Raw genomic sequence first — 72,089 nt, 5'->3', positions numbered from 1 at the left:
AAAATTGATATATCCTTTATCATAGAACAAGTTATTATGCCATTTGTATACTAGCTTAAATATAATAAATTTATCATTGTTCATTTTAATAGTTTTATTTTTAAGGCTTGTTTTGAAATCTCATGAAGTATTGTCCTTATTTAAATAGTTGGGTAAAAAATGCATGTTCTTTTAAATGAGTTGCTGCCCTTTGTTGAGAATAAATTAAAGGATATTTTCTAGACTATATATTTATGTGGAAATTAAGGGGTGTCATCAAAGAAAAGAAAAAAAGAAAAAAAAAAGAAATAAATGCACTCCTATGACCCACTCCTCTAGTTACTTGATCAATTGATTACCAACCCGATAGTCTAAGTAGTGCGGTACTTGGTGTCCCCTTAAGGTGATTCCGTATGGAGAAATCGGTGTTTGGAAGAGTATCACCCCTTTTTGGGCCGTTTAAAAAAATTGCTCATACCTTTTTATTGGGTAATTATGAGTGGAGCTAGTAGCTACCTAAGCTGTATAACCTGGGGCAAGTGGCTCAATAACCATTTGTTTCACGTTCACTTTATCTGTTTCAGGCAAGATATAGTAGGAAGTGTAAATAATAAATGATAAACCCCCCAAATCTTTAAATTTTATTGGTCTAGTCAAGAGTTTTAAGATTCTATTCTTTCAAAAGGGCAGTTTAATATTATATGACATTCTAATATTTTATTTGCTTGAAATTGAATTGAGGACCAACTTTATGACTTGAGAAACATGTTTTAAATATGAAACTTGTTGAAGTGAACTTTTGTGAAATTAAGTTATTTCTGCTATCATCCTATTGCATGACAATTTGGTTCTTTGTTTTGGATAAATTAAATTTCAGATTGGTTGAGTACAGAGCTGTATTTCATTTTTTCATTTCAATTTTTGTGCTTGAGGACAAGCAAAGGTGCAAGTTTGGGGGAATCTGATGAGTTGCAAAACTCACAATTTTTTCCTCATTTAATTCCTTAATTTTACTGTAATTTTGATATAAATATTTAATTTTAATTTGAATTTAATTTTGTACAGATTTGTGAGCAGAAGTTGAGAAAAGAAAGAAAAAAAGGCTGAATTAAAGGATTTTTTATACCGAAAGGCTACAACCTTAACCAAACCTGTAACCTGAGGCGATGGGGAGATAAGATAGATTTTGCCACCTAAGCAAGGATAAAATCAGCTTCAAGTGGAGTCAAATTGAATCAAACTCAATCAGATAAGGATAAAGATCATATGAGGATAGAGATAAGATTAGGATATAGATAAGATAGGGATAATAGATTTTATTTTAAATTTTATCTTTTTATGCCTATATAAAGGCTCCTAGTATTTAACCTGGAGAATCATATTCTACCTCTCTCTCTCATTTCCTCTCTTGCTATCCTCCACCTTCCTCTCCATCTTCTTTTCTTTTTCTTCTTCTTTTACTTAATTATTATAATTTTATTATGGCCATGAGTGGCTAAACAATTATTTTTCAATTGAAGGTTAATTTAATTTGAGGTTTGTTCAAATTGTGAGGTTATGCACTTTAATTCTCTTCATCTTATTTTCTATTTTCTATTAATTTCTGAATTCGAGGAACACCACCTCCATTGTTGTTTTCTTGAGAATTCAAGGGGTCCATTGAATCTCTTGGGAAGACAACATATTGCTAATTAATCTAATTAAATCCGTAATTGTTTAATTGGGTTAATAACAAGTGGCAATTAATATATTAGTTTATATTAAGAAATTAGTGGATTTGATTTAAATAAAACGCATGTTTTTATTGATCAAGTTTGGGTTCTTCTCTCTTAATGCAGTTGGCTAATTAAATCTACACGCGTGTTGGGATTGTTAGTTAACTAGGAATTAATTTAAGCGCGAAGCGGATTAATTTATTCATAAGGAAGAATTGGTGGGATTCGCGTGTTTGACCACTATAACCAAACAATAGATAATAATATGAAATATTTTGTTTTTAACCAATGATCAATTGCAAAATACTTCAATTTGATCACCTTCAGCTGAAAGTTTTAATTAATTATTTGTTTCTCAAATTTCAATTACATTATTTATTTTTTTATTTTAAGTTTATTTTTATTGGCTTGCGCAAAACCCCTCTCATAAAAAAAAATTCTCTTCTTCTCACTTTTTGAATTAAACTATTCTTCTATTTCAAATTGGTCATCTAAATTAAACAAGATTAGGATCTCTGTGTGATCGATACTCACTTAGGTCTATAAGTTCTTGTCAATTGAGAAAAGGAAAGTAAATTTTAAATTGACGGATTCGACACCCGTCAATTATATCAAACTAAACCATACTAATTTGATTCTAAATGAAAATAGAATGAAGAAATCATATAGAATCAAACGTTGTTATGTTATTTTTATAGATTTTTAATTTTTAATTATATATTTATATGCTGTAATTTTTTTTATTTATTTCATAAAAATAAATTTATGGTTAATATTATATAAATTAAAAATGGGTAATTTCAAAATTAAGTTAAAATAATAATATTTATATTTTTTTAATAAGATGGCTTGTAATTATAAACTAGAAGATAACTCATGTGATGCAAGGGGACTAAAAAAAGTTTGATCAATATGAGATACTACTTGTCTCCCAAAATTCAGAGTTTAATTAAATATTAAATGCTAATTATCTTTTTTTTTATGAACTTCCTGCATAAAGAATTACAGAAAAAAGATTAGAACAATAAATCGATAATGTATATTTATATATAAAATAATATGTAAATAAACTCATTCTAATTGTGCCTTTTTTATTGCTGACTCCATCTCACGTAAGGTTAAGTTGTCAGCTAATTTAGGCTCAGACTTGATATTGAAATGAAAGGATAACTCTCTTCAGCATCTGATAAATTAAGCATTTTTCGGATGTTTTCTTTCACTTTCTTTGAAAGGGGGTTTGTACAAAGACTAGGTTTTGGGATGGAGACGATGTAAGTGACAAATGAGATTCCAAACATGCATGCTCATCTTTAAAAATTTGAGTGACTTTAAATGAAATATTTGATGCATGTTTTATTCTTGAACTTAAAACCACTTGAAAAATTCTTTCACTGTTATATATCATTGTTGGCACCGATGGAATTAAATTCTTATCTCTTAAGCCATGAACCAAAGTAGATGCAATAAGGCCTATCAAATCTACAGCTAATCGGCCAAAAAAACAAATGTAGTCATATCTACCCAATTTTCAATAACGATATTCGATTTGTACCTACAAATAATTAGAAAATTAAAAAAGAATTATGCAATAAGCAAATAAAAAATATACACGATGTACCAAGACACTGGAGGTTCTTTTAATATGTCACATTTGTTATTACACCAAAAATTATCATTATGGCTTTGTGTGCTGCTTTTACAATTTGAACAAGCTTTATACCACCAACCAGATGATTCATTAATATGCTTAATCATGGCTTTGCATGTAAATTTAATGTCCTAATAAAAGATATACTTGCATATATGTACATAAAAAAAAGCTAAAAGAATAGATGAAAAATATAAATTTTAAAAACATATACCTCAGTGTGAATGTATACTGAAAGTAACTTACTAATTTTTTCCCTGTTGGTGGACCTTTCCATTTAAAGATCTATGAGTGATTCATCATTCGGTTCAGATTTCTCAATTTTTTTAATTGATTCTGGAAGGCTGGTGTTTAATTGTGTAAGTAAAATATTTCAAAATATATATAATAAACAAAATATTGTTAAGAATTACAAAACTTGTGAGGAAAGTAATGATTTCTAGAATATGTGAATTTATATGCATTTTTGTAGCTAATGTACTATTAACATTAACCCATCTAGACAAATAAAAGATAAAAATAAAAAAATAAAATAAAAAATGTAAAAAAATATAATTTTATTAATTATAGCTTTTAAAAGGAAATAACACTTTGCACCTCGGTCCATTGGTTTCTTTTTCAAAAACTTTATAAAACGGAAATTCAATCCCAATTTTCTCCCACAATGTGATGCTTAGCTCTTCTTGCCTATAATAAAAAATAGCAATTGGTGTGCAAATAATTTAATTAATAAAAGCAATTCATAACATCTATAATATTCATCAGTATAAAATAAAAAATAACTTTTCATTTTGAATTTTAATATCTCTTTATTTGCCAATCCTAGTATCCATTCGAACAGTCTGAATATGACTAATAAATATAAGTTGGCCAAGAATATCTGTACAAAAATAAACAAAATATTTTAATTTAATTGTGTAAAAAGTAATATAAAAAGTAATAAATTATTTATCAAACATAAATGTGTTATTGCCAATTAATGTGTTGATCTCATGGAATTCCAAAAAAAAAAAGCGATCGAATGGAATAACGACATCAATAGAATTTGCTTTCTTGATAAATGGATTTCTCATCAACTTGATTCGATAAGAATGGTGACTCAATTTGTAATTTTTTTGAGCCGACAAACCATATATATAATATATTTCTCATTCCAATATTAATGATAAAGAACTGATTATACTCCGTATTTTAACCAATATCGTTTGGCTAAGATGATATAAGAGAAAATGATAGGCTAAAAGCCGAAAAGTCTTATTGAAATTCTTCAAAGATTGAAAAGTGAGTTTCAAACAGTCAAGGAAGACTATTTATAATAGAAAAAAAATCTTAATATACAAAATTATAAAAATATCCAAAAAAAATAATTAAAATGCAAAATTGATCCCCTAAATTGTGAAATTTTCGCATCGAACTTTGTTACAAACCTACAGCCCTCGTCACACTTTTGAAATTCATGCATCTCAAAATTTCCTTTTCGAAAAGCTATCGTGAGTCTCTATCAGATGTCGGCGGCAAAAGTTAGGCCCGGTCCACGTCTGCTGTAAAATCTAAGGCTAATTGCTCCGTGTCAATTAATGGTCGTAAACCATCCACATCTTACTTTTTTACAAATCCTTGAATTGTATAACCCTATACAATATATATGTTAGTGTATTTGCCCTAGGTCATTATCTTGGACCTTTTTTAGTTATTAATAAAAGAGGTTTTATTATCATTATTATTTGTTTGCATGTTACATAATAATGATTAACATCCATGGTTACTTATTATTATGTTGATAATAATAAAATATAACTAATATGATTATTGATTGATAATCATGAGATGATTATGTATATGTTGATATAATTCAATAATCATAGGTACTTGTTAGATAACAAAGTATTGGATGGACCTGCATTGAGATCACTACATAGATTATTGTCATAAGTGAATCTCAAAGTAGTTATGTATTAATCCTTTGACTTAAAGATTGTCATAGTTTCCAACATAAGGACTGTTATGTTTTGACATAACAAAACATTATTTTTAATCGGACAATCATAAAGGTTATGGTTGAGCATAACAGAAATTATGTAGAGAATATTGAATAATCAAGATAGAATTTGTCCATCTCTATGAGAAAGATATCTTCTGAACAATTGATAGTGTGATCAATATCATTTGATTTTATCAGTCTACTTAGAGATCGAGAAATCATAAGTTTGACATTGACCATGACTTATGTTCAAACTAGATATCGTGAGACAAATGGATTAATACATGTTCTATTTATTAGGCTTTATCGGACTATCAATCCTCATATTAGTTGGGTAGTCATAATATCTTGCTAGATGCTGCTTATGATTTATGGGCCTTGTGGGACTGAGCCTATTGCCAATTAATATGAGCCTATTAGGTTATACACAAAAGAACGTTATTGATGTGCTATATCATATTAATAGGCTAAAAGTCTATTAGTATAATTAATAATAATAAAGATGTTATTATTATTAATATTAATTATTTATTATTATAAGATAATAATATTTAAAAGGATCTGCAGTCTATCTGTAACTATTACAGATAAAGGACTCTATCACATAAGATATTTGAGTAGCTGCGAGATTGTGATAGTTGGTTATGAACACAACTGTATCACATAAGATACTTGAGTATCTGCGAGATTATGATAGTGGGTGATAAACACAACTCTTTTACGAAAAGAATTGTGGGAAAACAAAAAGACTTAAAATATATAAAACTCCTGCTGTGAATGTGGGGGTTAACGTTTTTGGAAAAATCGTTTTGAACTGCATATTGGAAAAGCACATAGCTTATCCATCTTTGAGAGAGCTAGCACTCTAGAAGGATAAAAGACGTTCATGTGGATACCATTGAGGGTGTTCGTTGAAAAAATAGCACCTTGAGTCCAGAATTGCATCTTCTTGTCGAGTCTAACAGGTTAGTCTCGTATCCTTTTTTTCGAAATAAATGAAGCACTTGGATCTTGGTAGGAAAACAGAGAATTTTTTTTATTTTCCGCTGTGTATTTTAGGTTGCAGTAATCTCTTGGTTTCCTATATATATATATATATATATATATATATATATAATATTTTATATAAAACAATTTGTAGTTAATTTTGATTGATTTTAATATTTTTTCATCTATAAGCAAGAAATCAAAGTTGAATAGCTCATTAGAATTCTATGGACTATAGAAGTCCTATATGTCCGTGCAATTCTGGCTCTTATCCTAATAGTTTTGCTATTCTAATTGATTTCAAAAGGGAGTTTATATAACATATTTAAAATATATGCTTCTCATAAAGTCAAAGACCGACTTTCTCATTAAAATCACATAAGAGAAAAATAACAGTAAAAGGGATGGACAGACCCTATAAAGAGGACAAACCTGAAGCAAATGAAACAAAGGTAATATGCAAAAAAGGGAACAGAAAAGAGTGAGCATGCTAATATTTAAGAAATGCATTAATGAAGAAGATAAAAGAAGCTTTAGTAGCAATCAATGGCAGCTGGAAAATATTTAAGAAGGTGGTAAATAAGGTAAGAAGAAGAGGTATATGGACAGTAGGAAGAAAAAGGCTATCATTTAAAAAGATACCATAAAAGGACATAAAGAAAATAGCAAAGTTAAAAAAAGAAAAGGGGAAAGAACAAAAGGAATAAAAAGAAGAAACTGACCTTAAATAGGATGTTGTAAATCCAGGTGCATTAAAGATAAAAAGTCTACTTATAAAAAGATGAAGAGAAGAAGTCGAAAAAGCAAAGAAGAGGAAAATTGTAAATTCAGACATGACATGACAAAATTACAGCTGCCATAATTGAAATATTGGGAACCAAAATTGTGAAGTCCACTATGGAGCCCCAAAAGTTTTGTGATTGTTTTTTGTTTGTTGGTTTTATATATATATATATATATATATATATATATATATATATATATTCCATGTAAACAATACAAGAGAAAGCTAAACTATGAAAGGGTATATAACACAAAGAAGCACGCACGGTAGTGTATACATACACACACATATATATAGGGCTAAACTATGAAATGGTATATAACATAAAGAAGCACGCACGGTAGTGTATACATACACACACATATAGGGCTATGATTGCTGGCATACTGTGAACAGTAGCTATAAATCTTAAGACCTATACCTATAAAATAACTCCAAAAGACACTGAGGCTTGTAATGATACACGCTTCCTCTCTATAAGTTAGCATACACCTATTTACAATTTTCCATTCTCATTTCCCTCCACTTAAATTTCATGTCAGGTGACAAAAAAAAAAGAGAGAGGAAAGCCCCATATGAGTAAAAACACCTTATACAAATCATAGTTGTTGTAAGTTGCACCTATTTGTATAGGCAATAAAGTGTAGCCCACAAAAAATTTTATCTCTTTCATTATTGATGCCTCAAAGAAGAACACAGTGGAGCCCATCAACAATTATCAGAATAAAAGGAAAAAAAGTTCCCTTAGTGCTTCTTCCTCCACACCATTTTTGAACTTTTTTTGCTTCACTTCACAACCGAGTTACTATTATCAAAATTAATAAAACGCTTCCACGATACTGGTTCCTCTATACAAAATGAATGTATTAAGGATAATGCTATTAGATCAAGAGAATTATTTTTTTTTTCTTTATCATTCAGGAAAGATAAGGAAATCTATGGACTTCTTTACTTCACTTCATAAATAGGTTTAAAAAAATTTAAAAATATATATATAAATTAATTCAAATTAACTTATTAGATACTCTTTTTTTTGCAATTTTCTTCTTTTCGTCTCAATAGATTAAATTTGTTTGGCCATTATAAGATGAGCTTATTTATTTTTATATTGAAGTGTATATAGGAACTCCTTGTTGTAAAATTAGTTTAGATTTCAAAAAGATTTTATGGTCATTAAAGATTTTATGGTCGTTGGAGATTTCATGATAATTAGAGATTTTATCGTCGTTGAATATTTTATGGTAATTAAAGATTTTATAGTCATTAAATATTTTATTTATGAGATTTAAATATAATATTAAATATGACCGTTATGATTTTATTTCAAGATTCTTATAACCATATATAGCGGTCAAGTTTTTCACAATAAATAGCTTTCGTCTCTACAAAGATATGAACTCCCCATTTTTCTACTTTATTATTTCTTTTCTCTGTGTTATCTGCTGGGTTATAAATCAGAGATAAATTCTTGTTGTCCTGATCTTGGAAATTAAATCCCAGAAGAACCTGTTTAATCCTGGGGGATCACAAAATAAATCCTTAAGGACAGTGTTCAACACGACTCAGGTTTCATTGTTTTACCCAATATTTCCAACAATCTTAAGGATTTATCAGTACACAAATGAAACCAAATGTTGTCACTATCTCTACTTCTGCACTGCCTGCTGCTTCATACGCCAAATCTTTTCCGGACACCTCAAAGATTGAGAATCAAGACCTGTACCTGCTGTTGATCCAAAGTTGCATGAAATCTGGGTCTATTCTAATAAAGTATATAGGCATACAATTATCAGTACTCTTTTTAACAATTTCTTTGATAACTACTGTTCCTACAAGGAAGCCAAGGAAATATGAGATTCAATGAAATATGGGATTCAATGAACCTGAAATATACTGCTGAGGATGTTGGCCACAAGAGCAAATCTTGTACAAAAAAAAGTGCATAAATCAAATAACAGGTATGAAAATAAGAAATCTGATTACAAACTCAAATTTAATAATCCCACCTTTAAAAGAAAGGACATTGTTTTGTATGTGGTAAGCCGGGTCATGATGCACCCCAGTATAGGAAAAGAGTGATAAATGACAATCCTCCTAAGCCAAAAGTGAATTTAGTTGAAGGAGATGACATTATTGCTGCAGTTATTTCTCAAACTTTTCTTGTAGCTAATGTGCTAGAATGGGTAGTAGATTTTGGTGCTACTAGGCATATTTGTACAAACAGAAATGCGTTTACCTCCTACTTTACAGTGGCGGAAGGAGAAGAACATGTGTATTTGGGTGAGTCAAGGATTGCAAGTGTCCTTAGTAAAGGGAAAGTTTTTCTCAAACTTACATTTGGCAAGACCTTGGCACTTAATGAGGTACTTCATGTACCTAATATGAGAGCTAATTTAAATTTTGTAGCTCTATTGAGAAATGATGGGATTAAGGAGTCCTTTGGGTCAGACAAAATTATACTGACTAAAAATGATATTTTTATTGGAAAAGGTTATTGTAATAAGAGACTCTTTATTCTCAATATTTTTGTAATAACAAATGGAAATACATTATCTTGTGATTTCTTGCTTGATTCTTTTTATTTATGGCATGCTAGATTAGGACATGTTAGTGCTTCTTATATTAAAAAAAAATGCAATATATTATTATAATATCTAGCACTGATAATACATGTTTAAATAAATGTGAGATTTGTGTAGAATCTAAGTCAACCAAAAAATCATGTTCAACTACACATAGAGAATCTCAATTGCTTAGTTTAATACACACAGACTTAGAAGATTTAAAACAAACAATTACTAGAGGTGGTAAAAAATATTATATAACTTTTATTGATGACTATTCTAGATATACTAAAGTATATTTGCTTAGAAACAAAGATGAAGCATTTGATATATTTCATTGTATAAAGCTGGAGTGGAAAATCAATTAAAAAAAAAGATCAGATAGAAGTGGAGAATATATTTCTTAATGACTTTTGTGAAAAAAGAAGGAATAATTCATGAATTTACTTTACCCTATTCACTTGAATCCAATGAAGTAGTGGAAAGAAAAATTAGAATATTAAAAGAAATGATGAATGCGTTATTAATAAGTTATTTCTCATCTAATAACCTTTGGGTGAAGCTTTATTATCTGCTTGTTATCTACAAAATATGATACCCTATAAGACAACCAATAAAATACCCTGTGAACTTTAGAAAAGTTATACACCTAACTTAAAATATTTAAAAGTGTGGGGGTGTCTTGCTAAAGCAATACTTTTTGATCCTAAGAAATGAAAAATAGGTTCAAAAACTTTTGATTACATGTTTATAAGTTATGATGAAACCTATAAACTCAAGTTCATAAGTTTGCTTTAGCTTCTATACATAAACTTGTTTTAGCTTCCTGAGACAGAATTTCTTCTATTAAAGTATTAATTGCTTTAGGTTTTATGCATAAACTTGTTACTCATCAAATGGATGTTAAAATAGTTTTAAATGGAGACTTGGAAGAAGAAATTTATATGGTTCAACCTAATGATTGTATTGTTTCTGGTCAAGAAAATAAAGTCTGCAAACTTCTTAGATCATTATATGGTTTAAAACAAGCTCCCAAACAGTGGCATGAGAAATTTGATCAAGTTTTGTTGAATGATTGTTTTATCTCTGTTGAAGTTGATAAGTGTATATATACCAAATGTATAAATGATTGATAAGTGTGTATATACAAAATGTATAAATAATGAATCTGTGATTATTTGTTTATATGTGGATGATATGATTACTTTTGGTACAAGTTACGATATAATCAAAAACCTTCATTGCCTCCAAATTTGATATGAAAGATGTGGGAGAGGCTAACGTGATTTTGGGAGTTAGAATCATAAGGAAGAATAATAGTTCAATGCTATCACAAGAGCATTATGTTGAGAAGCTTCTAAGGAAGTTTGGACATTTCAATGTCAAACCAGTAAGTACCCCTTATAATCCTAACTGTCAATTAAAGAAAATTAGAGTCTGAATATGCATAGATCATTGGGAGTCTGTTGCATTTAGTGAATTTTTTATCAACACCATCTATATCAATGCGTTGTGATTTCCAAGTGGCAATAGCCATTGCAAAGAATAAAACCTTCAATAGTAAGAATAGACATATTCGTCTGAGACATAATGTTGTTAAGCAGCTGCTGAAAGATGGAACTATTTCCATTGATTATGTGAAGTCAAAAGTGAATTTGGCCAATTCTCTGACTAAATCTTTAGAGAGAAAACTAATAGATGAAACATCGAGAGGAATGGGACTTAAGCCAGTTTGAAATTAACAGTGATGGTAACCCAACCTTTGTGATTGGAGATCCCATGAAAAAGGTTCATATGGGTAATAACAAGTCACCTGTTAGTTTTGATAGCATTATTTATTATTGTCCCTTTCCATGGTGTGAGAAGTGCTAGACTGCATTAATGAGAGGATGAGATGAAAACTCTTAATGATATTCATATCCCTTATGGGTGGTGTATAAATTACAGTATACACTTGATGATATCACCTATATAAGTGTGGAGTGGGGCCGCTTCTATGAGATTGTGGCATAATCTCTAGAGCACTTATGAACTAACAGGCGTGCGCATGGCCTATTAACACAAAACGGCGTTGACAACAAGATCTATGAAGTGTTATGAGATTGATGAGAAATTAACATACAAAAAAGAGTTTTGGTTCATAGAAACAAAAGTTTCATCAATTACTCTGTATGTTAAGTCTTATTAATCTGGGTCTGGTTCATAGTCTAAAAGACACCAGATTCGCAACATACATTCTAAATTTCTAAATCCAGCAATAAAAATCTTTTAAAATTTGTGGGGGATTGTTGTAAAATTAGTTTAGATTTCAGAAAGATTTTATAGTCATTAAAGATTTTATGGTCGTTGGAGATTTTATGGTCGTTGGAGATTTCATAGTCGTTGAATATTTTATGGTAATTAAATATTTTATTTATGAGATTTAAATATAATATTAAATATGACCGTTATGATTTTATTTCAAGATTCTTATAATCATATATAGCTGTCAAGTTTTCCACAATAAATAGCCTTCGTCTCTACAAAGATATGAACTCCCCATTTTTCTACTTTATTGTTTCTTTTCTCTGTGTTATCTGCTGGGTTATAAATCAGAGATAAATTCTTGTTGTCCTGATCCTGGGAATTAAATCCCAGAAGAACCTGTTTAATCCTGGAGGATCACAAAATAAATCCTTAAGGACAGTGTTCAACACGACTCAGGTTTCATTGTTTTACCCAATATTTCCAACACTCCTCACATTATCGATGGACAAAAGATGTCTTATAGGAAATGAATTAACTCTATATAAATCAACAAATATTTTCTTCATCCATCTTAACTTGGCACGGGTGTATCAATTTATCAATTTGTGATTTCATGTATAATCAGCCACTCTCTGTAGGTAAGGGGTGACAATATCATAGTTCATAGCATGAAAATCCTCCATAAAAGTCCAAAAATCTAATTTCTAATATATGTCAACCTTGATTTATTGCAAGAATTAGCCCAAGAAGCAAATGTTTTCCAGTAATTTTTCTAAACACCATCTTTTCTCAAGGCACTATTTTGCAGTTTACATAACAAAAGAAGTTCAATAAAAAACACTTCCATCATTCCTGTAAAAGGCAACAAATATCAAAATAGATCAATTGGAATCAAGTCTACCAGAAATAGGTATGACCTCTCTACAAATTTAAAAGACTTTCTAATATATTTTTTCTTCTCATAGTACACTATTCCTTAGCAGAAGAAGAATGGTGATAAAGAAAGAGAGATTTCTCAGCAAAAGAACAACAGTGATAAAAAAAGAGAGAAAGAAAAAGCAACCAATGACATTTTTGTAGAATATACAAAGATTCTTCATACAATAAAAAAAAAAAAGAAAAGAAAAGGAGAAGACTCCAAAGAAGAAGAGAGGGAAGAAGAAGTAAGCAATTAGCTCATTAAGAATTGAGTGTTTTATAAGTATAAAGGAAGATGAGAAGATCGAAGGAGGCAAAGAAAGTGGACAGAAAAGAAGAAGGCAATGACGCTATTTTGGCAAAGGGAGAAGGGTAAGAAAGAAATTTTTATATTCAATGCAAAAAGACCAAATGCGCTACAAATGGAGATGAGGTGCAGGGCAAATTTATAATTCAACATCCCAAATCAATTGAAATTGATTTGAAATTCAACAGTGCACAGTTATCCGCACTTTGTAGTATAGATAAGTAATTAATAAATGTATTAAAATTATTTGTAATTTAAAATGAATAAAAATTAAAAAACTAAATAAATATTACTCTTAATTTGAAATAAAAATCTAATAACGAGGCCCCTAATGGTGATTATTGGCATTTTTCACCAATTGGTGTTCACTTCTCCTCGTCGATTCGAGTCTAGGAAGTATGTTTGTTGATAAATGAAAGGGTAAATATCATTCCAAAACCAAATTCATTGAATGCCTTAATAAGAGGTCTTGATGCACGGCTACGGTTGTAATCAATGATGGATTCGGTTTTACTTCTTAGAGTTTTGATGAAATCCTACGGGAATTTTACAAGATTGGTGAAGTGGTAACTTCTTGAAAAAGTGAGAATTAAGCGGTTGTTTGAGGCAAGATGTGCAGAAATTCAAAGCGCGCACCAAACGTGGGAGTGTGTGTTGTAAATTTTTGGCATAGAGATTTCCGGTAGAAGGCTAAAATCCACAGCTTATGTGTGTTGATGGAGTCGATGGTTCCTAGAAACCACGATGGTGGATAGGTTGAGGATGGCGGAGCGTGATAGATACACTTCGATGACAGTGAGGGCAATGTTAGAATCGGACAAGTGGTTGGTGTTCTAGAGCCGATCAAGGAGCTATTTCTTCATTGCGAGCTAGAATGGGATTTCCTAGATTGAATGTGCTCTTGTGAGTTTCCTCCTCAAATCTTTAATTTATTTCTTCCTCAAATCCCTAATTTTATATTTACTATTTTTGTTATATTTGTGTGACTATATTTGTTGTGATTATATTTGTTGAGTCTCCAGATGATTATGAATATCATTTTGCTTCACCAAATTTACTTATTTTCAATTACTTATTATCTAAGTATCATCTTCTTATTTTCCTTTTTTTTTCGTGTATTCTCATTGCGACATCCAGTAAGTAAATATGTAAGTTTCATATTAAGATTTTAAAATTAATAAATTTATTATTCTTAAATCAAAGAGCAGTAGCATTTACTTTTCAGTGGAATTATGAAAGACAAGGAAATTACTTGGCCGCATGGCATTGAGATAGTGAATTATGTGGATTGCTTCACTTTCACCGCAAGTGAACTTTACCTCCATTTCGCTGTCTCTATAGTTCAATATGAATGATACCAATATCCATCTGCGGAAAATAACAATATTGGTCCGGGGTATCTATGAAGCACGCCAATGCCACTGCTTAGATACTTTAACTCTTCATTTTACTATGTTATACTTATGTCAACCCGACACTGCATAAAATACAACATGGAATATGTGTCCAACACATAATCATAGAGTCGGATACTCGAGTTATAAAGATCTTTAAGATGAATATCATAATTAATAGGGTACTCTTATAAAGATTTCTAAAATGAGTATTATAATTAATAGGGCACTCTTTTTTTTTCAAGATGGAGAGTATGGATGTCAAAATTTTTTTTTTCTTTAGAAAATAATTATTTAGTTGTATTTTAGATAATGTATTTGATTATATTTAATAATCTTTTTAGGCTATACTTATTATCACATGATTTTATATTTTTTATTCTATTTTATTTTGTATAACATAATATATTCAAATACCAGTATCTAAATTTAGATTCATATTCCTATATTTTCTATTTAAAAAATTGAAAAGTCATATACATATTTCTGACACTCTACCTGAGTCTGATTAACATACTATTTATGTTTATATAAAATTAATATTACAAATTGATGAACCTATTCGTAAATATACCTATATTTATATTCATGTAAAAGGTAATATTTATAAAATTGATGAGTTTATTTATAAATATGCCTATATATTTCAATATTTACTTATTCTGTTTCAATATTTTTTAAATTTGTTTCCTTTCTCTATTCTCACATGTCAATGGTTTAATTTTTGAGCAACATATGCATGAAATTGATCCAATTTTATTCCATGTTCAACATTCATATCTTTGATAATAATGTTAATTGTATGGGTTAATGATTACTTTTGCCTTCTTCACCTTGATTGACTTTTTTTTTTTTTTTTATCTTTTGATGGCTTTCTTTCTTTTTTAAATGAGAAGTGAACGAAAACTGAAAATACTTATTTATCAAAGCAAATAAAGAGACGAATGTAAGAACTCCATGGGCACAAAAAAACATTCCAATTATACACATCTCATACAAATAACCATAAAAAATAAAGTCATAACTATTATGACTTCAATTTGAACATTTCCCATTGGAGATTTGCAATTCAATTTAGAACCTACCCTAAGAATTTAGGGTTACTCTTAAAGTGTAGAAAGTAGAAAACCTTTTTTCTCCTTTTCCCTGAGTTAGGCCTCCAAATTTTCACCCTTTAAAATTTCACACAAATCTCTGCATCCAAGGCATCAGTTGGTTTGGCTTTCTTCATTCTTGTGCTCCCTTAACTTTGCCCACTACAAGTTGCACATATCTTGAAGTTTATGCACTCAAGAAAGGATTAGGTAATGGGTTTGGAGAAACAACTGTCCAAACATTTATTTAAGCTCAAGGGTGATAACTTATAATATCTCTTAAGCTTTACAAACAAAGAAGAAAGGTAGAAGAAGAAGAAAGAAACAATAATCTCTCTTTTCAGCATCTAATGCAAGGAAGCCATAGAATAACACTTCTTTTGCTTAAGCAAGAATGTGGAAAACCAATTCTCTTCTCTAAGTGGAAAGTGTTGTATTCTTCCACTAAGAATTGGCATTTTCCACAAGTAAGAGATGAGGAAGACTACACTTGTCTTCAATATTTGGAGACAAGTACATGGCTTAATGCAAGCCATTTAAGCCGTGTAACTTACATGGCTTCATTGGGCCATGTTAACCAAGTGACTTTCTTGGCTTTGGAATGGGCTGAACCCATTAAGCTGAAGTCCAAGGTTACAAGATCCTGTAGGCCTAATTTGGTTTATTTCAAAGCCAATGGGCATGGATCCAATGCCTTGCCCATTTCTTCTTCAAATCCATTTAGCTTCATAAGCCCATGGAGACTTCCTTTTGGACCGAACCCCCTGCCCAATTTTTTTTCTTCCACATCCAAGATACCAAGCCAATCTTATTAGGCCCAATATCTTTTCCAAGTTCAAAGACAAATTACTCTTTAGTCCTTGAAGGCCAATGGACTTAGCTTCCAAGCCCAAATCCAACTCCAAATTAGACTAGGTCCATCTAGCACTTTATTCCATGTAAATTAAGTATTCCATGGGGCGTAGCATCCGATAACTACCTAATTAGTACTGAAAAAAATATGCACCCGTTCTTTAGAATCCAGTCCTAATTATCTTGCACTAAGATCTATTCGTTACAAAGTCTCATTAGGGTTATGGTAAATACCAAATTTTCTTTAGATGATGTGACCTAATCTTATTTCTAATTTTTTTAATAAAGACTTACTATCAAAAATCCTTTTTTGATTAAGTCTATATGTTTTGACCAAAGATTTTCTTTATCCAGAATAATCAAGATAACACCAGACTTTGTTCCTATTTACTCGTCATCCTATTTTAAATGAACACCTATTTATCTGTATAACTAATTTTAGCTGATACTCATTGGTATACTTATACATTATATGAGTATATATGTGGTATAAAATTCAAATCATCTATACATGTGATAATCAAGTTATATTAGACTAGAGAATTATATGCACAGTTATATATGATCTAGATAATTTCATATTGACAAGAGAACGCTTCATCTGTGAATCATCTAGGTGCTGTATATATGAACAATTTTATGCCATTTGCAGTGAATAGTTCTGTCATTCATATTCCTAACTTCTTGAGAATGAAACTTCTACTAATCACCAAAGAACTATTTCTTCTAATCTAAGCCTATTAAATTAAAAACAGTCGTGGTGCAGTTGAGTACAATTTGTTGGTTGGGCCACTGGACAAACAAGCTACAGAAAAGGAAGTTGTCTATCTCATGCATGATGAAATAAAAATTGGTTGCAGTGTATTAGAGTTGAGAAATTAGGAGAAGGCAGAGAAAGACTTGTTGCTTTGGATATTGCCCTCATTTGGTCATTACCTTGCTGCAGCTGTTTATATGTCGACTCCCCAAGTTGCTGCAATCAAGGTTGATTCAGATTTGATTGTTCTATCTGCTGGTGATGCACATCGACTTATTCCACAAATTCTTTTGTTTGGCATTTTTCTTGGATCTTGATATCCAATTCCGAGTTCCTTTTGCTGATGGTTGTTCCTTTATTCATTCTTGAGGATAAGAATGATTGATAGGAGCGGAGAATGTTATGACTAAGGGATAGATGCATTAGTGAGTATAATTGACTAGCATAACTGGAGGTTCTGACATCTCTTTGTGCTTCTTAAGTACAAGAGCATACCAACTTTGAAGGTAATGGTAGCTTTTAGCTGACAAATTATGAGCGTCTTTCCTCTAGTACGATGTGGAGGTAAATGACTAACCAATTCTATTTTATTTAACATTTCTATTTTGCCATGAATGCTTTATATTTCAACTTTTCATTTCCAGATTCATGCTTCAAACTTCTATGGTGCTGTTTTGGATTATGTTGCTGTCGAATTGCAAGGATCGAATGGCTTCTCGGAATTTATATGCTGCCATTGTAATACTCGTCGGTATTAGCTTTTATTGCAATCTTCTCGTAATGCAAATGCGAAGTTTTAGAAGTTCGTTCAGTTATAAAATGCTTATAATCAATATGATTGCTGTTCCTTTTTGATATTTACATATATTCAAATATTTTTTAATAATAATAATAAACAAAAAAAGAATATAACAGTTCCTTGATTGCATTGAAGCCCAATATTTGGATCTATTAGAAAGGGTTAGTGAACGTGTCTTATATCATTAATAGCCGATGGCCCATTTTAGTTTGTTCGGAATTTTCTATAAAACAAGCTGGGTTTTGAAAGCCCTAAACCCTCTGGAGCTCGTTCTAGGTGGGTCCAAAAGTAATTGATTTGGACTTCCAAATGGCGTTGGGGTCCAAGAGTCCCTATGATTCAGATTAATTTAAGCAGACGAAAGAAATGGATATACTGTAGACCCAATTTTCTGATTCTGGGACCAACAAACCAGAGGTTCCCAAATACTTCGGGAATGGCCCATATGCCACTATGATTCTTCTTTGGGCCTCAGACGCCAACACTGAGTGGGTTATTGGGCCCAAAGTTCTTAAAATTAGGCAGTAAAAGGCCCAAAATGATTCCTCGTCGGGCCTCTGAGGGCCAAAATTATTGTCATGGCCTGCTCAAATGGTTTCTCAATGGGCCCAAGGTAGGCCCAAAATTATTCTGATCGGACTACAGGCCCAAACACCAAATTATTCTCATTGGGCTCTAGAGGCTCAAAATAATTTTTTATTGGGCCGTTGAGGCCCAAAATGGACGCAAATTTATTGTCATTCGCTCTTGAGGCCCAAAGAATTTCTCATTGGGCCGTTGAGGCCAAACATAGGCCCAGAATTGTTCTCATTGGGTTCTCGAGGCCTAAAACAATTTGTCAATGGGCCGTTGAGGCCCAAAATTATTCTCATTGCGTTCTCGAGGACCAAAACTATTCTCATAGGGCTCTTGAGGCCCTAAGTGATTCTTTATTGGGCCTATAAGGCCAACCTCGACTCTATTGGGCCTTGAGGACTACTAATCGACCCAAACGAGTCAGGAGACCCTAAAATTTTTAGCGGGCCACAGAAGCCCAAAGCGGTTTTCCCTCGTCGAGGCCCCACATGAGGCACAAACGCTTTTCTATTGGGCCTCCAAGGCCTAAGACGCTTTATTGACGCTCTCAGGCCCAAATCAGGGATTTCCGTTGCCTTTTCAGTTTGGGAAAAGAGAATTCAAGTAAAACCCAACGGCCATTAAGAAAGGTATGCAGGAGGGAGGCTGCTCGTGGAATATGAAAGATATTTTCGTATCTATGGCTTCTTAGAAAATGGTCCTCAGTGTTTTACAATGCGCAACCAACTTGCCATTAACCTGCTAGTAACTCGCACATCATGCTCCCCTACAAACCTATAAAGCATCTTCAAGTAGAAAAGTTAAAAGAGTTGAGAAATCAGGAACTAAAGAATCATCAATAGCCATGGAGTAAGTCAATATTTGAACCTATTAACAAAACAGACAATATTGCACTTCTATGAATAGAAGATATGGCATTCATAGAATTCAAATGCATGAAGTCTAAGGTGGAGAATATCCCAAAAATTGAAAATTATTAACCACAAAACAATAGACTGAAAACAATGAGGGAGGGAAGTCAGATGATAGAACCCCAGCAGAGAGATGGGTAACATTTACAATGTAGCAAAAAATACTATAGACAGAAAACAATGAAAATAGCAGCCAGCGATTCTACAATAATATCAACATCTTGAATGTAGCAATAAGAACTAAAAGAAGCTACAGAGAGAAAATAGCAGCCAGTGAATTCCACAGCACCTAATAACGGAAAGTGAGTACATCTGTTCCAAAAGGTAATATTTTATGAACTCGTCCAATGTAGTTGAAAATTAAATGACAAAAAGCAGGAGTGACACATGGTTTTTATTATTATCCTTATATCTTGTTTATAATGGAATGCTTTACACCAACTAGAAAGGAATTCACAGGACCATGATACATCCCAGCTACATCATCTCCCAAGATTGAAGCCATCTGAATGAATGGAGGTTACTGAAGATAGCCTATGCATATCCTATGTTGTGATATGAGAAGGTAGCAAGCAACAGAATAGTTTGTTGTGAGGTTCTATTTGTTAGTTGTAACAAAATCTTGTTCTCTAAGAATATTTGTAATTGGGACATCAACCAAATAATACAAGCATCACTTCTACACAAGGCAAAACTCTTGTACATAATGTTACCATGCTGGTTGCTGACCTAAAATGTCAATTCTCTTCATTAGCATATCCTACACCAGTTTACAATCCACCTCAACAATGAGATTCAATAGACCTTGTCAAGACCTACTCCAACTTATATAGCAAAGTAACTGATGTCCTTTGCATAATCTGGCACTTGTTTGCAAATGGATGTCGATGTACCTTCAGTCCTTTACCATTTAAGGTGTTGTTTTATGTTTTCACTTTTCCCAGATGAATCTTCTCTTCTAAGTGTAATTTATGTCACCAGATATTAGCTCCAAACCAAAATAAAAATCCATAACTTACTCTTTACAGAATGCAGTAAAGACTATAATCCACTAACTATGAAACCAATACCAAATTTATGAAAATCGTAGTGCCTGACACTTTGACTAGAACAAAAACGATCATTTCAAAAGTAATATGCAATATGACAAATACCAGATAAAAGGCCTTTGGTATATCAGGACGCATAAGAACCTAGAGCACAGCAAACCAGCAGTGGTGTGCATGGGACCCAAATTCAGTATTACACAATTTGCCTCCACCTCTCCTCTACTTTCCTACTACCGGAAGCCACCCCTCTTGCTGATACTGTACATCTGAAACATCATATAAGAAACATAAATCGTACAATAATGAAAGATCTCATGTCATAAAAAAAGGAATGGCGAGATAGGGTTAATGCACAGAGAATAATTAAATTACAATAGATCAAATTTTGTTGACAAAGGAGGGACCAGAGACACGTCCATTGGAAATAATGTTGTCAAGGAGGGAATTAAGAAGACTCCATTCTTGCAAAAAGCACTTCTGTAAAATCCTCTAGTGAGAAACGTGCTTATAGCCATCTTCTTCCACTGCCATTTCCTCCTCCAGTGTCTGCGGCCAACATTCTGCTTTGATATTTGCGTACACATAGACAGAAATGCTGGTTATAGTTCCGCTGGAGTTTCAAGACCTATATCCGCGTTCCGTGCGTGTTTTTGCTACCATTGTTTCAACCCAGTTTCTGAAATGATGAATTTGGAAGATTTTATATACACCTTTGTTTATATTCTCCATAATTCTTAAAAATTAAGAATATATAAAGCATTATTTTCAGTATGCTGACTGTATATTATTATTTACCTTTGTTTTCAATTAGAACTTTTAATTTATTTTTAATAAACAAAATTTTTACTGAGAATAAAGTAACAGTCAGAATTTAAAACTGTACTAAATTATCTAATTTTAAATAAAAACTTAACCATGTGGGTCCAAGTGCACACTAATATTGATAATAAAATCATTATTCTTTTTTCAAAGAGAACTCAAAAGAAAATTTTAGAAGTCATAAATACAATACTAAAATTACATGCTTAGATGAGAAAACCTGGATATTACCAGGATCATATGATTCATATTATATTGAAACTTGGAACTTCTTCGTATTTATTATCAGTAAACAGTTTGTTAATAAAATAAGATATACTATTATCCAATATCCCTTGTCCAGACAAACTCTAGACTCTAGCTAAGGTCCACATAACTGATGTACTGTGCATAAAGCTGCCAAGCCAAGCTATTATCCATTAGCCACTAGCAAGTAGAAATAAGCCACCTCCAGAAGCTCATCCAGCACTTGTTTGGAAATACAATCGTAGTCTAACTAGGAAAAAAAAAAATCATTTCAAAAGTAATATGAGCGATGATAAGTACCAGATAAGAAGGCCTTCGGTATCAGGACGCATAAGAACCCTAGAGAGCAGCAAACCAGCCTAATGCGCAAGGTAGGCAAATTCAGTATCACACATTTTGCCTCCATCTCAGATACGAAGAGTAGTATTTAAATAAAATGGTGTGGATTAGCCTTGAGTGATACGGTGCATAGCAACTTCTCAAGCTTCTGGAAACAGCCCTCAATTTCAGCTCATTATTATTCTGAAAATTGAGGGCTGTTTCGAGAAGCTTGAGAAGTTGCTAGGCAACCTATTACTGGATATTCTCGCACTTCTCCAAGGGAAAGACTCCTAAATCCAAATCGGAATCTTGAGGTGAAAATTACTTGATAACCTCCTTTTACCCACAGTAGCTAACAATGCAATATATAATGCTGCATACGAGTTTAATCACTTGAAGAATCTTATCAGAGCAAACCTTAATTCAATTGCTTTAGTACAGACAACGGACATTGAAGGAGAAACAACGCTTTCCAAGTAAGGCTGTAATGCCCTTCTTGCTGATACTGTACATCTGAAACATCACATAAGAATCAATCAATCCTACAATAATGATTGATCGCATGTCATAAAAAAGCAATCGCGAAATAGATAATGTACAGAGGAGAATTGAATTACAATAGATCGAATTCTGTTGACAGAGGAGGGATCGGAAACACATCCATTGGAAATAATGTCGTCGAGGCGGGAGTCAACAAGACTCCGTTCTTTCAATAAGTACTTACTGCGAAACCCTCTTCTTAGACCGTACTCATCGCCGTCTTCTTCCACTGCCATTTCCTGCTCTGTTGTCTCCTCTTCTACGGCCCCCATTCTGCTTTGTAATTTGTGTGCATAGAGAGAAAGCCGGTTATAATTCCGTCGAAGTTTCACGACCCAAATCTGAAATCCGCTGTTTCCGCCGCGTGTAACTATAAATTTTGGGACTCAGCCAAATCTATCGTGAGCACGCTTATGTGGAGTCATAAGAAAACTTAACAAGTCAGTTTCTGTATTTTTAGAAATTTATTAAAATATCTTTATTTTTTCTCTCCATCAACAAAATAGTTTCATATATTTTTGCTGTTAGAAATATAGTAAAAGATTAAATTACCCCCATTATTTTCCACCTCCTCCTCTTTCATTTTAAAGATAGGGACTATTTCGTTAATAAAGAGAAACGATAAGAATATTTTAATAGATGTGAGAAAATATAGAGACTATTTTGTTGACAAAAAGAAATGATGAGAATGTTTTAATAGATTTCTTAAAATATAGGAGGGACGATTTCGTTGACGAAAAGAAACGATGAGAAAAAACTATTTCGTTGACGGAAAGAAATGATAAAAATATTTTAATAGATATGAGAAAAGATAGAGACTATTTTATTGACGGAAAGAAACGATAAGAACGTTTTAATAGGTTTTTGAATATGTAAGAACTAACTTGTTAATATTAACAATATTCAAGGACTAAATAAAAGATTTTATTTGAGGATAAAATTGAATTTTAAAATTTTTTTCACTTTTCCTCTATATAATTTTAATAAAAAAGAAGACGGAATGTCTATTTCGTTTACGAAAAGAAAACATAAGAACGTTTTAATAGGTTTCTAAAAATATAGAGACTGACTTGTTAATAATGAATAATATACAGAGATTAAATTATAAATATTCCAAAAAATAATTTATCGCTAATACAATAATTTTTTAAAATGACAAAAAAAATATGAACCTAAAACTGAACTAAATTATAAAAATGATTTTAAATACTTAACAATGTCAGTCCAAGTGTATACTAAGGTTGATAATAACAAAAAAATTTTTATCAGAATATAATAATTAAAACTTTAAGCCGTTAATACAATACTAAAATCACATGACGATACAAAATAAATTCTTGTCATTAAGAAAAAATTTAGATTTTTATGAAATTATTAAATTCTTGTGATTAAGAAAAAATTTAAATTTTTATAAAATCATTGAATTCTAATTCTGATTTTGAAATACTTAACTCCAAAAAAGATATATGAAACTTAGGAACTTCTTTTTTCAAAATAAACTTGGAACTTCTTTGTACTTAATTCCAGCAAACAGTTTATTGGTAAATATATTCAAAATTTAAAATTCTAGTAAAATCCAACAATTAATTGTATATAAAAATATTTATTAAGTTTTTAAAATGTTATTTGACATTACATGGGCATCTCATAGCATTGAACTGAATTAAGGTACAACAAAACCTATACAATATTACATGATGAGCTACTGCCATTCAGGAAGTGTTAATACAGATGCTGCAAGGCGTCATTACTGTATTCTAGGGGTGTCCATATATGAACCTGGCGGAGGACCAATGTCACTTGTGTCTTATGATAACTGCTTCAAAAATACCATCAGTTCTAAAGTTGGGTGAAAAGAGTCTTGGATCAACAGGACCTGGTAGACTGAAAGATATTGTAAATGGTCCAGGCGGACACATTTGCTGATATTTCATCTGGAAGACACGTGAACGTTTTCTTATCGTCTTTCCACCAGACAATGACCCTTGGATGAGAACCCTCCCACTAGATTCAATCTCACAGCTGAATTCACCTGTCATAGCAAATGTTACTCATCTGTTAAACCTTGAAAGAACAGGAACATCGCGTATATGCTATAGTATGTTATGCAGATCTAGCAACTGGGACAAGTAGTATAAACTCTTCAATCCCTCTAAATCCAGAGAAGGTGCCCTATTGGTTGCTCACAAGAACAAGGAAAATTAAAAAAACCAGAGGTAACCGAAGTGAGCATATAAAAGACGAAAGGACATACAGAAATCCCTCCGGACACCAGGAAGAGCTACTTGGAAAAAGTATGCAGCTTTGCTAATGCCTATGTCTACAAGGCCGACTTGCGGTCCAACCCTCTCATTTCTTGCAGCGCCAGTCAAGACAATAGACTCGTCCGAGATACAGTCTTTGAATTTAGGGAGAGTTATAACAGGCGATGTGGCAGATCCATCCAGATTACTAGGTCCCTCAGAAGCGCTTTCATCATTGTGTTGTTCTGGCTTAGAAGGATCACTTGGGAGTGCTGAAACTGGAACAAGGTCACTGCAGCAGCGACGCCTTCTGTATTTCTGTCCAAACATTGCCGAGGACTTATCTTTTCCATTTGAAATAGTTTCACCGATTTCTTTGTCACTGTGTTTCAAGCAAGTTGACTCCGTTTCTTCTCCACCCTTTAGGTGTCCATGTTGATAACTGAGGCATTTCCTTGCATCAATTCTCAAATCTTCAAGACCAGATAAGTGTCTGAACCTTTCTAGGTCCTCCTCCTTCATGGAGGAGGTAAGAGGGTCATCAATAAGCACAATCCCCTTGACAATTTCATAGTTCCCTGAGTATCTCTTATGGCCATGAAGATTCAAAGGGAAAAAACTTGTGAACTGCCGATGGTCCTCTGGTGCTCCTGAGCTTGGCAATTGTAGGCTGCCCTTCAGATACACATAAAACATATTTGGTTTCAAAACCAAGAGGGGATTGGCGTTTCTCAGAACATAATAATACAAGCTTTCCAACTGAGAAATACTGAGAAATGAAGGCCCCAAGTTGTTTGAAGTGTACGGCGGCAACCTTTTAGCTAATCTCTGAAATGCAGAGCATCTTGGGTTATCAGAGTAGACATCAGGACCCAAGTAAGTGCTCATGATGAAATTAAGCAAGAAATGTTGATCATCAAACGATGCCCAGTCAGAGCATCTAAAAGGAGTATTAGTCCCCTCGATGTCCATGCTTCACGCTAAGCTTCTTTTTAAGCTATTAAAATTTCTGAGCTGATCTGCATGGTAAAGTGCATGAACTATCTCACACCAATTGGATACGAACAGAAAAAAAAAAAAGTATAATGACAGATAATTGCATCAAATTTACAGACAAGTTACAAAATTAACAGCCCTTGTAGCTCAAATGAACAGCAATCATTCTTGTCTTGCCATTTTTTACACCTGAAGCTCCTATCTTCTTCTAAACGTCACCTGTTAGTGATTGATTTTCCCCCTTTATATCAATAGAATCTTTTGCTAAACAAGCCAGTAGATTCCACACACACACCCCCCCTACACCATATAAAAAGGCGAAAGTCTCAATTCCCAAATAGCATTCCTCAATCAAATTTCTAAAATTCAATTCACATCGATGATATAACAAAGGATAACCCTAGAAATTGAGAAAATTAGGAAACCAAGGGATACCGAATTAACCGCGTAATATAATATCATCTTTTCAACACTAGAGACAGTGGGTTGAGTTGAGTCGATGGCATTGGCAACCCAATGCTGAACTGCGGAGATGAATGTTCACAGCACAACTCTCATTATGGGGCATTTAGGGTTTGGGGAGGTCATAGAAATCTTAATTTGGATTCTTTAAAAAGCGTCCAAGTGGAAACAAGAAGCTCAAGCTGCTGTGGCAGTGTCAGCTTCTAGTTTACACAAGTAGCAGCAGCAGAATACTATGAAGACAGCACTCTTGAGGGAGGGCCCCACCCTGCTCATCACTTCAAGGGCGCTCTCATACATTGTGGGCCGTGCATAGAACTGAGGCCCAAGTCCAATGATTCCTCCAGCTCAGCTCAATTCCATTATTTTTGTATTTATTTATCTATTTATAATCCACAAATTATATGCATAAGTACTTATATTGGGCTTGTTAAAACTACAGGTCGTTCAACAATGGGTCACTGAAAATTGTCTCTTCCATTCTTTTGAAATTCAGCTTGCTGTTGCTGGTAAAAGAAACAGTGGGTGGGCCATAGATGCATTTTGAACATTCCAAGCTGAAGTTATGAAGTGTCTTTTCTCTCGATTTTATGGTTGTTCTTTAGTTATCAAGAGTAGCTAATAAGTCAAAAAGAGTGGAAGATGGAAGGTTCGTGAACGAAATCGAGAGATGTGATGTGAATCTCGAGAAATGTTCCATTTGTAAATTCCAGAAGATCCCAGATTCTGATGTTTCTTCGCCTTGATCCCAAACATGTAGAATCGAATCTTCCCTTTCACTTTGTCGTTACCACCCCTCATCTTCTTCCCTACATCACATTTGCATCTTCATTGCTTAGATGCCATAGTATTAAGTATTCCAATGCTCTCTAGAAGATTTCACACGATTTGAGTTAGACTTAAAATAAACTCTAATATATTTATAATTAAAATTGGATGTTATCTTTGGATAGCTTCAATTCAAAAAGATAATATTTAAATAAAGAAAAAAAATAAAATATTTAATTTAATTTAAACTAAATTGTACCAAAATTAAAAAAGATTAGTAGTCAATTTTAAAATATTAATTTTTATAATTTAATTTTAATTTAAAAATTGAACTAAATTTTTAATTTCTTTTTATTCTACTAAGTAATATTAATCATTTTAGTAGGTATTTATTAGTTTAATAATCATTAGTTAACTATTAACGGTTTTAATAATAAGTTGACTGTTGAATTTATTTTGTTAACCGTTTTAATAATGGATTCCCGTTAGATTCGAAATTAATCAAGTTATTGTGATATAAAGTATTGCAAAATAACCCGAGATAAAGAGAAAAATACGAGGGTTAGAGTTTAGAATTTAGGGACATTTATTTTAATAATAGTTAGCCAAATATTAAGAAATAATTTTTCATAATTTATCAATTGAAATATTAAATAATCAAAATGCTAAACACCCATTTCAAAATTGTTGTCCAATAGAGTGTTAGTCCAGCAAACTGAGTTGTAGAAATTTGAAAAATTATTGGAATTTTTGAAAAGGTTTCCGCATCATCCTGAAATTAAGAGAAAAAAAGAGAAGGCATCTATTATTGACTAAGAAAAAACTCTATTTAATTTCAAAAAAAAAAAAAATACCAAACTTGCTCTACTGTCTATTTCTTGGAGCCTCTACACAGCTGTTCTTGCTCTAATGCCATTCTTTGCTTTTCTTTTTCGTTTTTTCACCGTCAGTCACCAATGCAAATCTCAACTATGGCACTTAATCATCATACAAAGGATCCATGATGAAGCAAAGAATAAAATAGGTAAGCCAGATGGACGGTCATGATTCTCTCTTTATACCATCCTAACAGATCCTGGGAAGAAAAAAGCTTTGGTTGGACCCGTCAAACACAATCATTTGAAATGCCATTGCTTTGTGCAGAGGGAACTCTTTTGAGCCTTGAATCTTGATTCTCGAAGCTAGGGACATAAAACATAGAATTTCATATTGAGACTGGGCTGCCCATCTCTCGATGTTAACGGTTTTCTCGTTATCTGGTTTTGTCTCACTTTGAAAAAGCAAAGAGCAGAAACTATGACCAAAACCAACTTTACTGTTGATTCCATCTTTTCTCCATGTCCCCCTCTGTTATATATATGAGCCTGACATTCCCTGTCTGTTTCATTCTTCCATTTTCTTCTTGTTTCTTGCACTTTTCTGATCCCTTCTCATCTCATCATCATCATCATCTGCAGATTGTTCTATTGTTTTATAATCCATCTCATCATCCAATCAAAGTTCTTAATGGAGGTATGTTATTTTTCAGATACTTCTAGCTTAGTTTATTCAGCCAATGCAAATAAGCTAATCACAACAACCAACACCAAAGTAAAAGAACCCATCAACTTCTGAGTAGTTTAGTAATGCTCCTTTTTCAATTCTATATGAATTTTTAGTAAAGCCTGCAAGCCCAATACCATTTTGCAGAGTGTTGAATTCAAGGTGGAGATGGTGGGCATACATGAGAAAAGACTCAGGAAATCTCTGTCAAAATTGAAAGGTGAGTATTCATATATACATCTGATTTCAGTCATTTTCGCTTAGTGTATATAGTTTAATTTGTGTCAAAATATTAGGTCGTTATTTATTTTGAAAATTACCGTAATTTACTAATAAAGTTATATTCTAATATATTATTTTAACACAAATTAAATCAGAGATATTGAGGTAAAAAATGGATGAAACTGCTTTCTCTAGTATATGAATATGAAATTGGTGGAGGATCTGATGGGACTGGTGATGAATTACAGGAATAGAGAAAGTGGAGGTGGATGCTAATAGCCAGAAGGTGGTGGTAACAGGATATGCACATAGGAACAAAATACTTAAAGCCATAAGAAGAGGAGGTCTCAAAGCTGATTTCTGGTCTGCACAAAATGAGCTTCTCAATGTATATTCCTGCACTGCAAGCTATGGAAGCTTGAGATTCAACAACTCCAATTTCTTCTAAGACCTTTTATTTATTTTTTTACCCCTTCATGTGGGATGATATACCAAGGTTGTGCTTTGTGTTTTCACTTTTTTTTTTTCTTGGGGGGATTCCTAATTCTGTTTCTCCTTTTACTTTTTCAAAGGAACTGTCTCATGATGATACATGCATAGAAATTAGATTAAGAGTGAGATGGAAGAGTCCTAAATTTTGCAGATTTCCTTTAGTTTCTTTCTTTTCCTTTTCTGTTGTAACATCTGCTTTGCTTAATTAGCTTGCCCAATAGAGAGAGACAGTTTGAATGAAGATCAAATCTTTTGTTTATTTATTATGCCGTTCTTCCTTTTTCTTTTTTTAATATCAATAATGTGGCAAGAACTTTTTGAAATTTACAATTCCATTTTTAAAAAAATTATGTAATTTAACTGGATTCTAAATAAAATTCATTTGAATTAAATTTAAATTTTGTATTTGGTTTTCAAATTTTTTTTAAACAATAAAGTTTAATTAAATATAAAAAAACTAGAGATTATTGAGAGAAAATTTTTAATAAAAAATATTGTTACATAAGTTTTATTGAATTTAATTTAAATTCCATTAAATTTGATAGTAATTAATTTTAGTTACAATAAATTTTATAGACGTAATTCTCCAAAGTTGAATTCTAATTTTATTTACAACCAACACATCAACCATGGAATTTTAGTTAGTTTTTAAAAATATAAAAATTGATGGGTAAATTTATTAGATTAAAAGAATTAAATTATAGTTTATTTTAAATAGAATTTAAAATATTTTTTAAAAAGTTTAAGAAAAATATTGAACGATAGCCTCTGTAATTTAATTGTTGCAAGAAAAAAAAAGTTGAAAATTAATTGTGTACTTTAAGAAAAGAAAAAGAAAGGATGATTCGAGCATGGCAGTCTGGGACTTATTCTGACTAGTCTCGAGATGGCAATCCATAACACAGAAGTGATTAATAGGAGGATGAAGGGAGAAAATTAGAATCTTGAAAAAATTTTAAGAAATAATGCACTTGAGCCCGAATGAGGGAATAGAAGCCAACACCTTCGTGGTCACCGATGAATGAAACCACCGATGAGCTGGAATTCGTCGGCTCTAAACTGAGGTTGTCTCCAGGTCCGAGCTTTTGACCTTCGTTCCCACTCATCTGCTTTATGTTTAATCTTCATTTAATCGCTTCTCCTTTTTTTTTTCTTTTGGTTCCGTCTAAAATTGATTGCTTCTAATTGACTGTTGAATTCAACAGGAAGTTTTGATTCTGGAAGGCAAGTGGCGAATGCCAAGGCTATATTTCTCTCTCCCTCTCTCTCTTTTTCATTTTTCCCTTTTGTCGTCTAACTCTGATTGGTTTGGCATTGCAGATCATGTGGATCAGGGTGATTTTTATAGTTTGAAAATGGAAGAAGTGAACTCCAGAATATTTTATTTGTAAATGGGCAATGTTGCTATTTACCCAGCTTGATTTGCTTGATGAGCAAGAGAAGCCTCACCTTTCAAAGTTATTATCATAAATCTATCGGGGTTCACTGCATTCGAGGTCTCATCTTCATTTCATCGTCGCTCCTTTTCTAGGGAGAAATTCAGTCCCGCATACTCGCCGCCGGTATACCCGCAGGTGTACCAGTGAATTTAGATCCGGTAGAGAAAAATCCAGTCCGTAATGATGGGATGTAACAAAAAATAGCAATCTTCGCAGTCCACCCCATTTATTCACGGGAAAAATTAAATAATCTACACGTACATATACTACTGTGTTACAGAAATAAGTGACACTGTCTAAATCATAAAAATAAATGACACTATAGCAAAAAGGCATTATACAAAAACAAGTAATACTGTCTAAGTCATATAGACAAATGACATTATAGCAAAAAGGCATTAGACATCGTTAGATATTATTAACGGACAAAAGAAAAGAAATAAAATGGAGAAACACCTCTTCCAACTAAATTTACACGCACCGTAAAATTTTATTTTTTATATCAAATGATCAATATTTATTTTATTAATTATATAATTTAATTAATTAAATATTAAATTTATATAAATATAATTATAAAATTATATAAATATAATTATAAATATTAATTATTTTAATTTATTTATAATATAACATTATATTTTTTATATTTATCATTTTATTTTATTATTTTTATTATTATAAATTTTCTAAAAAATTATACAACTAACAGCCCCTACAAAAAAAAAAACTTCAGACCTTTTACTATTTCAAAATAAAAAAAAAATTCTAAAACTTATTTCAAGAATTAAATATTTATAAATTAATTATAATAAACATAATAAAATAAAATAATAAATATGAAAGATATAATGTTATATTATAAATAAATTAAAATAATTAATATTTATAATAATATTAATATAATTTTATAATTATATTTATATAAATTTAATATATAATTAATTAAATTATATAATTAATAAAATAAATATAATATTATATTATATATAATTTAAAATAATTAATATTAATATTAATATTAATATAATTTCTATAATTATATTTATATAAATTTAATATATAATTAAATAAATTAAATTAATAAAATAAAATATAATAATTAATTAAATAAAAATTAAATTTAAAATGCGAAATTTCACATTTCAAACTGTGTAAGGACGCCTCACTTGTAATTTTTTTAAATTATTTTTTATTATTGCATTTTAAGAGTGCAATAGATTGTATAAATATATTATTGTATTTTTAAAGTATGATAATATAATTATTTTTAAAATTATTTTTTATTATTGCACTCTAAAAATATATTAGATTTTATAGGATTTTTAAAGTCCGGTAGAATTAATTTATATTTTGATACGGAAAAACAAATTTCCATAATAAGTTTGAGATTTTTTTTTTTTTTCAACTTGAATAGGTAAAAAGCCCCGTTTTTTATGGGTGGCTGTTACGTGTGGTTGGAATGGCCGCATTTTTCAGTGCTGCTTGCTTACCTCTAAAGGACCAGTTCAGAATAATCAATCTTTTCTGCAGCCAGTCAACGTGGATGACAAGGACAGTATTTCTTATTTCTACAGCAGCACATATTGATGAGGCCATATGTGCGTGGCATCTAGCAAAACGGATGGATCTTGTTAATACGAGTGGATCGTTTTGGCGTACTTTTGCACTTGGGTTCTTCTCATTGCGTTTTCTCCTGAAAGTGCCAACAAGTCGCACTTTCGTGAGATCACGCTTGGTTCGTCTTTGATGGATCCCACGAATGAGGTTGTGGGCATAATCAACGGATCTGTAACATCAGACCCTGCGACTCTTTATTTTTTACTAATACGAATCCGGAACTTGCATTGTCTAACTCACCCAACTTGAAATTCGGTGCATCTCTGCATTTACAAGACTCTGAGAAGTCAATCAAATGAGCTGCATGTTATTTTAAGTTTCTATAAGAGCTAACGAAAAACCATGAGAAATAGGCTCTTCTGTTCACTCCCCAGTCCCCATAACGATGGGTAGAAAACTCCCATTGATACGTAGAATCTTATTTGCAAATCATGCATTAGAAAAGCCAAGCAAAGACGCTAGTTTCGTCCAACACAGCAATACAAATTACAGCAAGCAGATAGAACCATCTCTTCTTGAGCAATGCATTCAACATCAAGCTGCATATGGGTAGAAGTGTAAACAAGGAAAACTGACGCTACAATCAACTGTAAGTCGAATGCATTTTAACTGTTAACCATAGTGGGATTAACCATAATTGCTTTAATCATTAATTGATCACTTGGCAGAATTAAATTGTTGTACCTACAATATTTATATAGAATAATTTTCCAGACGAAGAAAGCATTTAATACCAAAAATTAAAGAAAAAAATTAAGAACAGGTAAAAGACACCTTGATTGCTAGATAAACAGGGATGAGTGTTACAAGCAACAATAAGAACAACAAACAACTACTAAGCCAACATATGTAAAGCCCTTCATCTCATTCTAAGACCTAAGCATGAGAAATACCTCTACCTCACAGCCTTGCGAAAAGATGTCTCACTACCTAATTGGCACCTTCCAGCAAGCGAAAGCTTCAAGCTGGAAAGCTTTCAGTGTTATTTATTTAACTTACAGAAGGATTAAATTACAAAAGATACTCTTATCAGGCCTACAGTACAACACAAACATCAGATCGCAAGCCTACCACACAGATTAGTCAGACCCCACGTCACAGAAAGTTTCACTTCCATGGCAAGATTGAGATGCCCTGAGGGTTGCTGTTATTGCAGGCTCCGGTGCTCTGGTTAAGTGGACTACCAGGCCCCCCTGAGGATTCACTAAGAGTCCCACGTGATGGTGGGCTGCTTGGTCCAGTTGTCCCTAGTGCTGGAGCAAATTTCGTCACTGCAGATAAAGGTTCGATTTGATTTGCTAACTTAGATTCCTTGCGACCATCCGAAATGAAACTTGCCACAACTACCTGGCGGACATCTCAATCATTAGCTTTGGCAATAACAAATTTGCACAACCCACGGCTAAAATAAACAAGCTAGTCATAGCCATTAGAAGTAAAAGCATTTGTACTTAGATATGCAACGACCTCAAGATTTTAAAAAAAAATGTTAAACATGCACCAAGATCAAAAGCATTGGTATGCCCTACAAGCATTGATAAAGTTAAACCCGCAAAAGACTGAAGACAGCTAAGAAATTTGGCCAGATTATGCACTACAATTTACAAATTCATTGCCATTATGAGTCTTTACAACGCAACTATATTCAATATTTTCTTAGAAAGGTCCTCTCAACTGATGTTATCCGGAACACAGTATGGTGATATGGTCTGCACAAGGGCTACAGCAATGCAATAAACTAACATATATTGGGTTGCAGTACGAAAGAAGTAGACCTATAGAGATCATTTAGTTAGTACTTGAGGAGGTCAGGAACATTAGGAACTTAATTTCTTAATGGCAAACAGAAAATTCCCATTCCACACGTAATTTATTACTAATATTTAAAAGAAATAGAAAATTCTGAAATAATATAGCTCATAAAATAGCAATTTACTAAAGGGAAAGATAGAGAGAGAGAGGAAACCTTTATTCATGATAAAAGGAAAGGATGAGATTGTTATCTTATTTACCTTCCCGATTATTGAGATAACCCAATTATTCATGATAAAATGATGTTATGTTATTTACATCCTGGAATTTTTTTTTTTCAAAACCTCCTGTTATCAGATTTTAACGAAATGTAGCATCCAAAATAAAAAAAGATTGTTGCAGCAGAGTGATTTTTTGAAATCTCTGCTTTCGACTATCATTGAGGCTTCACAAGTCTTTCCAGTTCCAGGACAAGGCCAAAGATGCGATGCTAAAATGCACTAAAGGAAATAAATGTGCATGGAAGTACATCATGGATTGGGCGACAATGAGCAGATTGCTACTCGGTAATTCACAACAAAGGAAAAAAAAATTGATAACAAGATAGCAACTAACCTGAACAGGAGATGCAGCTGTTAGAAGACCAGCTACACCACCACCTAGCACACGACCATCTGGCCCAGATAAAGACACACTTAATCCCCCAGTTCTGCTCCTTTGACCCCCATTTTCTGATGGCAGAAATGAGCCCGACAGAGACAAAATTTCAAATCGCCCCTGCAATGAGAAAAATTGCCTGTTAAATCTGAATTAAAGCTCTGCGAGTAAACTTTTTAAAGTTGATTTAAACAAAAAGGTCACGTAATGCCATGGGTCATGAGAAGGGAAACCAAGTTAAAGCTGATTTAAGCATGTATGATTTTAAATAAAATACAGAATTTAATAATCAACATTTTGCCCAGCCATCAATTTAAGCAACCCTCAGAAGCTAGTTGTTCTATGGAGTATTGACGCCACATCCAGCCCTGCAATAAGAATACATCCACAAATGCAGATGAACACGAAAGCTTCATTTCTATACATTTAGATTCATCGCCACAGGCTTAATAAGCTGAAGGATATCTTCGATCTACAAAAATGCGTCTCCATTGACTGATAAATGACACAAGGTTTATCTTGCACAATTAGCCCATTCAATAATCATGGATCAGCTGCAGAATCCCAACATTTCACAAGCCAATCTGAGGAGTGTCACACTGTGTGTGCATTGTGCAAGCATGCATACACATGTGGTCACCAGTCTATTAAAATTGAAGTTACATGACACACATGTAGTCACCAGTCTACTAGAACTGAAGTAACATGACAAACCTCATAAGTAACAGTTCCACCAGATGAAGCCTGTTGGCGAAGAGTCACATTAGATATCGCACCATTTGCTGATAAGATACAAACAGCCCTTGGACCATGCTGAGAAAATGACATTATTTTTGATGATACATCCTACAAATAAATAAATAAATAAAGCATAAAATATCATGTCAGCTTCTGATTAAACACCTCAATACCAAGCAAAATAAGCATGTAACAGAATAAAAACACAAATTCACCAGCTAGGAACAAACCAAAGAGACAACATCAGCAACATATATGCCAAAAACACTGTCAAGACTGATACACCAAAATAAAATATACATATATGTTAAGGGAACTAATAACATTACCTTTAAGATTTCATTTATAAATTACATCATTAATCTTCCTACTATTGGTACATCAATCCAAGTGATGGCTTTCATTTGTGCATGTCTTTGGTCGTTCACAAATGCTAAACCCTAAACCCTTGCATATGAGGTGCTATGTCCAGGTTAGAATCTCAGTCTATTAGATGTTAAAATATTGAGAACCGTGTGCTTGTTTCAAGTTCCAAACATACAATAAACATGTTGAGAACTTATGGAAAATATTCCTCAAAGTCATTTCCATTATTTTCTTATGACACTTACATTCCATGTTCAAAATGAAAAGTAGTAAATAAAATAGGAAGCATTGGTTTGATATTGGAAATAAAGTGAGCTGTCATGTCTAGTTTGTAATATTGGATGTCAATAGTATACCACACTGCTCCAGAACTATGCACATGTTTCAGACACAAATCAATCCAAACAATACAAAGATTTGTGGACAATGCTCCTAACGTAATTCCATGCTTTTCACATGAATGCGACATTCCTACATGTAATTCCACGATTTTCACATCAATGCAATGCTCCAACATGTAATTGCCATGATATTCACATCAAAGCTAAGAGCCCATGCACAGAACCAATGACAAGTATATGACACAGGATGCATCCGTAATTGGGGAAGAAATATGATAAGGAAATTTTTGATAGTAGCATCTCTAAATTAAAATGATAAATATGGCAGTCACGATATCGTCCCGCTCTGTTATAGCATTATCAGTTGTAGGTTGTGACTAGCATAGACCTTGTTTTAAAAAGTGAAGAAATGAGAGGCAGACAAATGATGACAAGGGCTAAAGTGGCCAACAAAGGTTTTTAGTATAATTTTTTATAATAATATAGTGCTTTACCTCTAAAATGGAGATCAGGGTTAAGTAATAACTTAATTGCATAAATATTACTTTCCATGCATTAGTTAAAGCAACATTACAGACCACTATTATATTTATAGAAACTCAAAATATATGCATCTTTTACAGTTTAAGGAACATCTGATTAGTAACCTTAAGCATGAAATAATTAGAACCATGATATTCATTTTAATTTAAAACATTCTAAAAGACTCATAACTGTGACATATCCAAGGATTATCAGTACATAACACAGGCATAGTTACTTCGACTTTTCAAGTACCTCAACATTTGATAAGGATACTTAATGATTCAATAATACTTCACTTTAATTTTTCTTTGAAAAAAAAAATATATGGAATTTAGAAAATTTGGTAGATTTTCACATCAATCCATACAATAAAACAATGCCTGTGACCAAAATTCCATAGATTTTATCAGTTTAATTGCACAATTGTTTCTTCATGCATTAGTTGAAGCAACATTACAGACCTCTATTATATTTATAGAAACTAAGAATGTATGCAATTTTTTGCAGTTTAAGGAACATTTGATAGGCATCCTTAAGCATGCAATAACTAAAACCATGATATTCATTTGAATTTAAAAGAGTTTAAAAGTCTCAATCTATGACATATCCAAGGATTATCAGTACATGACACAGGCATAGTTACTTTGACTTGTCATAGTACCTTGACATATTTGATCAGGATACTAGTACATTAATATGATACAATGACACTTCACTTAATTAAAGAATCTATGAATTTGGGAAATTTGGCGAGTCCAAACGCTGAACAATACACATATCCATATCCAATAACTTCACGCAGTTAAGGTTCAAGTAATGTAGGAGACAGATATGTTATAAAGACAAAAGCTTCTTAAGTACTCTTTCAACATAGTATATGGATATCTATAGTCTAATACAACAATATTTAACTGAAAGAGACATGTCTCACTCACATATAATCTTATTAGTATCATGAAGGTTGTGCCAGTTTATTTCTAACATGGTCACCATTTAACCATAGTGAACTTCTAACTAACTATTCTCAAGTAAAATATACCTAAAAAATGTTTTTGTAAACTTTGTAAAAAAGTCCTTTATATAATTTTTTTAAAACCTCACAAGCATGTTGAATTTATATAAATTTATGAAGTAAAAGCTGTACAGCGAAAAAAGATCCATACAGTCGACCTGAACTAGTTTGGAATTAAGCCTTTAGTTGTTGCATGAATTCAAAATGTCTTCTCATTGCTTCAGCTTAAATTGGAAGCAGAGAAAAATGCATAAATCATTGCAAAATGGGAAATCACGTTCACACCATACAATCTTTCTGGCTTTCATACAGGAAAAACCAGTCTAAGAGAACAATGGTCTCTCCATGTACCTTGCATAAATCATAATAACCAGATAATAGATGGAAATCTGTTCCCATAGTAGATGAAAAGATTTTGAAGATTCCACTGTTTCAAGCATTAGAAATGCAAAAATCATCCATCCTTCAGTTATTACCGTCAAGATAATTAAACCCTGATGACAGAACTGGAAGAAATACATCTGTAAATTTGTGACCAAAAGAATGAGCTGAATAGAAATACATCGGTAAATTTGCGACCAAAAAATTGTAGCTGAACATAAAATTTTGAACATTAACAGGGCATGTGAGATTAGTTACAAATGATATATAACATTATTAACAGTTGCTATCAACATATGATATAATCAAAATATCATAATTATTCAAAAAAAAGTTATGGAATAGTTCAGTCACAACAATAAAAATTCACCACATTAATTAGAAAGAACAAAAATTAGGGGGAATATAAATATATATATAAAGGACAAGCAGAAACCTCTCCAGCTTTCACAGTGATAACATGTGGTGTAAATCCAACCCCAGCTGATCCTGTGAAAAGAAACTCGGTGAGTAAATCGTAGTACAGGTGCAGTGAATCACGGGCCAGCATGATATCACAAGTAAAAGTTTGAAATGCATAAACAGGCCAAGGAGAATAATATAATAAAATTCATGTATCTGGCGCATAAAAAATCAACTAATGAAAAGAATTTCTATTCTCTCAAATAGATAAAGAAAAATAAATAATTTTCAATTATGGTTTAAATTCCAAGAACTTTTTTTCACTAAAGAAATTTTTTATGCAATATGTATAACAACTGAAACAAAATTATTTCAAAAAAGTAAAAATTAACTACTTTACCACATTAAAATACTAAATTTGACTTATTGCTTATTAATTGAATTTTACCAAAGCAATTATCTAGAATATGCAAGTAATAAACAGCATAAAAATGTTGATGAGAAATTAATCTATAACTTGAGAGACAGGAACACTAGAGCATAATAGCAAGGGCAGATATGTAATTTTGCCATACAAGAATATGAAGTCAGAAGGAACGGATCTCAAGTTCCAGCATAATCCACATCGCTATCCTTTTTATTTTCTCTTTTTCTATTTTGCAGAGACATATTTACTTGAACCAAATAACCCTTTCATCATATCAGCAACAACCGTCACACTTCACGCCTCTATCAGAATCCACGGGGTCACAGACTAACACAGAGTAAACAAGCCCCCCCAAGACCCTACAGAAAATATGACCACACCACTACAATTAAAAAACAACCACAAGAAGAACAGGTCAAAACCTCTAAAGGCAACCACTGTTGCCTTAAAGACATTCCAATCTCACCACGTGACAGGCAAAATATATATATATATATATATATATATATATTAATCATGCAAAAGATCAATATCAAAACAGGATAAAAATACCATAAATCCGTTCAGATTTTAATGAGAAAGAACAAGATAAATATTACCCAGCGCTTCAAGTTGCTGCTTCTTGCTAGAACCAGGTGGTCTGCCTCTCGCTTTCTTGGACCCAGTTGGCGAGACTGGTCCCCCTGAAGGAAGAGGACTCGTAACAGCAGTACCAGCAGGGGGATGAGGAGAAGAGAAACCGCCTCCACTTGTCTGGGTTACAGACTGAGATGCAGGTACAAGAGCCAAAGCCATAGTGCCATCTGGCCCGTACTTCCTGGGCCTCCCTCGCTTCTTCTTCATAGTCTCAGGCGCGGTACCCATGTTCATGTTCACATTAATCCCATGGGATGACACTACGGTTCCGCCGGCTGATCCTTCCACACCGCCAGCACCTCCTCCGGCAGCACCGGAAGGAGTTGGTTGGTACGAAGGGGAGGCAGCGGTGGTCACGGGTTTGTACACGGCTGTCCCATCAGCACTGAAGGCTAATCGCATGTTCTGTATACTCGGCTGTGACGTTACCTGACTTTTCTGGAGACCCACGCCGAAGGGATCCCTGGCAGTGCTCGTCATCACTCCTGTCTCCGATCCCGACATCCTGCTCTAAAATTCCATACGAATCAACAATTAAAAAAATTGAAGAAAAAAACTGAAGTTACTGTTCCAGATCAGTATGGAGACCAAAATTTACGCAGAAATCTAACAAAATCTGGAAGTCTCAAATGCTAAGATTTTCCACTCCTACCGAGACTTGAAAGACCGAGGTCCAAACAAGCCTCAGTGACTTGGGTCGCTACACGCTAGCTGACTGAATTTTTTTTTTTTTTATAAAAAAAGGGGAAAAAAACACTAAGAGATCTTCCATTTTTTTCTATAAATAACTCGCAGAATTTTACTCAACCCTAGCCTGGAAACTCAAGCTTTCCCCATAAATCTCGGGTATAAATTTCAGTAAACGCAAAATCAAAGCCCTAATGACTGCAAAAGTGAAATTTAATTAAACAAAATTAAAAAATTCCTGAAAATATTTTACATAATTGCTACAGAATTTCAGTCAAAATTGAGAACGAAAAAAAATTCTTAATAAACAGGAAGGAAAATTTTGCAAAATTAATTTTACTTTTCCTAAATTAAAAACAAAAAATATTTAAAAACAACTGTGAAAAATAGGGAAAAAAAAAAGATAAACTTACCAATGATTCAGAATAGAAAAAAGCTGATGCCGAAAATTATAAAGAGAAAGAAACGAAAACACAAGAGAAGAGCTCCAAACGCTATTTTCTCAGGAAATGCGAGAAAGAAATCTGGAAATATGGAAATATATTTTAATTAAATAAGTTTTTTTTTACTCTTTTTGTATTGAAAAAAAAGCAGGTAAAAGCAGCCCAAGATAATAATTTTTAATATCATTTACTCTAACGCCTTCATTGCTCTCTTCTTTTTTCTCAATGTCCTTTCTACTCGCTCGAGTATGAGTAAACGAAACTCGACTTAATTCAAGAATGCGCATACTCTATAATTTAAAAAAACCTGACCTTCTACGTGGATGGCCAAACTCGCGAGTGTATAAAGTATATACTCGCAGAAATTTATGGAAATTTGTGTGTATAATGTAGTTGTTTTAAATATTATCCTTTTTTAAGTTGTGAAATCTGATTTTCTCAACAGAAAAAAGAGTTACAGTAATTGTTTTTAATTACCTGGCTATTTGTACAGCAAAAATGGTGATTAGTCTATTGTTCCTTTTGAAAAATTAAGGCTAATTATAAAAAAAAAAAACTGAATTTTAAGTTTTTTTATATTAATATGAAATTTTAGTTTTATATTAGGTTTTTTATAAAAGCTACAAAATCATAAAAGTTTAAGGACTATAAAAATTATTTTTTAAAAAAATCCCTCAACTGTAAATATTGTTCACTTTAATTTTTGAACATAACCACGTAATCACTTATATTTAAAAATATTTACATAAAAATTTCTAATATTTTAAATGTTACGTAAAATTTATAAATTTTTAAAAATATTATATAAAAAATCTTTCACACGGTTTTTAGTTCATTTATCTAGCGTAATTTATATAGCACTGTCATAGTGTAAAATTAGAAATTAAAAAAATTAAAAGTGTGTTGGAGAAAAAAAATATATCATTAACATTACACATAACACTTTTTTTTTTTTAATTTCTTATTTTTTTCGTCATGGCTGTTTCGCTAGATAAATAAAAGAATAAATTGAAATGAATTTATGTAAAAATTTTCAATATTAATATTGTGTAGTAAGAATTAAAGGTGAGCAACTAAAGTAATAATCTTTAACGTTAAAAGATGTCTAATATAAATTATCCCATCAAATTATAAAACCAGAAATTACATTTTTTAATATATTTATGAAAAAAATTTAGTAGTAAAAATAGTAAAATAATTAAAAGTTTTCTAGATTATTGTTAACAACATTTTTTTTAATAATTTTTTTCACCTTAAATTTAAATGTCAAGTAGAGCCTCAATCAGGGACAGATCCACACCAGGGCCATCAGACGGATCCGAACTTTTTAAGACGGATCCGATTTTTTTTTTTAATTTTAAATAAATAAAATATAAATTATTATTAAATGTTTAAATTTTAAAAAATTTATTAATTTATCTCTATTTAAAATTATATAATTAAAATATCTTTATATTTTAAAAAATTAAATTCTTTCATCATTTTATATAAAAAAAATCAATTAACCTATCTTAAATCTTTATATTATGTATTTTATATAATTTTAATTACACATATTATTTAATATACATAAATTTAAATATATATATTATTTAATTTTACTAAATAAAATTAAAATAAAATAACTAACAATTATTTTAACAAATTATTAAATAATTTAATTTTATAAAATATAAAAATATTTTATTCGAGTGATTTTAATATAAAAATAGACTAATAAATTTTTTCAAAATAACTTAAAAATAATTTTCTTATAAATAAAACCACGATTTAAATATTTTTTTACATCAACAATTTTACGTTTATTATTTTTTTTCAATTCATAAAATTTACTTTTAATATAAAATTTTAACTGTGTATTAATTTTTTTAAAACTATTTATAAAATAAATATTTACTCATTATTTAATTAATTTTTATATATTTATCTTTTATTATTATAAAGTGATAATTATTTTTATTTATTTATATTTATATAATTAAAATTGTAAAAAAATTTTAAATTTTAGAAAAAAAAGTAACATAAATAATGGTTAGATTATTTAATAAGTTTAATAAATTTTAAATTAAATTATTTAAAAAATATATAAATATACATAAAATAGTGTTTATTTAGATAATATGTTTAATTATTCAAAAAATTTTAAAACATTTTTATTTAGGCAAACTGATCTAATTCTTAATATTTTATTTATGTGAATTTTTTTAGTTAATTTAAATATCATTTTTAAAATTTTGTTTTTAATATATATATACACATCAAAATTTTTAAAATAAATAAAATTAGATGTGATATTACCAAAATAAAATTGGTCCCGTGATTCAAATTTTTAGATTCTCAATCATATTATATGCACTTAAAATTTTTTTTTCTTTACTTCAACTTATATTTATTATTCCTTAAATATGTGAGATTAATATAGTGAATATATATTTATATGGGAATTATATATTTATTATTTAAATGCACACATATTAATTAATCTCATATAAATATTTAATTTTAAAAATCTTAAATTGGTTACGTATTTTTTAAAACTAAACTATATTTATTATTTATTTTTTAAATAATTGTAACTTATAGTTTATTATTTTTATAGATTTTTATTTCACTGCCTACCATAAAAATTAATTTATTAGCTTGAATAGGTTTGCCGCTCTTGCTGATTATTTGTTGAAAGACAGTTAAATGGCTATTAACAGCCGGAAGAGTGAAGTAAACAGAAAAAACAGATAAAGTCCGGCGAGAGCAGAGCTGCCATATTAACCAATCAAAACAGAAAGTTATGGCGTCTGTTTCTTTGCTGTCTCCTTGGGTGTCCCGGCGTCCTTGCAATCGCCACTTCACATCTTTCTCCGACGAGTCGCCTCTCCATTCTTTTAATTTCAATCCTAACCCTAACTCGCTCTCTTCAGGTATCAAGAGATGCAGAAAGCAACAGCACCCTTGCTGCAGCAACTCCTACCAAGTAGAAGAACAACACCAACCCTAGTAATAATTTCTCATTAATTCCTCCATTGTTTTCAGTTTCCCAATCCGTTGATTCATGGATTTGATTGTTTTCATCCACTTGTTAAAGTTTTTCGCTACAAGGACTACCTGGAAGAAGAGAAATTCTGTTCAACATCGCATTTACTGGGTGTAGTTTTCCTGCAATTGTTTATAATGCATTGGCGGAGACTGGTAATAAATCTTTTCTCAGTATTTAAAATTCTTAGTAATTTCTAACGATTAATTTGAGAGCTTTTCTTCTTAGATGAGCTTCGCGTTTATACTGATGATGCCAACAAGTTCCAGATAACGATTCCTCAAGGTGAATTCTTCGGAAAAATCTCAAGTTTATAATCACGAATTTGATTCCGAAATTGCTGGTTAACTAAATCCGATTGGGAAATAACATCTTTTGTTTAAAAAAAAAAATCAAACTAATGGACGAGAATGTTGACGCAGACTGGCGAGTGGGTACAGGAGAACCTAACGGCGGGTTCAAGTCAGTGACCGCTTTTTACCCAGAAGAAGCTTACACGAGCTCGAATGGTAGTAGCATATCACAAATGAATACACTATTTTCATTCTGTAGCTTATTCTAGGTTATTAAAATCTGCAAAAATGGTTGCTTCAGTTAGCGTTGTGATCACTGGGCTTGGTCCGGATTTTACTAAAATGGAATCTTTTGGCAAAGTGGATGCCTTCGCTGAGACATTGGTGAGTTAATTTTTGCAGATAATTCCCTGTAAGAAGCTCTTTCTAATTTATCTACATGCCAATGTATGCGTTTTCTGTTTCTTCCTCAGGTGAGTGGATTGGACAGAAGCTGGCAAAGGCCCCCAGGTGTAGCAGCAAAACTTATCGACTCTAAATCCACTAATGGTAATCCATTCCCCAATCTATTAGTGCTTTGAACTTGACACATCCAAATTGGGATCTCAATTTCAAGTTTTAACAATTGTTGCCTCTTTCTGGGATTTCTTTGTTTTGAGAAAACCTGTTACATTAGTTGATCACGTCCTATATATTTCCAAATGATTGACAGGGCTTTATTACATTGAATACACACTGCAAAATCCAGGAGAAAGTCGCAAACATTTATATTCAGCCCTTGGGATGGCATTCAATGGTTGGTATAACAGACTATATACCGTGACAGGACAGGTGAGGTTATATGCAAATCTCCATTTCTCGTACACTCTGCAAATTACTCGCTTCACTTCTGAATCCGTGTACATGGTCCTCATTGGTACAGTTTTTGGATGAAGACTCAGAGAAATATGGTTCCAAGATTCAGAAGGTTAGCTTCAATGAATATACTGAATGTTTACGTTCAAAGGCTCTAGTCTCCATCGTTTAAAAAATGAATTGTTCTGTTGACTGTTTGATTTGAACCCAGGAAGGGACTGTGTGGTTTTGTTAGACAAAGGTTGCATTACATGTAGGCAGGTGTATTTCAAGCTGCATAATGAGTTCAAAATTTTAGACTGATTCTGATTTGCGCTATGTTATTTGGCGCTGCAGGCTGTTTCATCCTTCAGGTTCATTTCATGACATGGCGAGCCGTGAACTATATAGAAGAATCTGTGATGGTCCAGGTTACATCGATTATTCTTCACATTGGTTATTTGGTAAATTGTATACAATTTTTATGCAATTGAGGAAGCTATCCTTAGTATCTTTCCAATCGACAAAAAGCTATTTTCTCTCTCCTGGTTGAAATTGAACTGAGACTTCCTATTCTGAGAACCATTATGAAAAGAAAGGTACTTGTATATATTTAATCTAGGTCTAGCACGACTGTGAACTAATGACATGACATGCTATTATTGATATCATTTGCAGAAAAACATAATACAGTATATCTATTTTAAAACTTCTTCAATTAAAACAAATTTTACATATTATCCTTTTCATTTCTTAGGCTGAATTGAGGAAGGAAAAACACAGGCACATTACAAGCCCAGAGCTGCCTTCTGCTCAATCATGAGGTTGCTGCCTTCTGCTCAATCATGAGGGTGAGGCTCATGGTTTCAAATCGCGGTACCGGCCGCGTTCGCGGTCGTGGGTAATGGAAACAGGCCTATAACGGTCATAACGTAATTGTAACGGCCTGTCGCAAGCGCAAATTTTTTTAGAAAATTTGTAAAGTCTATGAAATTAAAATATATTAAAAGATATAATGAAAATTAAGTTATACAACTCATTAACAAGTATAAATATATTAAATAAATATAAAATACATAAATTTTAAACATTATATGTATTAGCTTACTTCAATTACCACCAAATGAGCGTCTAGCAGGTTATTGAGTAGATCCACCACCTTCATCTTGTGATTGGGAGCTTTGATCTTGATGATATTCATAGTATTGTGATGGATCAAAGCTGAAGAATGAACCCATACCAAATTGATCACGAGGATTGAACTGGGTTTGGATGTGGGAGAATGATTGCTCTGACAAAGATAAATCAGAATACGAATTTCCTGTATATCCATAATCACTAGTAGAGGTTGCTTCCATTGAAGATTCACTTGTACTATAAATCTCATATCCATAATTATCTGCATTCATAGAACACTCTCCATGTGCAAAACCTTTTTACTTATCACTGCGACCACCAGAACCACGGGATCTGCCATATGTATGTTGCAAAGTTGGAGCTGGAGCTGGAGATGGAGATGGAATATGCCTCTAATATGAAGAGGGATCATCATGTGATTGTAATGAACTAGTAGCTCCACGACCTTCACCTCTTCCACCCTTACCACTACCACCATCATCATCATCACTGGAACTAGATAGTATAAAAGAATCTTCAAGTTCAGCATCACCACTGCCTCCAATATTATGTCCATGAGTTGGAGCATTAACTTGTTGTGATTGTGATGGAGCAGACTCATCCTCCTCTAGCCAAGGATTTTCTTTACCATCAAGCATAGGATTTTCCCTTTCTTCCAACCAAGGATTTAGTGGATCATCTTCCTCGAAAATGTAATCCAAATTAATTGGATTATAACTCTTTTCTAGCTCATGCTGACTCTTTCTGCTCAAATTCCTCAACTTCAGCCGCATATTGTAGTGAAGTGCATGCAATTTTTGATACCGTAATTTGTTCCTCGTCTTTGTATGTATAAGTGAAAAAGTACTCCAATTTCTTTCACAATTAGATGCAGAAGTGGTTTGACTCAACACTCTTACTGCAATTCTTTGTAGTTCATGAGCACTTTCACCATAATGTATCCACCATTCAGCTGCATTAAAACATATAATAATTTTAATAATATAGGTTATTTTCTCAAATATTTGATTTTATATTTTAGAACACTAAAAATATAACATAATGTGTAAATCTTATATTTTTATCTGGATAAGTGAATTTAATAGCTTTTTGTGTTAAAGCGGACCCAAAACTCTCCATTTTATGCTTATAGAGTTGTGTCTACACCAATAAAAAAAAATTATTTGCTTTATTATACTACTAAAATTGTTTATTAAAATTATTCAAGTTAGGTATATATTATATACTTACTTGGTTCAATGCATGACCTTAATTTATCAAATCACTCTCTAGCCTTTGAATAATATTTTTAAGGCCCGTCATAATTTCATTATCGTTTCCAATATCGTGTAGACTATACTGATATTGAGGATTCAAAAAATATCCTGCAAATCATAAAAATATTATTAAAATTTATAAGATATAGAAATTATTAAAGTATTAAGTATTAAGTATTAAGTTTATGTGCTTCTTACCAGCCGCATGCAAATCATGATGTAATTGAAAATTCCAATGAGTATCAATAATTTTTCAGTAGTCTATGTAACTTCTGAAATTTTGCTTAATGGCCAATTTTGCTCGTTCCTTTGCTTCATATATAAATCTCATTGTTGGTTTTTCGTCACCATCCACTAATCTCAACACTTTAAACAATGGCTCTTGGATTTTCATAATTTGCTCGGCTTTCTCCTAAAAAATTTTTCCCTCTCTATCTAAGCTAAGAACAATTTTCTTAGTTTCATAAGTTGGTCCACTGGTAACCTGGCCATATTTACTTCCTACTCATTGCTCAAATTTAAACATATTTCTTAACTTTGTTCTACATCGAAGAAGACTCTCCAATGCAATAAAATTAGTTGCAAATCTAGTAATCCTGGGGTGAATTATATATCGACCATCAGTGAATTTTTCATGTAATTTACCACCCAATTATAATTGTAAATAAATTGGGTGAAAATTTTTCCTTGTTCAATGACGGTCTTTATATTCTTCCTCTTTCCAAAATCTTCTAAAATTAAATCAATGCAAGGTGCACTGCATACTATCCAATATAAATTTGAAAACTTTTTCATCAACTTTTTGCTACCAGATTTAATAGCAGCTTCATTATTAGTCACCACTTGGACAATTTTGCTTGGGTCAATTTCTTCAACCACCTCTTTCATGATCTTGAAGTAATATTCTTCATCTTTTCGTTCAACATTACTTGCATCTATGGATTTATGGAACACTGTTCTATGAGAAGAGTAGACTAGAAAATTAATTATACTCATTCTGGTTGGTCCGCTCCATCCATTACACATAATGGTAACTCCTCTTTCGTTCCACATGCCCTCAAATAAAGCAATATATTTTTTCATTTCTTTGCATTCATTTTTCAAATATACTTCAGAGATCTCATATGCTGAAGGTGGTGATACATTAAGTCCCACTTCAGCGGCCATTCTGAGTAATGGCTTTGTCTATGGTGACTCAACCACACTAAAAGGTAATCTGTTGTGGATAACAAAATTACCAAAGGTTTTAAGCAACTTTCTTTCTACGACTTAAGCCATTTAGTTTTAATATTTGTTTCAGACTTTTGTTCTTTTCTATTTCAATTTCAGTTGCTGCTAATCTAGAAGCAGGTGTTGATGTTTGTTCGACAAATATTGATACTTCTCTACCTCTTTCACGAACGATCGTTGAACAACTAATTCCCAAGCGAGGAGAAGCTTGATGACTACTCCCACCACTTTCATAATGAGAAGCTCTTCTTCTATAAGCATTTTCATCAAACAGCTGCATGCTTTCGCGTCTCGCAATTTCTAGTTCAATATCTTCTTCGTTTGAATCTGAACCCTCAACTTCTGTTATCTTCATAATTTTATCTTCACGATTTCATCTTCCAACTCCCCTGCCCTCTTTGCTTTATCCCTCTTTGTTTTATCCCTTTTTGCAGCTTCAAAACCCCTCAACATATTTTCTATGTCTTTTTTTACTTGCGCATAAACTTTTTGACAACCAGCAACTTGCCCTGGTATATTTGCCAAATGTTGTTTCAAGCGAGTTATCCCCAATTATTTTTTTACCATCATAATTATAGATCATTTCTCTTTTTTTTTTTTCGTAAGAGTGGCAAAATTCCATCCAATATCTTGACTTGATTTATCAGATCTCCTCTCAGCATTTTCAAATTATCAAATAATATACTGTAAAATAAAAAATATATTATCAAATTAATGTGCAAATTAACTTAAGTTCAAATTAATGTGCAAACAAAAAATATATTATAATAAAGTAACTTGTATGCTGTAACTTATAAGTTATAACTTGTAAAGTTCATGAAATTAAACGATATTTAAAGACATAATTAAAATTAAATTATATAACTTAATAATAAATACAAATATATCAAATAAATATAAAATTCATAAATTTTAAACATTATATATAGTAACTTATGTCAATGGAGGCTGAAAATAAGTATAGATTATGGAAGAAAAAAACTATAGAAAAAGAAGAACTCTCTTTGTGCTGCTGAAGGCTGGAGGAGATGGAGAATGAGAAGTGCTGGAGAGACTCAAGAGAGTGCTGGATGGAAGAGAGACTAAAGACTAAAGAATAAATATAAAGAAATACATAAGAGTAAAAAGAAGAAGTAGAAAAGGTAGAGAAATCATTTTTGTATTTTCAGTTTTTCACGTGACAACACAGGCTGGAGCTGCTGGATAAATTCTGCAAGATTCCTGGAGCTGCTGGCTGGATAAAATTATGCAAGATTCCTAAATGATTTGATATAAAGAAAAATAACGGCCGGTAACGGCCATTACCGATGCGTAATGGCCATATTGATCGTTATAGTAACATTTTTTTTCTTATCGTTACTTATCGGCCATAACGACCACAGCAGCTTTCCTAACCTATAAATAACGGCTGTTATTTGAAATCAGCTGCTGTCTTTAACACTAATCCTTTAACACTAATTCTATGTGTGGATTAGTGCAACAGACAAGAGATAGAATAAAAGAATAAGAGAAATTACAAATTCGTATTTTTTAAATTGGTGAAAATAGAAAGCAAAAAAAAAAGATATCATATATATTAAACTACTTAAAATGTCTTTATTTCTCTAAAGTTTCTCTTTGTTAACTTATGGAGCTATAATAATAATTTCTCTACTTCAAAATAATAATAATAATAATAATAATAATAATAATAATAATAATAATAATAATAATAATAATTTCTCAATCATTCAAGCGACAAAGTATATTTTTCTCATTTTCTAATAATTTATTTAAACAATACTGAAATAAATCAAATTTGTATTCTTTTCATTACTTTTCTTTTCTTTTCTTTTTAATTTCCCTATTTAGTTAAGTATCGAAATAAAAAGTAACAATAAACTGATAATGGGTCAATTTAGCAACCATTTCACATATGGACGTAATGGAAATTTCATATTTTGTATCCATCAATAATTGAAAATGAGATCAATTTCAATCACTTTTCTGATTTGGTAAATGCAGGTTTAAGTTTCTACTCCACTAATTTTTCTATTAAAAAAATATAAGACTAGTTGGTCTTCTTTAAATAAAAAAAGAAATCGAATAAAAAAATGAGATGGTACCTCAAGGCAACCTACCATTTTGTTCTTCATTTTACATTGACGTTTTTCCTTTTAAAAAAAAAGAATTTTTAATTAGCTTTGGGTCTCTGAAACTTCGGAAGGAATTCTATCAATTATGAAATTTGAGCGGCTATAGGCCCCAGACAGACACAGATTCCAAAATCATTGAAGGATTTATAATCTTTTGTGGGCTTCCTATGTTTGATGGCTTATTTTATCGATATTTCACATTTACAAACAAGGGCCTAGTTAAAAAGTAACTAAACATTATTTTTTAATAATGCAATTTTAACTTCAAATTGATAAATTTATAAAATTAAATTTATTATGCTTGCCAAACATTTTAAGCGAAGGATAATTAGGTTAAATTATAATCTTATTTAACAAAAGAAAAAATCTTTTTAAAATTATAAACATATTTTTAACACTTATGTGCTTTTTAAAATGATAAAATATATGAATTGGCTTTTGGTTTTTTTGCAAGAAGTCTTATTAGCTTTTGCGATCCTTGTTGCATTGGAGCTTGTACGTTGATTTGTTTAAAGAAAAGGCACTAACATTTTAAAAAATATAATTATTTAATCTTAAAATTTTATAGAATGCAATTATTAAATCTTAAAACAATTACAGCTATTTAACCCTGAAAACATGAACTCTCCTTCACTCCACACAGTTCTATGCAACGGTCAAATGGTCATTCGGCCATTTAATTTTACCGCCATTGAACTCTCGTTGTATAATTTCCCCTTATCACCAAACGTGAGAAAAGACATAAGTATTTTACTCCCATTGCTGTCTTTCCTTCCAAACACAGTAACAAAATCAATACAACGAAAGAAAAAAGGGGCAGGAAATTTTGAAAAAGAAGCAAGAAGAACGATAACATGCCTATCACACCACCTTAGAAAGCAAAATTCCCAATAAAAAATGTGATTCCTCCTCTTCATACAACTCTTCAAACGGTCCTTAGCTCTTAAGCTTTGGCCTTCTTTTGATGTAACTGGTGGGCCAAAATGCCAGGCATCCATGTCAGGAAACAAAATGTTTGGAAGAATGAATTAATGAGAGAGTACACACAGGAATTTTTTTTTCCTTCCTTTAAAATTAAATATAACTGAAGCTTCCCTCATTCTTTGAGTTAGGCTTTTTCATAAACAAAAGATGTTGAAGAGTTCAATGAGACACCCCTACCACTAGTATGCACAAAACTCAAAACCATGTTTTTAAATACAATGCAGGACACCAACAGAAGGCACCAGAGCTCTAACCTATACACCCAAATGCTGGGACTAACACTACAAAAGAATCATATGTTGATTCGAAATTTTTTTTTACACTGTTTTTTATTCCTATGACTGCCAGAAACCCATTCCAGCACCCATCCAATGCACTACTACCAGGAGCTCATCCTCAGCTCCGGTAGTACACGAGGTTTTTAATACACTAGGGTAAAGGAAGAAGTCTCGGCATCTTCCACGTTTCTTCTCCACCATTTGGAGCGACACAGACATCTGACTTCTCTGGTGAGAACGACTATGTATGACCTGCAAAACATAAAACCTAATATTAACATCATTCATTAATTTCATAAAAAAAAATGCTCTTTTCTTTCTTTTCTTTTTTTTTATCCCTATACAAACCTAAAACCATGTAAACTCATGCTCCGCAACATTAGAGAAAGAAAATTGCAAGCTCTGACTAATCCCTTCCCGAAGAAGTGTTTATATTGTGTCGCAAACAAGTATAGTTGGTACTCACCTCCATGAAAGTTAACAAATAATTTTCTTCATGACAAAGCGGGGAAAGCAAATCCTATGAACAATTTCTATTATATTGATTTGGCAGTAAAACTTAGCGACAGTGTTTGGATGCACCATTCTCAAAATAAATAGCAGCAGATAATCTCTTCTATTAGTTGAAGCCAATATTTTATCCCTCGTGCCACTATCTTAAGCACAGTAACATTAGACATAAGAATAAATAGTTTTTTACCTCTAGAATGCAAGATAAATAGTTTGCAAGGCTAGATTCGAAGCCCGCCACTCAAGTAGCAGTTCCGCTGCTCTTAGTCCTGCTGCAGTCTTAAGGATACCTGCTAAAAAATTGTTGTTTATTGATCATTCCATAACACATCAGTGGTAACAACATAGGTTAGGGAACTTAGTATCAGACCCTAATAGTAGAGAAATGCCACTCACCTTGATCAACACCTCACCCAGCTGTTTGGTCAGAACCGCTGCCCTGCATATACTGAGGAGAAGGAGCAGGAACTATAAACTGTGGTTGTGCTGGAACAGGTGTACCCATACCTGGAAAAAAAAAGTGCACTTGCCTACTTAAATCCTATTTGCATGGCAAGTATTTTTATATTATGACCATCAACAGATTTTCATAAACCCTAAATGATCAAGCTAAATTTTACATCTTTTACTTCCTCCCTTGACCATCGTTAGAACATAAAATCTACTTATGCCCTCCTTCAGGTAGATTTTCTCCTTCATTTGCCTTTCATATCCTGTTTATTAATCATCTATCCACATTTACAATTTCCCTTCTCCCCAACTAAACTAGTTTTATGTTTCACTATGCAATTTTGCGAAGTGAACTTGTGATACCAAAAGCAGCCCTGGAACAGATAGATAAACCAGAACATATTTCATTTCTTCCTATGCTCGGTTGACCTTTCAATGAAAAACTTACCTGTAGGATATGGTGCCTGAATAGTGGGCATAGGTGAAGTTGTTATTGGATTAACACTAGGTCCACCAAACTGCACAATGTGATGACCTGGCATGGCATACCCCTGGACTGTTGTATAACCATGACCTCCAGGCAGGGCTTGACCCAACTGTCCATAAGGATATATTGCTGGATTAACATTGCCTGGTACGCCATATATCTGAAGGTACTGCTGATTCGCATAAGGGTTGTAGACGCCCTACCAGTTGGATTCAAGAAGATAATAATTGGAACCAAGTCAGCATTGTAGATTTACAACAATATAATTGTATACAAAGTCAATAATAGACAGTCCCATTTGTTCATCCTTTACCTGTGGGTAGACATATTCAGGTCCATATGCTGCATATCTGCATAAATAAAACCGCCAGCATGTTAAAAAGATCAATACAGTAGGATTTTGTGATATGTTAATAATCATAACACTGAAAGAGTCAGGACTTCACATTGATCCACATGCAGCATCAATCCTATAAATGACCCAATCTAAAGGAAGCCTAAAAGATAAATCAAGACAAGGAATAAGCCCAAATAGGGGAAACTGAAAATTTTAAATCTAATGTTTCTCCACCTCCTTTTAATTAAACAACAATTGTGATCTTGCCTGATCAATAAAAAATGCTCTGGGGCACATATCCTCTGCAACTACCACTTTTGCATTCCTGCAATTACCAATCACCCCATGTCATATCTCTGAAGTTCTGGCAAAATGAAACCCCGAGTTCTGAGGAACTGACTAATTATTCCTAGATCAACTGAAAACTTCTAACTGCTGCTTGATGACGTGATCAGAACATGCATGATAACAATACACAAGGGGATAGAGAGAAGGAGAGAGACAGAGATAGTTGCGAAGGACATGTGCCCATCAAATTCATATATGAGGCCACAGGCTAGGATCAATTTGGCATTGTTGTTAAAACTGTCATTAGAAAAAGCATTAACATGAATATGTTTATCGAAGTCCACAATAATTATTCAATGCAATTTCTAAGAGTTAGAACTTTTATCAAAATGCAACATCTAAAAAGAATGGTTTTTGAAACCAATTTCAATCAGCATACCAAAAATTCAAGTAACAGCATAGGTTCACTAGCAAAAGAAATACACATGCGGGGTGGATAAGGCTACTCACATAAATGACCATTAGCCTATAATTGACCGAAAAATTCAGATGACCATTAGCATACTATTTTTACACCAATAGAGAAAAATAAAGCCAAGAAAATTATATAGTGAAAATTTGAGGTTAAAAAGGGGAAAAGTGAGTTGATATCGTACTCCACCTATATTCAAGTGGAATATCTGATTAGGATTATCATTTAAGGAGATGAAGCATTAATAAAGAGCCATAGACTCAAACAGATATGATATGTGACTAGGAATGATCTAAAAACAAAACAATTTAATCACTTCGACTTCACAATACATCAAGCACAGATTGAGGGACGCATAGAAACAAAATTAATGTATAAATTATGCAAATGGATTTGAGAACCAGACAAATTGAGTGTGCATCAGCTTGCAACGCGTAATTTAATACTGATATTTTTTTCCATCTCACATAAAACTCACCCATATGGATGATACATTAATCCTTGTTGGTAGTTGTAAGGAAGAGGTTGCTGGTAGCCAAAGTTTCCAACATATGTTCCCCTGGGGGTTTGCACACTTGCAATGTATGGGATAGCTGGTCTCACACGTCCTGTAGTCAAATAAAACAACAAGAGAACCAGAGATGACATGGAAATACCATAGAACTGAAAAATCAACTTGGTAAAATATAGCGACTGTTTTTCAACTGTTCGTAAAGCAACTAAGCATTACAGCTTGGGAATCTGCATCTTAAGTGTAATAATCTTTCCATATCAGCTTTTTACGAACTTCAAATGTTGAAGTCAAGAATTCTCAACATCTTGCACTAAAGAGATGTTCTGCCTAATAAATATGGCAAGCAGTTAAAAGCAAACTGTAGCGAAATTACCCAGAATAAGATTGGTTGTTGAGTTGGAAAGATAAACACGAGATAATACCATAAGGCAGCGGCGGTCGAGGTCGCCCAAGTGAAGCCAAATTGCAATTTGCCCGTCTACCATCAATAATTGGAGTAGGATCAGCACAGGCTCTCTTAGCAGCCTCCGGTTCCCGGAAAGTCACCTACACCCTCCACACAAATACAAACCAGAAGTCATTCGTCAGCCATTACAATTAATTAAGGCCCCCTTATTCGAGTGCATTGGCTAGCACAAACACAAACATATCAAATAGGCATCTGGATCAATCAAATAACTAAATACTAAAAAAAACAGAACCCTGAACATGAAAATTATTAAACAGTAAACACTCACAAAACCATAGCCTTTTGATCGGCCGGTATTCTTATCGGTGATGACAACGGCTTCGAGAATATCTCCAAACTGCTCAAAATAACGACGCATGGTCTCGCTCTGAGTCTCCCAAGCAAGCCCCCCAACAAACACCTTGGTGTAAGTGGTATCTCCAAAAGGAGAATTCAAATATTGAAACCCTGAACTCGAACTCGACCCCGAGCTAGGACCCGGAATAGGTTGATAAGCCATGAATTGAAATGAAAGCGAAATAGGAAAATCCTAACAAATAAAAAAGGATAAGAAAAGGCAAGAAAAGAGAACCTAGTTCAAAACCGAAACTGCAACTGAGCTAAAAAAGAAGAAGATTCCCAATATAAAAAAGAAGGTAATGATCAAACTGGAGAGGATTAAGTGATACTAAAGTCGACCCAATAGACAATAAGCCACATCTTAAAAGAAAAACCCTAGAAAAACCCTAGAATTCAAAGAAATATACCGAGAATCCATAGGATTTAAGAGGGATCACAACACAAAGTATGCTAATTTACAGAGAGAAATAAAAGATCGTAAAAGCAGGGTGATGGGTACTCGAGAGCGCAAACAAATCACAGAATAAAAGGGAAAAAAAAAAGTAGAGGAAAGAAAAGGAAAAAAAAAAAAACCCTAGAATTGAGGTGGGATGGGCCAAGAGATGAGCGAGGTCGGTGGTGGAATTGGATGGAAAATAGAAGGAAAGAGCAGAGAGGTGGGCTTGGGTTAGTATGGGGAAAAAAGTTGGTCAAGAAAAGAGAATCTTAAGAGCAGTGATTATCCTAAAATAGTAATAACTGTATTAACAGTAATTGGGTGGTTTTATCCATTGATGTTATCGCTGTACTACTAAGAGGTAATGATGAAGAGAGGTGAGAGGAGGTTATTGAGAAACAAGAAGAAGGGGAAGTCATGATTTGCACTGAAGAGCAAGTGAGTGAAAAGAAGAAAAAAGCTGGACCCTTTTGTCTTCCAGGCTTCTCAAACAAAGCGAGACAGCTTGGAAGGGCTGCCTCTGTGGGTCCTCACTCTCTCTCTAACCCTAATTTGTTCTACCAGTACACTTGGAGGGCCAATAATGTCTTTACACCTATGCTTCTCTTCTACCCTTTTATATTATTTAATTTTCTGCATCTATGTATTCTTCTGCTGCCGCCGCCGCCTGCAGTGCTGCTTCTTCTGCAGCTGTTTGATCATCTAACTTCCAAGTTGATGCCTTAGCTCTGAAGATTTTTAGTTACACGAAGATAAGCCCCTTGTCCTTGTTATGTGTGAATCCTTTTCCTTCCTTCCCTTACAAATTATTTGAAAAAAAAAAGGTATCATTGTCATTGGTGACTGATGCATTAATCAGCAGATTAGGATGATTTGTTTATCCGTGTTACTGTTGTGAACAGGGGATTAGAAATAAGGAAAATCATCCAAGGTCTCATTCTGTCACAGGAAAATCTGGGTTTTTTAAAGCTAAAATGCAACCTTAACAGGATTTTTTTAAAGCTAAAATAAAATCTCACCCATTAAATATATCCAATTATGGAAGATTTAATTTAGAACAAGTTTTTTTAAATGCAATGTGAAATTTTTTAAAGTAAGCTTTTATTTGGAGCATTTTTTTTTAATAAACAATCAAGAAAACAAAACAAGATAAATTAGACTGACAACTCGAGTATTAAAAATATTATATCTAAGATTATCTAGCAACAGACGAGGGAAAGAATCCAGAAAATTTATGCTCGCGTAATATTTGTGGCCAATCAATGCTCACTTATTTGCCTCTTAGTATAAGTTCACAGTAGTGAGATTATCACATTCTACCAAAATGTTTTAAAAGTGGTGTTGCTTGGCAAGAGATAGATCATCCCACATTGAGAGGAGTTCAGCGCCTAGAATTAAGGACATCCTATAAGATCCATAATCCATTCACCTTTGAAGTCTCTTAAGAGATCTCCATCCAAAGATATACTGTGTTGATACACTTTAGAAATCGTATTCAATTTGACAAAGAGTCTCATACTTTTCTTACGCGATCATCCTTACATATTTGTCTCTTGCCTATGCGGAATGGAGGATGATAGCAAGCATAGAGTAGCATCCTAAGGATTTGTTGAGTGAGAGAAGTGATGTCAGCTCCTTAATGGTTGAACACAACATCACTCCTTCGCTTTCATAAGTACCAACAAGTAGAATCGAAAATGAAAGCATAAAATGGAGTATAGTTTTTTAAATAATATAAAGTTCTTTTTAAAGTTTTAAAACCTTCAAAAGTTTTATCTTTTTTAAAACTCATCAAATTGATGATTAGAGACGTTTTTGTTAAGGATGAAAATAGATTGCTTTTCTAAGTATCAATTTTGTAAGTAGAACGGGTTTAGATAGTTATAATTGGATTTGAGACGGATTATAATTTAAAAATTAATATTCGTTTAAATTTTATATTATTTTTTAAATGAAAATATTAATGGAAAATTTTTTTATATAAATTATTAATTAAAATATATAAAATTAAATGGATTTAGATTTTATTCATATAGTAATAATAAAATTTAGAACAAATTCTAGTGGTATATAATAATTTTTAATAGGGTTTGGGACGAATTTGGATATTGATAAAATTAAACAGATTCGAATCAAGTTTAGGTAGAATAATTTTCGCAGATACCTTACACATCTACCTTCTCAGTTTTGATATATTTGATTACTATATAAAACTTTTTTTATTCCATCTAAACACATAATTAATTAATGAGAGGGTTAAATAGTTACCGTGTTGATACATACACCGACAAGTTATCAAACAGTATAGATGAATTGATATGGCATCGAGTTTTTCCGTGTTAATTTTCCAAGACTGTAATTGATTTATAGTTATTAAGTTTTTTGTGTCTGATGTGCCCGAGATTTGGTGAGATAATGGAATGAAAACACATAGGCAAGAGTTTGATTTACGGAAAAGTTAATGGCTTTGATTTGGTCAGTAAGAGTTAATAGGACTGAAAGATTTTTGGTTCGTGGAGATTGAGGTTTAGAAGAGAGGTTGTATGTTTTGTGATTCAGTGATGGTTAAAAAAAAAATTATCCTCAAAGTTGGTTAGTCCAAGGGTATTTATACCTTGACCATGTTAGGACGTTTAGACAAATGTCATTTCGGATTAGATGGTGATGTGCCGTGGTAGGTGTGTTAGGTGACTCATTAATGGCGGGCAATCGCCTAATAAATATTGAGCCGCTTTGCTCATACTCTGTCCATCACGCACGTCTTTCTTGCCAGTCCTACTGCAGCGTAATTATGAATATGGTTAGAGGTGCAGGAGGTTTAATATGCACACTATGTAGGACGAACTTTCTGTAGTGTGGTCAAATCGAAGTCTTAGTACCATAAACCCTTCTACTTCTCTTGTACACGTGTCGCGATCTCAGCGGGATCTATCATTATTATGTTATTAGTGTCCATTGAGGTTTGGTCCGTATAATATTAACTAAATAAACTTTTAAACTTTATATTTAAAACTAAATAGCATGCAACAACATTATATTTTCATGGTTTATGAGACAAATACAAGAGAAATTACTACAACAAAAATAAATATAAGAGAAAGGACTACAATAAAAAACTAAATGTCCAAAGCTAAATAAACACAATCAAAACTAAGTAAAAGTAGAGGCAAATAAAAACTCAAAAGCAAATCAAACTGCCAACTCAAAAAGACAAACAAACAAAAATAATTAAAATTAAATTGAAAACCAATAATAAACACACCCAAATTGAACCATCAAGCAAACAACAACTACCATAGTTCAACTGCACCAACACACTATTGCAATCACCAAGTAGATGACAAAGCACATCCAGATTGAGAAATGGTCAAATCAAAGTGAAGAACAATAACAACCATCAAAACACAAAGAAAATATACAAAAAAAAAAAACACCTATACAATAAGTAAAAAAGATGACTTTGACACAAGATGGAAGATCATTAACAACAATAGGTATGGAGAGGAGAAACTGCAGAGCTCACTCAAATAAAGGTTTATGGGAGCAGTGATCATTGGACACATTAGTGCAATCTCAAATTACTATAGCCACAAAAGCTGGTTCTCTCTCTAGAAGTCAAAGCTGAACATCCCTAAAACTAGATCTCTAATAGAACTCCCTCCTAGAGAAATGTCAGAAATCTAAAATTAAAGAAAATCACCACAACAATAAACAACACAAGAAAGAAAATTTAAAGTGTTTTTGTTTACATTATTTTTTTATTTACTCTATTATTTATTATTAAATTATTTTTATATTTAATAAATTTTTTATTAATTTGAATCATACCTAATTTTTTATTACATTTAATTAAACTTTTAATAATCTGTTAATTAAATCATTGATCTGTCAACTAAACTATTGATCAATTTACCCAATCCTACTTATGGTTCTAGTTTAACAATACTCCACCTATGGTGTTCATGGTGTCAAGAGCCTAGCATTTTGGGGGTACTAAAATATAATTTTTTCAATAATGTCGTTTTCTGAAAGCAATATTGAGGAAAGTTAGTATAAATTGGTAGCAAGTAAAGTTGCTTAGTTTTTTATAATTTTATTTATTTATTTATTTATTAAGGGGTATCAACCCAAACATATTGATGTCTCCACTTATCACAGTTCTATTTATTTCTAAGGCTCTCTAAGAGAGAGTGACTAGTTGTCTAGGTTGGGCCCAACTGCCCACCGTAAGCTTGTTGAGTCTCTAGATTATGCCTCCACTCTTTGCAGGCATTTCTCATGTCTACAAGTTGTGAGAGCATCATTGCTATATTTATAAAATAATTGTTTTACCCCTGAAATAAAATAAGTAGTCCATTTATTAAATCTATATACTTAATTGCTATATTGGTGTGCTTCCATTGCTATAATTGTCTGATAATGATATTTTTGTATGGTATCTGTTGCTTTTCCATTTTTACAAGAATGGAATAGAAGATCTTGACCGATACATTTCCTTGTGCAGGTGAACGTATAATTATTTCAACTCACTTGGCTTGGAAAGAGTTCAAATCAAGTGTCGCACGGTCCCAAGCAAGTGTAATACCCGACATAGAAATTCCTACCTTCCGGCGGAATCTCCGTTGGAATCCAGAATTCTAGGATATTGGAGCCTTCTATAAGGGTAAAATAAAGGTTTTCTAAAATGTTTTTATATGTTTTTATGGTTTTAATGAAGAAAGAAAATTGAGTTTTGAAAGAAAAAGTCATGGAGGAAAAATCCAGGTTCGGCCGCTGAACATGGGGAGCTTGCGGAAGCTCTTTTGGCCCCCGAAGGTGGTCTGGCCAGCCACCTATAAAAGGCCCCTTGTCCGAAAATGGGCGAGTTTTCTCTCTCTATTTTCGGGCATAGGTGAGATTTCGCCCTCATTTGGTTGATTTTATATTTTCCTTCAAATCCTTCAAGTTTTTTATGAGTTTTTACCTTTGTTTTGAAGATTTTAAGCTAAGATCAAAGTTTTGAAACTTGGAGACCCCCGGAGCTCGTTCCTCCATATCTCCAAGTTTGGGATCGCATCTCCTCTCGATCTTCAAGAGGTAAGTGTAGATCCTCCCCTTCTTTTAGGATTTAAGTGAGTTTTAAGGGGTTTTAAGGATGTTTAAAGCATGTCTAGAGTAGATCTAGAATGTTAGGGTTTATGTTAGTCTAATGAGAAATGTGATATTAAATATGATGTTTGTTAGGGTATAGGCTAGTTTTATGCCCCTATATGCTTGATGATGTGTTTATGCATGCTTTTGAGTGTTGAGTATGAGTTTGGAGGGTTTTGGGAGGCTAGATGAGAGAGGCGAATCGGGTTCTACCATTCTGGAGAACCCAGGTTCGGCTACCGAAGCCATGTTCGGCCGCCGAACCTGCCTGTGGAGGCAGCTTTAGGCCGCTTAAACTTGCCCCCGAAAGTTGAACTTTTGGCTCTGGAGGGGAGTTTCGGCCGCCGAACCTGCCTCCGAAGGTTAGTGACTTTCGGATCTGGAGGGACCTTCGGCCGCCAAACCTGCCGCCGAAAGTCCCCTGCCCAGCCTTCCTTTGCTTGTTTTGCATGCATGTTTTATGATGTTTTAGGGGGTTTTTGGGGAGTTGTTTAGAGTCATGTTAGAGTATGTTTGGTCCCCCATTTGAGTCCACCTGTGTAGGAACGGACCTGAGAAACCGAGGTGATCAGCAGTGAGATAGCTGCTTCAGAGTTAGTTCAGAGTCAGCCAGAGGTGAGTAGAACTAAACTAATCTTTTATCTCAAGAAATCAAATGTTTTTAAGCATGTTCATGCATCATGTATATGAAATAGGCTGGATGCATTAGATTTCACGAATATGCCGCATTGCATAATTGGTTGTTGATGTGGATGGACAACATGACGACCCATTAGCCCTCTAGATATTAGTTATGTAATGAAAGACCAGGGCTGCCATTCTACGCCTCTGGCACAGAGTACAGGAAAGACCAGGTGTGGCCTGCACTACGCCCCTGGCACACAGCTTATGTTATGTAATAGAAGTCCTGAGGAGCTCCACCGAGGGCCGGGCACAGAGTAGAGGGATTTTTGGGTCAGTCCATCCGTGATGTGAATTATTTGTGTTGTGATGCATTCCATGAAAGCATATGTTTATTAAATTGTTTTCACTGTTCTACTCACTGGGCTTTTATAGCTCACCCCTCTCCCCTAACCCCCAAGTTTGCAGGAGCACAGGTAGCTATGGGAAAGTCAGCAAGGTTATGGTATAGTCTATGTAATAGATTAGTAGTGGATATGTAACGTAATATAAGGTATTGTTCAGTAATGTAATGAGGATTAGTATTGTGCTTGGCCCTAATGTATGGTTAATCCCTTTTGTACATGATCTTTATGTAAATGTTTTAATGATAAGTTATGTTGAACCAAGCTTGAAGTATGAGATGTTGACCCAACTGGAGCATTTGATGAGGGCTCCAGTATGGAGTTTTTTTATGTTTACAGTTATGATGCATGCACAGGTCAAGCTTGGTATATGAAAAGTTTAAAGTTTTTATGAAAATGTATGATCATGTACGGGATTTTATTAGATGTACAGGATGTATGTTAGGCTTGCTACGGGTTTCGGCGACCTTATATCGATCTGAATCCTAGCGCCGGTAGCTGTCCAATTTTCAGGTCGTTACAGAGTGGTATCAGAGCCCTAGGTTCATATGGTCGGACTTAGAAAGTGTCGGGTTCATAGATGTCATAGAAGGGCAAGCACAATAGGAAAAATCATGTCCACTAGGATAGGATATAGAGTCCTGTCTTGAGGATGATGTGAAATGCCATGATAATATGCATGTGCATTAATGATATGTGATGTATGTGATGCGGGTTCATGTGTTTCTACATGAACCATTTGATGCTAATGTTTATGTGTACATGTTGTTTTTTAGAAAACAGAATGAGAGGCACTTGTTGATCTGCACGATTGACTGGAGTCCCTGTAATACCCGGCTAGACTCCGGCATCGGAATTCCTACCGTCCGGCGGGATCTCGGATGTCGAAACTCTCTAGAAGGGTAAAACATGTGTTTTCTAAAATGTTTTCACTGATTTTATGGTTTTAAATGAAAAAGAAATTGAGTTTTAAAAGAATAGGCCAAGGAGGAAGGACCTAGGTTCGGCCGCCGAACATGGGGCTGTTTAGGAGGCACGTTAGGCTTCCGAAAGTGACTTCCTTTCGGCTGCCGAACCCCAGGTTCGGCCGCCGAACGTGGTGAAGTTTTGGCAGCAGCTTTGGCCGCCAAATGAGGTTTAGCCGGCCACCTATAAAAGGCCCTCAGATCGAAAATGGGTGAGTTTTCTCCCCATTCTCGAGCTCAGGTGTGTTCATATCCTCCTTTGGTCGTTTTCATGCTTTTTCTTCAAATCCCTCAAGTTTTCATGAGTTGTGTCTTTGTTTTGAAGAGTTCTAAGCTTAAATCAAGTTTTGGGAGCTTGGAGACCCAAGGAATTTGTTTCCTTCCATCTCCAAGTTAGGATCGCGCCAACCCTCGATCTTCAAGAGGTAAGTGTAGATCCTTGCCACCTTTTATGTTTCTAATGAGTTTTAAGTAAGTTTAAGGAGGTTTTAATGTTTGAGTATTGGTAGATATGCATGTTAGGGTTTATGTGGGTTTTATGCCCAATGTATGTTTATGTGATGTTTGTGTTGGGGTTTGAGTTAGTTTATGCCCCTTTATGCATGTGGGAGTGGGTATGCATGTTTGGGAGAGAGCATGTAAGGTTTGAGTTGTTTTGGGTGTTTGGAAGGTTTGGAAGGCTTGTATGCATAAGAGGCTGAGTTCTGGATGAACTCAGGTTCAGCCGCCGAAGGTAGTTTTGGCCGCCGAAGGTAGTTTTGGCCGCCGAACCTGCCTGTGGATGCATGGTTTGGCCACCTAACCTTGCCCTCGAAAGTTGAGTTTCAGATCTGGAGCAGACTTTCGACCGCCGAAGGTGCCGCCGAAAGTGCCTGACTTTCGGATCTGGAGAGAGGCTTCGGCCGCCGAAAGTGCCCCCGAACCTGCATGGCTTTTGGCTCTGGAAGGGACCTTCGGCCGCCGAAAGTGCCCTGTCCAGCCCTTTCATGGTTGTTTTCTTTGCATGTTTTGAGGATGTTTTAGGGGGTTTTTGGGGAGTTGTTTATGAGTTGTTTAGAGTGTGTTTGGCACCTCATTCGAGTCCACCTGTGTAGGATCGGACCCGAGGGACCGAGGAGGCCAGCAGTGTTAGCTGTTACAAGTCAGTCCAGCGTCTGCCATAGGTGAGTAGAATGACTCTTTATGTTTCAAAGCAAATAATGAAAGTTTTAGCATGATTCACGCATCATGAATGCCATGAGATGTATTAGGTTGTTTGCATTAGAATTCACGAATATGTTGCATTGCATATTATGTTGTTGATGTGGATGAACATTGAATGATCCATTAGTCCTCATATGAAATGATATGATACGATGATGACACGGTACGAAAGTCCAGGAAGACCCATTCTATGTCCCTGGCACTATGTAAGATAAAATCTAGGAAGACCCATTCTACGTCCCTGGCAGTTTGGAATGTTATGATATGTTATGTAAGGGAAAAGACCAAGACCCATTCTACGTTCTGGAACTATTGGATATGTAGAGGGCTATTGGTGACAAGTTCATCCTTAATGTGATTTGTCTGTGATGTGATGCATTTCATGAAAGCATGAATTTTAAAGATAATGTTTTACTATTCTGCTCACTGGGCTTTTTTAGCTCACCCCATTCCCTTAACCCCCAGGTTTGCAGGTACGAGACAATCAGGGAAGTCAGCTAGAGTAGGAAGTCTTATGTATGTAATAGCTAGTAAGTGGACATAAGAAAGAATATGATGTAATGAATAGTATTGATCAGTCATGTAATGTAAAAAAAAAAAATTGTATTGAGGATAGAATTGTGCTTGGCCCTAGTGTATGTTAATCCCCTTTTTGGTACATGATCTTTCTAATGAAATGTTTTAATGATGTTTATGTAAACCAAGCTTAATGTATGATATGTCACCCCATTGGAGCATTTGATGAGGGCTCCAGTGTGGGGTTTATGATTATGAGTTGTGCATGCACAGGGTAAGCTTGGCGAATGAAAGAAAAAGTTTAAAATTTTTATGTATATGTATGATTATGTATGGGATTTAACAGGTATACAGGATGTATGTTAGGCTTGCTACGGGTCCCGGCGGCCTTAAGCCGATCTGGATCCTAGCACTGGTAGCGGGCCGATTTTCGGGTCGTTACAGTCCCACCTATCAGAGCCCTAGGTTCATATGGTCGGACCTATAGTGTTTCGGGCTCATAGAGGTTATAGAAGGGCAAGCACAATAGAAAAATCATGTCCACTAGGATAGGATGTAGAGTCCTGTCTTCTATGAATGATGATGTGAAATGCCATGATTTTATGCATGTGCATTGATGATATGCTATGAATGTGATGTATGTGATGCAGGTTCATGTGTTTCCACATGAACCGTATGATGCTAATGATTGTTTGTATGCTTGCGTGTTGTTCGTCAGAGGAGTCAGGATGCGAGGCACTCGTCGATCTGTGGAATCAACTGGAGTCCCGTCTGAAAGGGAAGGTATGGACACCTTTCCCTCTGCTCTGCCAAGAGCGCAGTCGTGTAGAGTCGGCAGATGGAGAACATCAAGGGACCCTGAAAGGTCTTTTGATGTGAGCAGAGAAGGAATGGATCTAAGGAGAATGTCAGCTGATGCGTGAGAAGGAGAGAGGGAGGTTCAGAGGAGAGATGGAGGTCTAGGTGTGAGCATGTTTGAAGAAAGCATGGGAGAGTCTCAAGAAGACGCTCAGACTCAGGATTCCAGAATCTCGAGTTCAGGAGGGATTGATCCCTCCACTCGGAGTATAGCCGCCTCAAGAGGAGTAAAGTGGGGGAAATCCCCTAAGAAGGGGGACAGAGGTCTTAGAAGATCGAAGAAGAGTAAGTTCTGTAAGAGGTTGAAGGCTAGTCTAGGTTTTAGTGGTGGCTCAAGCTCTGGCTCAGGCAGTTCAAGATGCATGAGGTGTGGGAGGCCGCACAAGGGAGTCTGCCGTTATGGGACCAATCTATGTTACAGGTGCGGGCAGGAGGGACACATAGCACGTGAGTGTCCCACTGCACCCTGGTTGGCACAGTCCCAGCAAGCAGCCTCAGGTAGAGCGGCTCAGCCAGTAGCTCCAGCCATGTTGCAGGTTAGAGGCGGAGGGAGAGGGTCAACCCCTTATTCCTCAGGTTCCCGTGGAGAAGGTCCGTCAGCTCCAGCTCGGATCTTCACCCGAGCTCAGCAGGAGGCAAACACATCGAACACAGTGGTGCCAGGTACGCTCACTTTTGATTGTTCTGATGTGTATGCTTTTGTGAACCCTGGTGTTCCTCTTTCTTTAGTTGCTCCGTGAGCCGTAGAGGGGTTGGGTTGATAACTTCTAGGCGAGAGTCTCCTCTCGGGGTCAGTGGACCCGAGTGTGATCCATCTGTGGCAGAGTTAGTTTGCCGGTCCAGTTCAGTATCAGTTGACGGTAGATACCTTCCACCCGACCTTGAGGTCCTAGACTTGACTTTCTGGACGTCATTCTAGGGATGGATTGGTTTTTTCTACTCGTGGTGCTATCTTGGTCTGCAGAGACAAGGTAGTCAGATTCAGAGGTCTAGATGGGTCAGAGGTAGTCTTCTGAGGGGACACAGTAGAGATGCCTAGAGGTTTGATGTCAGCCTATCAGGCTCGTAGGTTGCATAGGAGGGGTTGTCAGAGGGTTCTCGCTCTTGTTAGAGAGTTTAGCAGTCGGGTCAGGGAACCAGCCTCAGTGTCTTTGGTTAGAGAGTTCTTAGACGTCTTCCCAGACGAGCTGCCAGGTTTGCCACCTGCTAGGGAGGTAGAGTTTGGAAAAGAGAAGTGATGCCTAGAACCAAACCGATCTCTATCCCTCCCTACAGGATGGCTCTTGCAGAGTTAAAGAAGTTGAAAGAACAGTTGCAAGAGTTGGTAGACAAGGGTTTCATCCGACCGGGTACCTCACCTTGGGGTGCTCCAGTGCTTTTTGTGAAAAAGAAGGATGGATCCCTTAGACTTTGTATCGACTACAGGCAGTTGAACAAAGTCACTACCAAGAGTAAGTACCCGTTGCCCAGAATCGACGATCTATTCGACTAGTTAGCAGGAGCGGGTTGTTTCTCCAAAATAGATCTGAGATCCGGGTATCACCAGCTGAGAAAAAGAGAAGAAGATGTGCCAAAGACGACGTTCAGAACCAGATATGGGCATTATGAGTTCCTAGTGATGCTGTTTGGGTTAACCAATGCCCCTGCATCATTCATGGATCTCATGAACAGAGTGTTTAGCCAGTATCTGGATCACTTTGTTATTTTCTTCAAAGATGATATCCTAGTGTATTCCAGAAATGCAGAGGAACATGCCCATCATCTGAGGTTGGTTTTGCAAATCTTGAGGGAACATGGCTTGTATGCCAAGTTCTCCAAGTGGGAGTTCTGGTTGAGGAACGTTTCATTCTTGGGACATATTGTATCAGAAAATGGAATAGAAGTGGATTCCAAGAAGGTGGAAACTGTAGCTAACTGGCCTAGACCCACTACAGTGATAGAGATCAAGAGCTTTTTGGGTTTGGCGGGTTACTACAGGAGGTTCGTTCAGGACTTCTCCAAGATTGCAGCTCCTTTGACCAGATTGACCAGAAAAAGAATCAGAAGTTTGTGTGGACTGATCAGTGCAAGGAAAGCTTCGAAGAGCTGAAGAGAAGGTTGACGTCAGCACCGGTGTTAGCTCTGCCTAACAGTAATGAGGACTTCACAGTGTGTTGCGATGTGTCCCGTGTAGGACTGGGTTGTGTGTTGATGCAGAATGAAAGAGTGATTGCTTATGCTTCTAGACAGCTTAAGAAGCACGAGTTGAATTACCCTACACATGACCTAGAGATGGCAGCTGTGATCTTTGCACTCAAGATGTGGAGGCATTACCTTTATGGGGTAAAATGTGAGATCTTCACCGATTATAAGAGCCTGCAGTACATCTTGAGTTAGAGGGAGTTGAATCTGAGACAGAGAAGATGGGTAGAACTGCTTAGTGACTATGATTGCAAGATTCAGTACCATCCGGGTAAGGTGAATGTTGTGGCAGACGCCCTAAGCTGGAAATCACTTGGCAGTTTGTCCCATATCACAGCAGAGAGGAGACCAGTGGTGGGAGAGTTCTACAAGCTCATTAATGAAGGTTTGCAGCTGGAGTTGTCTGGTACAGGTGCTTTGATAGCCCAGATGAGAGTGACACCCGTGTTTTTGGAGCAGGTGGCTCAGAAACAGCACGAGGACTCAGAGTTAGTGAAGATTGCCCGGACTGTTCAGTCAGGCAAGAATGAAGAGTTCAGCTTTGACAGCAAGGGATCCTCCGCTATGGGAACAGATTGTGTGTATCAGATGACGTAGGTCTGAAGGGAGACATTATGAGGGAAGCTCATAATGCCAGATACATTGTTCACCCTGGAGCCACCAAAATATATCAGGATCTGAAAGAAGTGTATTGGTGGCCAACTATGAAAAGAGAAGTGGCACAGTTTGTGTCAGCCTGCGAAGTATGTCAGAGGGTGAAGCTGGAACATCAGAAGCCGGCTGGAATGCTTAACCCACTGCCGATTCCAGAGTGGTAATGGGAGAATATCGCTATGGACTTCGTGGTGGGGTTACTGGCGACGTCCAATAGATTGGACTCCATATGGGTGACTGTGGACAGACTGACCAAATCTGCTCACTTCATCCCTGTCAGGAGTGGCTATTCTGTGGACAAGTTGACACAGGTGTATGTTGATGAGGTTGTCAGGTTGCATGGGGCTCCTGTCTCAGTAGTGCCTAATAGAGGACCCCAGTTCACCTCCAAGTTTTGGCAGAGTCTGCAGAATGCTATGGGTACTAGGTTGGATTTTTGGCACTGCTTTCCATCCACAGACTGGCGGACAGTCGGAGAGGACCATCCAGACTATTGAAGATATGCTCAGAATGTGTGTGCTAGATTTTGAAGGTTTTTGGAGGCAGCATCTATCTTTGGTGGAGCTTGCCTACAATAACAGCTACCATGCTAGCACAGGGATGGCTCCATATGAAGCTTTGTATGGAAGGAAGTGCAGGTCACCTGTCTGCTGGGAGGAAGTTGGAGAAAGGGCCTTGACAAGGCCTGAACTAGTAGAGATCACCAGCAGAGTAGTACCAATTATCAGAGAAAGGATCAGAGTAGCGCAGAGGAAGCGTGTTGAGTTCAGGAGGAGTTTGGGGTATTGCTCAAGGTGTCTCCTGTGAAGGGGGTGATTCGTTGAAAGAAGAAGGGTAAAATAGCTCCAAGATACCTCGGACCCTGTGAAGTCCTGCAAAGGATTGGGGGATGTATCCTACAAGTTAGATTTACCTACTTCAATGGAGAAAAACCGTCTAGATTTCCATGTTTCCATGTTATGAAAGTTCGTGTTAGATCCAAGTGAGGTTCGTATAGAACTAGAGGTGGAGATCTCAGGAGATCTCACCTATGTTGAGTGGCCAGTGCGGATCATAGACACATAAGTCAAAAAGATAAGGAACTAGGAAATCCCGATGGTGAAGCTCCTTTTGAATCACCACAAAATGGAAGAGTGCTTCTGAGAGACCCGAGAGTCTATACTCCAGCTGTACCCATGTCTCTTTTAGGAGAGAGGTTTTTAGGTTTTGCTTGCTTGTTATGTGTTGCTTGATGCTGTGTTTCTGAGCATGTTTATGTGTTGAACATTCGGGGACGAATGTTCTTAAGGGGGGAAGAATGTAATACCCGGCTAGACTCCGGCATCGAAATTCCTACCGTCCGGCGGGATCTCGGATGTCGAAACTCTCTAGAAGGGTAAAACATGTGTTTTCTAAAATGTTTTCACTGATTTTATGGTTTTAAATGAAAAAGAAATTGAGTTTTAAAAGAATAGGCCAAGGAGGAAGGACCCAGGTTCGGTCGCCGAACATGGGGCTGTTTAGGAGGCACGTTAGGCTTCCGAAAGTGACTTCCTTTCGGCCGCTGAACCCCAGGTTCGGCCGCCGAACGTGGTGAAGTTTTGGCAGCAGCTTTGGCCGTCGAAGGAGGTTTAGCCGGCCACCTATAAAAGGCCCTCAGATCAAAAATGGGTGAGTTTTCTCCCCATTCTCGAGCTCAGGTGTGTTCATGCTTTTTCTTCAAATCCCTCAAGTTTTCATGAGTTGTGTCTTTGTTTTGAAGAGTTCTAAGCTTAAATCAAGTTTTGGGAGCTTGGAGACCCAAGGAGTTTGTTTCCTTCCATCTCCAAGTTAGGATCGTGCCAACCCTCGATCTTCAAGAGGTAAGTGTAGATCCTTGCCACCTTTTATGTTTCTAACTAGTTTTAAGTAAGTTTAAGGAGGTTTTAATGTTTGAGTATGGGTAGATATGCATGTTAGGGTTTATGTGGGTTTTATGCCCAGTGTATGTTTATGTCATGTTTGTGTTGGGGTTTGAGTTAGTTTATGCCCCTTTATGCATGTGGGAGTGGGTATGCATGTTTGGGAGAGAGCATGTAAGGTTTTGGGTTGTTTTGGGTGTTTGGAAGGTTTGGAAGGCTTGTATGCATAAGAGGCTGAGTTCTGGATGAACTCAGGTTCGGCCACCGAAGGTAGTTTCGGCCGCCGAACCTGCCTGTGGATGCATGGTTTGGCCGCCTAACCTTGCCCCCGAAAGTTGAGTTTCGGATCTGGAGCAGAATTTCAGCCGCCGAAGGTGCGGCCGAAAGTGCCTGACTTTCGGATCTAGAGAGAGGCTTCGGCCGCCGAAAGTGCCCCCGAACCTGGATGGCTTTCGGCTCTGGAAGGGACCTTTGGCCGCCGAAAGTGCCCTGTCCAGCCCTTTCATGGTTGTTTTCTATGCATGTTTTGAGGATGTTTTAGGGGGTTTTTAGGGAGTTGTTTATGAGTTGTTTAGAGTGTGTTTGGCACCTCATTCGAGTCCACCTGTGTAGAATCAGACCCGAGGGACCGAGGAGGCCAGCAGTGTTAGCAGTTGCAAGTCAGTCCAGCGTCTGCCAGAGGTGAGTAGAATGACTCTTTATGTTTCAAAGCAAATAATGAAAGTTTTAGCATGATTCACGCATCATGAATGCCATGAGATGTATTAGGTTGTTTGCATTAGAATTCACGAATATGTTGCATTGCATATTATGTTGTTGATGTGGATGAACATTGAATGATCCATTAGTCCTCATATGAAATGATATGATACAATGATGATACGGTATGAAAGTCCAGGAAGACCCATTCTACGTCCCTGGCAGTTTGGAATGTTATGATATGTTATGTAAGGGAAAAGACTAGGACCCATTCTACGTTCTGGCACTATTGGATATGTAGAGGGCTATTGGTGACAAGTTCATCCTTAATGTGATTTGTCTGTGATGTGATTCATTTCATGAAAGCATGAATTTTAAAGATAATGTTTTACTATTCTGCTCACTGGGCTTTTTTAGCTCACCCCATTCCCTTAACCCCCAGGTTTGCAGGTACGAGACAATCAGGGAAGTCAGCTAGAGTAGGAAGTCTTATGTATGTAATAGCTAGTAAGTGGACATAAGAAAGAATATGATGTAATGAATAGTATTGATCAGTCATGTAATGTAAAAAAAAAAAATTGTATTGAGGATAGAATTGTGCTTGGCCCTAGTGTATGTTAATCCCCTTTTTGGTACATGATCTTTCTAATGAAATGTTTTAATGATGTTTATGTAAACCAAGCTTAATGTATGATATGTCACCCCATTGGAGCATTTGATGAGGGCTCCAGTGTGGGGTTTATGATTATGAGTTGTGCATGCACAGGGTAAGCTTGGCGAATGAAAGAAAAAGTTTAAAATTTTTATGTATATATATGATCATGTATGGGATTTAACAGGTATACAGGATGTATGTTAGGCT

At 34.3% G+C, this 72,089-nt stretch overlaps 5 protein-coding genes across 9 annotated transcripts; 2 read left to right on the top strand and 3 right to left on the bottom strand.

The window, feature by feature from the left end:
* Positions 1-24,077: 24,077 nt before the first annotated feature.
* LOC110615171 (increased DNA methylation 3) lies at positions 24,078-26,384 on the bottom strand. 2 transcript variants are annotated; one of them, XM_043956607.1, is made up of 3 exons: positions 26,163-26,384; positions 24,743-25,750; positions 24,078-24,520 (listed from the first exon to the last, which is right to left on the bottom strand). In XM_043956607.1, the coding sequence occupies exons 2-3, from the start codon at positions 25,701-25,703 to the stop codon at positions 24,285-24,287; spliced, it is 1,197 nt and encodes a 398-aa protein (XP_043812542.1). In that variant the 5' UTR covers positions 25,704-25,750; positions 26,163-26,384; the 3' UTR covers positions 24,078-24,284. The 2 variants fall into 2 exon arrangements, with proteins under 2 accessions (XP_043812542.1, XP_021612590.1); XM_021756898.2 differs by having other exon boundaries at positions 26,172-26,384.
* A 1,767-nt stretch (positions 26,385-28,151) lies between these two features.
* Positions 28,152-29,471, top strand: LOC110616335 (heavy metal-associated isoprenylated plant protein 28). The gene is made up of 3 exons (XM_021758731.2): positions 28,152-28,469; positions 28,647-28,719; positions 28,970-29,471. The coding sequence occupies exons 1-3, from the start codon at positions 28,464-28,466 to the stop codon at positions 29,167-29,169; spliced, it is 279 nt and encodes a 92-aa protein (XP_021614423.1). The 5' UTR covers positions 28,152-28,463; the 3' UTR covers positions 29,170-29,471.
* Positions 29,472-33,025: 3,554 nt separating this feature from the next.
* LOC110615714 (AT-hook motif nuclear-localized protein 10) lies at positions 33,026-40,765 on the bottom strand. 3 transcript variants are annotated; one of them, XM_021757754.2, is made up of 6 exons: positions 40,610-40,765; positions 39,473-40,019; positions 38,481-38,533; positions 35,396-35,527; positions 34,640-34,801; positions 33,026-33,619 (listed from the first exon to the last, which is right to left on the bottom strand). In XM_021757754.2, exons 2-6 carry the CDS (start codon positions 40,011-40,013, stop codon positions 33,380-33,382), a joined length of 1,128 nt encoding a protein of 375 aa, XP_021613446.1. In that variant the 5' UTR covers positions 40,014-40,019; positions 40,610-40,765; the 3' UTR covers positions 33,026-33,379. The 3 variants fall into 3 exon arrangements, with proteins under 3 accessions (XP_021613446.1, XP_043812781.1, XP_021613448.1); XM_043956846.1 differs by having other exon boundaries at positions 39,473-40,014; positions 40,610-40,748; XM_021757756.2 differs by lacking the exon at positions 40,610-40,765 and having other exon boundaries at positions 38,481-38,527; positions 39,473-40,394.
* A 2,561-nt stretch (positions 40,766-43,326) lies between these two features.
* On the top strand, positions 43,327-45,460 carry LOC110614709 (psbP domain-containing protein 3, chloroplastic). The gene is made up of 9 exons (XM_021756347.2): positions 43,327-43,630; positions 43,719-43,822; positions 43,896-43,952; positions 44,090-44,176; positions 44,262-44,344; positions 44,434-44,509; positions 44,673-44,791; positions 44,883-44,927; positions 45,152-45,460. The coding sequence occupies exons 1-9, from the start codon at positions 43,425-43,427 to the stop codon at positions 45,179-45,181; spliced, it is 807 nt and encodes a 268-aa protein (XP_021612039.1). The 5' UTR covers positions 43,327-43,424; the 3' UTR covers positions 45,182-45,460.
* Positions 45,461-51,626: 6,166 nt separating this feature from the next.
* Positions 51,627-56,807, bottom strand: LOC110615678 (RNA-binding protein 38). 2 transcript variants are annotated; one of them, XM_021757681.2, is made up of 8 exons: positions 55,610-56,807; positions 55,295-55,418; positions 54,837-54,966; positions 53,575-53,611; positions 53,223-53,460; positions 52,721-52,831; positions 52,515-52,617; positions 51,627-52,066 (listed from the first exon to the last, which is right to left on the bottom strand). In XM_021757681.2, the coding sequence occupies exons 1-6, from the start codon at positions 55,838-55,840 to the stop codon at positions 52,734-52,736; spliced, it is 858 nt and encodes a 285-aa protein (XP_021613373.1). In that variant the 5' UTR covers positions 55,841-56,807; the 3' UTR covers positions 51,627-52,066; positions 52,515-52,617; positions 52,721-52,733. The 2 variants fall into 2 exon arrangements, with proteins under 2 accessions (XP_021613373.1, XP_021613372.1); XM_021757680.2 differs by having other exon boundaries at positions 52,515-52,614; positions 55,610-56,720.
* Positions 56,808-72,089: the final 15,282 nt, after the last annotated feature.

The sequence above is a fragment of the Manihot esculenta genome, chromosome 5 (genome assembly GCF_001659605.2).
Source record: "Manihot esculenta cultivar AM560-2 chromosome 5, M.esculenta_v8, whole genome shotgun sequence".
NCBI classification, from domain to species: Eukaryota; Viridiplantae; Streptophyta; class Magnoliopsida; order Malpighiales; family Euphorbiaceae; genus Manihot; species Manihot esculenta.
The sequence above is the reverse complement of the archived record's forward strand: the minus strand, read 5'-3'. Positions and strand labels throughout refer to the sequence as shown.

Excerpts from the sequence above, each read along its gene's own strand:
- LOC110616335 (XM_021758731.2), top strand. Across the intron at positions 28,720-28,969 it reads ATCTCTGTCAAAATTGAAAG|GAATAGAGAAAGTGGAGGTG; the intron begins GTGAGTATTCAT and ends GATGAATTACAG.
- LOC110614709 (XM_021756347.2), top strand. The coding sequence starts at position 43,425 with ATGGCGTCTGTTTCTTTGCTGTCTCCTTGGGTGTCCCGGCGTCCTTGC. Across the intron at positions 43,631-43,718 it reads GAAGAACAACACCAACCCTA|TTTTTCGCTACAAGGACTAC; the intron begins GTAATAATTTCT and ends CACTTGTTAAAG. Across the intron at positions 44,792-44,882 it reads TATATACCGTGACAGGACAG|TTTTTGGATGAAGACTCAGA; the intron begins GTGAGGTTATAT and ends TCATTGGTACAG.
- LOC110615714 (XM_021757754.2), bottom strand. The coding sequence starts at position 40,013 with ATGTCGGGATCGGAGACAGGAGTGATGACGAGCACTGCCAGGGATCCC. Across the intron at positions 35,528-38,480 it reads TCACTGTGAAAGCTGGAGAG|GATGTATCATCAAAAATAAT; the intron begins GTTTCTGCTTGT and ends ATTTATTTGTAG. Across the intron at positions 34,802-35,395 it reads GTGGAACTGTTACTTATGAG|GGGCGATTTGAAATTTTGTC; the intron begins GTTTGTCATGTT and ends TTCTCATTGCAG.
- LOC110615171 (XM_043956607.1), bottom strand. The coding sequence starts at position 25,703 with ATGGACATCGAGGGGACTAATACTCCTTTTAGATGCTCTGACTGGGCA. Across the intron at positions 24,521-24,742 it reads TGGTGTCCGGAGGGATTTCT|GTGAATTCAGCTGTGAGATT; the intron begins GTATGTCCTTTC and ends TTGCTATGACAG.
- LOC110615678 (XM_021757681.2), bottom strand. The coding sequence starts at position 55,840 with ATGGCTTATCAACCTATTCCGGGTCCTAGCTCGGGGTCGAGTTCGAGT. Across the intron at positions 53,461-53,574 it reads CTGAATATGTCTACCCACAG|GGCGTCTACAACCCTTATGC; the intron begins GTAAAGGATGAA and ends TCCAACTGGTAG. Across the intron at positions 52,832-53,222 it reads TCAGGCACCATATCCTACAG|GTATGGGTACACCTGTTCCA; the intron begins GTAAGTTTTTCA and ends TTTTTTTTCCAG.